Source organism: Prosopis cineraria, unplaced genomic scaffold, assembly GCF_029017545.1.
Source record: "Prosopis cineraria cultivar Desert tree isolate PC_DT_omini unplaced genomic scaffold, ASM2901754v1 PC1, whole genome shotgun sequence".
NCBI lineage: Eukaryota > Viridiplantae > Streptophyta > Magnoliopsida > Fabales > Fabaceae > Prosopis > Prosopis cineraria.
The window spans coordinates 54542362-54612385 of NW_026555332.1; the positions used below are offsets into that span (position 1 = coordinate 54542362).

Consider the following 70024-nt stretch of genomic DNA (forward strand, 5'->3'; position numbering starts at 1 on the left):
GAGGTGGGATATGGAAGAAGATTGGTGGAGTATGACAAAAATGCTTGACCTATTAACAAGAGTTTCAAGGTTTTTCTCTCCGTCAATCAATTTGTGTTTTTCCACCATCTTAAAGACTTGCTTTTTCATTTTATTGGGCAACTTTTGGTCATTTTTAGGCGAGACATGAGGAAAAATAAGGAAATTGCATGATCTGAAAAGAACTAACTAACCCAGCTACATGTCTTCAGAGAGGAACTCTAAAACAGAAATGCTGAGAAAATAAGCATGTGCTTGCTTGAACTGGAAATATTGAAAACTTCTCATTAAGCAAAAACAGAACTAGACCACATACTCTTTCATCAAACGAGAAAGGAAACGGGGGAAAAAATGGAAATCAAAGACTAGCCTATACTGCTTCCCTACATATCAATTTTTTTTCTTTTGTACACAAGTTCTTGTTGCCAGGTAGCACTCGAAGCAGAGAGGAATTTGCATTCAGAGCCATAAAATGAAAAAAAAATAATAATACATAAAACATAACAAAACCCTCTTTTTCAGGACCATTTTCCTCTCAGACAAGCTTGAATCTAGCGTCGTTTTGTTAGTTGAATGAGCTGAAATCAGATGGCTTTCTCAACATGGCGTTTGAACACAGTTTCCAAGTCAGGAGGAGTGAAAAACTCTCGAACGCCGTTAAAGTTGTGTCGCCGTGATGGTCGGGGCTTCCTCGGCGCCGGCGGGCACGGCAACTTTTCTTGTATTCTTGCCTCTTTCGCCGTCGGAGTCGTCGAACAGGCTTCCTCATCGTCTTCCTCGTTCTCTTTCCCCCTCGGCTTCGTGTTTATGGGCTTCAGAGACCGTACCGAAATACCTGCAATTACCCACTTCTTCGCTTCTGATTCTAGCCCTGATTCTATTTGCGACTTTTTTGAAAACCCCATATCAAAATCTTCAAATATACCACAGAAAAAGAGACACGGCTCGTCGTTGATCGAACTAGCCGAAACAGAGGAAAGTGAAGAGAATGAAGGAAAGCGAGTATGGAATTGGAAAGAATGATTCTTGCCTGAGAATCAGAAAGAGAATGAAGCGATGAAGAATAACAGACAGAATAAGAGAAAAGGGTCTTTGCCTGATTGTGGAGAGAAAGGAGAGGGAAGATTTGATACGAAGGAACAAGAGAAAGAAAAAGAGAATTTTTTTTTTTACCGGTTTATTTTGGGGATTTTTTTCTTTTCGTGATTGCAGAGAAAACAGGAAGAAATTTTTGGGAAGAAGAAAGAGAGAAATAATATATAGAAGGTGGAGAGGAGGGAACCCGTGAGGCAGCGAATGCGAAACACCGTCAATTTGGTAAAAGCGAAGGCAGAAAGAGAGGGAGAAAGGGAGCTGCCCGGGATTACGCGGGCAGCCCAAACCGAGTGAACTGGGTTTTGGCGCCAAAATTTCAGTGGCCTGGGCAACAACGGCTCTTTTTCCCGCCTTATTAATTTTTTGAATTTCCAATTGTGCCCCCTTTTATCCTGATTATAATTATTATCTATTATTATTGTCACTTGCTTTGGTTTGGGTTCTAGGGAGTGATGCAGCTACTGGGCGCGATAACCAGCGAACATCACATGCGACGTCGTTGGGTAACTGGTACACGTCTCTCCAAATCATTCACCCGTGGGCTTGGTCTCAGCAGTCAGCCCAGACCACTGAAAGGTGGCAAAAATAAAAAATATATGTCCATCAACGAACCCGACAATTAACATAATTAATATAATTGTTAATATTATTGTAAACTATAACATCTAAACAGAGCACGTTCTTGATGTGTCGGATTCTAAACAATTTTACTTTTTACAGTTCATTTAGTTTTGGTACTTTTATTTTTTTGATGTTTCAAGTCTTTCTAAAATTCTTATACTTTGTTTGTGAAGAAACTTAAAATATTAAAATATAAAAAATATAGAAATATAGAATACCGGAAAAAATACAGAGATGTATAGGACTTAAAATTATGTTTTTTTCAAAATTCAGTCTTGCATTTTAAAACGTGAACAAAAACTAGGAAAATAATTGGTGCTATTAACTGATGAGTTTCGTAACGAGTGTCTCTGAAAAATGATCGATGTTTTTGGATTTCTTGCTTGGTGCCATGTAGGGGCGGCTTGTGCTGCTCATAGCTTCTTCTTGCATTCCAGCGAGCATGAAAACTCGTGCAATAATTTTGCTATTTATTATGTAAGATCCATCAATGAAATGAGCGACTGCGTTACTTAACCTGAATGAATCCTCTCTAATAAACTACCCATTGCTCAAATTCACAGTGTTTTTTTTTTTTTTTTCAGATAACCAAACAAGCAAGCAAACATGTCAATTGCTGTGTCCGATAAACAGTATTCCTTGAATGGCAAATCAATTAATCAAGCCTAGTAAAGTTGGCTGGATTCAGAGTTCAGCATCCAATATCATATCATCATAGACTGGTTTAATTACTAAAAGGAAGTCATATTTTGTGGTGCTGAAGAGTTTAAGTGAGCTGTGTATTAAAAACTTATCAAGATCAAGACATGTCTCAAAGTTTAAATAACATCTATAGAAATATTTATAGATCAACCAATAAAGTTTTTATATAGACAGTGAGAACTAGTATTTTTAATTTTATTTTTCACATGCTTATTTATTGTTATAAGTGTGTATTGATTTTTTTTTTTTTGTTATTTGAACATTTTAATTTCCGTGGACCAAACTTTCCCTGCTTGTGTTCAATGATTATCTCTCTTGTTTAAAATTTCGAGTAAATATACTTAGAAGTTCCAACATTTCTTGACATCTATTCACAATTTCTGTTTGTTTCTTGTTAAGGATTTATGGTGTAGCACAGTAGCAGCTAGTATTGTCCGTAACTTTCTATTGCAATTTAAATGAGCTAATATTGTATTAGATTTATTAAAATATTGCAATGGATGCATCGTGGCTGGAAGAATATAACATTCCCAGAGTATAAAATTAATAGATGAGACGGTGAATGATGTATTTTTTGTAGTTAAACCTGCCCCTTTAGTTTTAGTCATGTACAAGCATTGGTGCCAAACAATTATTCAAGTTTTGACAAGTAATTACATGCACCAAACAAGCACCTATTGATTCATGAATAATTTTTAAAAATTGTTAAGTAGGTAATAATAATAATAATAATAATAATATAAGCGTTAGTCTCCACTAAACAATCAATCATTCGAGTATTAACGACGAAGTACATTAATAACGAGTAGATATTTGTGCTTCTCGTTTACTTAACTAGGATAATTAGGTATTTTTCCACAAATCTAATTTCCAAGTAGGTCTCAAGGGATGCAATGATGTTTTAGATTTGTAGGATCCTTTTGTTGATGTTAAAAAACTATAGGGGCCCTTGCGTGATATTTCCATATAATTTTATGATGTAATGAGTTGATGATATTGCAGTTAAAGAGACCTCTAACTTTTGTTTTAAAAAAAGTTAGGAAATCAAATTGAATGCATCAATTTGAATGTATTTTATTATGAATGATGCTATAATTAGGACAATGTAAGTGCCAAATAAATGTTAGTTTTAAACAAGGCATCAAATACCAAATTAATCAATGAATCAATAAATGCACCAATTTAATAATTAATAGTCAAAATGTGATACATTGGTCACAAACAAGACATTTGATCTAATCAATGAAAATGATAATTTAATGATTCACCAATTCAATTAATTGGTTTGATCTGAATTTAAATCCCAAAGTTCTAGTTAAATTGCCAACTCAAGGTTTAATGAGAAATCAATAAATTTGGTTAATGGCGGGTAAAACTGATCATACCAAACCAATATGATAGAAATTAAATAAAATCAATCATTAGTAAGACTTAGTTTGGCTTTATAATTTTTTAAATGAATAGTTCTGTCTAGTTTTCAACTTTTTTCCTTTAAACTTTAACCAAACCTAAACTATACTTTTTAGATGTTTAAATGTATTTTATAGCAAATATTAGACTATTGGTGCTTTTTTTTTTTTAATGTTATTTTCAACCAAAGTCCAACCCGAGCCCTAATATGCTTCTATAGAATTATCAACCACTCCTTTATCATTTCTGGTATTAAAGGTCAAATGTATACACATGTATTATACTAAGAACGATCTTTTATACAATTTTAGATATAAATTTTACTTTTTTATTTTAAACAATATACTTTTCATTATAGGTATCAAGACAGTTTGTAATGACATTCATATGATGTTGTGTACAAATGCATATACTTTAGTGTTTATTAATAACTAAATTTAAATTTTTTCATTCTAAACATGATATTCATTTTCATTCATAAATAATAAAGTTGAGAATGTAAGAATAAAGGAGAGAGAGTAAAAAATTATGTTTAGCCACAATATATGATCTTATATACTTAAAAAGATATTAAAATTTGGATCAAGTTACCTAAAAACTGTATCATATTGACCTCAATAAAAAACAAATGAAGTGTATTTTTTGGTACAAATCGATTAGTTTGATTTGATCTATGTCTTAACCTAAAACCAAAGCAAAACATACATTTAAACACCTTTAAATTTAATGTCTATTCTCTAAACTAGACAAGAAATAAAATGGGAGAAGTTCGTTTAAGACCCCACGTAATGAAAAGAAGTTCCTTTAAAGTCTAAAAATTTATTTTAGATTCTGAGTATTGAAGTGAAATTAAATTATCAACTAAACTTTTTTTATTGCCTCCCACCTCCTTTGATTCCCCGTTGAAATTATTCATTTATCCATATAAAATTATCCATTGACTTTAATATCTTTAATCTTAAATGAATGTTTAGAATTTAAAAATTTTTTTTTTTGTTGCTCAAGGTATCCATTGTTGATAAAAATATCTAATTTCTTCATAACAGGATTTCTTATAAAAGAGCAGATGATTAATTTTAGAGTATTCTTTGTTTTTATGAGTGAAGAATTGAATCCTAGAAAAGAAGTTGTTAATTTATTAAGTACGGTCAAGGGGTTTGATTTTTTTTTTTCAAATAAAATTGTGGACTTTAGGGAATTAAAACAAAGAATTGAAATCTCTCACGAAAGCGGCGACGGGGCCCACATTTCAATTTCATGACCGACCTTCTCGTTCATTTGGGCCCTTTCCGCCTTTAGGGCGGTGCTATCTCCACGTGGATCCCCGTCCTCCTTTCTCTGTCTTTTTCCCCGTCAAAACCCCTTTTTCTCTAATTTCAATTCAGGAAAATGTGGTCTGCATGATTTATTAAATTAATTAAAGAATTATTAGAAATGTATTACTCTGAATAAGAAAACTATCATGACTACTTGTCACGGATTGAAGGTAAAAACGTTGTCATTGGTCAAAATTTAAGTCTGAATTAATAGTCGAAGACGTTAGAAATGTAATGTAAATTATATTTCCTCTTTTAAAGAGAGAGAGTAACGATTCAATCTCATAACTTTAAATTAATAACAGCTAAGATATTGATGAGAGAATTAAAAATTCAAGAATTTTAATTATAAATTAGTGTTTAAATATCAATATATATCTCTTAGATTGTAAGAGAAATCTCTATCTGTAATTGGTTAAAATTTATTTTTTAAAAAAATTTTATTGTAAACCTATCTGTCATTAATTTAATATTTTAAAGATTAACTGTCATTGTTCCTTTTAAATATTCACCTTCACATAGGTGAGATTTCGTTGCTAAGTATATTTCGTGTAGCGTCTAATAAATCATGACATATATATCACTACTGTTGTTTATACATGACGGAATTTTAATACGATCATTAATTATCATTGACACGTGGTGCGATTATATCCCGTTTATGAAATAATAAGAATAAGAATATTTACATATACAGGTTTTCAATAAGCATTATTCTTTAAAATTTTAAAATTAGTGATCGAACCACCCTAAACGTCAGGCGTCACGGGCATGCAACGATAACAATGATCTAAATAATAATAACAAAATATATAATAGAAAATAGAAATAGGAGTGTAATAGGCCATGCGTGGCAGATAGAGTGCGAGCTAATGGCGAATGGATTAGTTCGCAACAGAACAACGTTCGCACAAGACGACAGTGAAATCACAACTTACACATATTAGAGAAAAGGCCACTTGATTAAAAATTCTCTACGGAATAAGCATTATTGGAAGCTTTCTATATTCAAATAAACGGAGAGACAATATTCTGTTCAAACGTTAAACATTCAAAACTTGTGTGTATATTGTGATAAATTTATTAGGTGGTTTTCATTTTGCCGTGTCTCGCAGGGTGTATCAGGGGGCAGGTCTCGCAGTAATTAACGGTCGTACTTGGTCAACAGATTTATTCCATGCTTCTCCTCCCATTGGCCCGTCTTACTCAGTTTGCGAATTTCAATTTCACAACGCACTTCGGAATTATTTTATCAATTTTATATTCCAAAACTTGTCTGGCATGTCGTAAAACAACAGGATCATTTAATTCTAGATGATGGTTCGAATATTGAATCAGAAATTTTTTAAAAAGATATGTTTTTTTTTTTTTGTGTATTCATTTGCTAACATGAGTTCTTCTTCTTCTTCTTCTTCTTCTTCTTCTTCTTCTTCTTCTTCTTCTTCTTAAATATATAAACAGGCTTTTCAAATTTACCTCTTTTAAACTCGAACCTGCAATGGTCTATGACCCGTTTCCTCACCTCTATTAATTCCATATAAAGCACGACAAGTGAATCTTTTTGTGAAGAAAGCTTTTATAGGAATCTTGGTCGCTCTTGTTTTTTTTTTCCTCTAAGAGAAAATGGATCCATTTTCATCCAAACAGAGCTATTAAAGCAAAGAAGGGTAATTATGGGTTGCATCGAAACAGAAGGAGAGGGAAAAGGAGTGAGCAAGTTGGGTATAATATTCCAATAAACTGACGTTTGGGCGGCGGAGGAGATTGCAAATAATTCCACGGCTGGTCTGGTGGGTCTAATAATGCAGCTCTTCTTTATAACGTTACGCTGCTTTCAGCATAATGCACATCCACATTATTACTAACTGACAATATACCACACCCCTCCATTACCTCACTTCTTCACGTCTATCTATATATCAATTTATTTATTTATTTCGGCTCTTCCTGAACCGGTATACCACCTCTCTTTTTTCGGGTTTCTGTTTAAAATAATGATTAAAAAGTCAGACTGAATCGAATGATTGGATTGTCAATCGGTTAGACTAATGGCTTGATCAAGTTGAAAAAATTATTTGGAGAGTAGGCTAAATTGGGCCACTTTTGATCAACAGTTGGACTGAGAATCAGAATCAAGTAAAAAATCAGACTGTTAAAAAAAGCCTTTTTAATATTTTTTTTAGAAAAATGATCAATTTTTTAATCATTGATATTATGTTATACTATGTGATTTGTTAAGTTATGATAAACTTAAAATAGTTAATTTTATTTTTAATTTAAGTGACAATTTCATATTTATTTCTTATATCTGTGTGTGTGTGTATATATATATAATTTTTTTAATTTAATTATTATATCATTGGTTTAATCATCCGATTGAATCATGCAAATCGCTAACATTTTTGATTCAATATCCGGTCTAGTTTTGAAAATATTGGTTTAAAGAGGATAAACAAAAAATTTTTAAATAAAGGGAATAAACACGTTAAAATTATTTTCTTGGCTATATTATTCACAACTAACTTGATACTTTTTATTATTAGTTTTCAAATAAATTCTCTACAATCATGCAATAGCGTTATTAAAGTAAACAAGGCTAGCAAGCACTAATTTTGGATTATAAGTAGGCAATTGTTTTTGCTTAAAAAATATAAACACCATCTCTTGTTAAAATTTGTATAAAAAATTGAAAGAATTGTATTGTCAATAGTCTTAGTTTATTTATCAATGTATTTTATAATAATTAATTTTTTTTGTGTGAGATTTTAACGTAATTCTCTCTAAATAATTTCATTCATTAACACATCTATCATTTCATTAACAAAACATAATGTATTGAAAAATCATATAAAAATAAAATTTCAGATATTCAATGTCTTCAACATAAAAATAACGTGTCTACTGATGGTAAGAGTTATCAACTCAATGAAAAAATTATTTTAAAATTGTAAAGGTTAAAAAATTATCTACTAATCCCCATATAAATCAAATTAAAGAAAATTTTCGTACAATCTATCCTTAAAATGAAAATAAAAGGCAGAAAGAAAATATTTGACAGCCTGCTACATAAGTTGTTTCGGAGAATGCCTTTCGATTGATATTGTCAGTGAACTACCACTCATGCCTGAGATTTCAAATCCAGTTAGATGCTTCCAGGGGACTCCTGAACTGAACGGTGGGACTCTTTCTAGTGGTGGCCCACGAGTACATTGTATCCATGTGGCATGTAATATCACAATATTCTGCTCATACATTATAACTAATTAAAAAAATTACCACCATTTATTACATGTTATAATCCTTGGACTTGTTCACAAAGCCAGCCAATCACACACAAGATGCTTCTCAATTTGCCTTCTCCAACATCATCACTCTGGAGTTCACTATTTCCTTTCACTAACAGTCACAACAGAAAAAATGTCATTTCTAAGTTTTACTGTTACATACTGCTTCACAGACATGCTATGATGATCATAGATCATTGAGAAAGTTAGGCAAAGACAGCCAATAACATTCAGAAGTTGATCCATTACCCCACAAAAAGCCAGCATGAACAGATAAAAAGTTACGCTGCTTTTTCCTTGTCACTCGATTTCTTCCCTCCACAGTGTCCTCGGCTAAATCAACAATAAGATTGAAGTAAAACTCTGTTTGTCAAATTTTCAAGTGTCGAATTGAAACCGAAAGTCTTGAGAGAATCCAATTAATGCAGAGATAATCTTTGAGCGAACAAAAAATTGAAAATTTTGTCATTCACACGGAGTTGTTCATTATGGCATGCGACTGATACATCAGAAGGACCATGTCATTTGTGGCCAACTCACTGATATACATTAGCATATTACAGGTGGTGCTTTGTCATTTCTAAGTCACTTCAGAAGTCTAAAGTCAGATGTATCATTTCCAAGTTTCACAATATACATGTATTTAACGTCGTGCGGAGCTTCAGTTTGAAGCAACCAGAATCTCCAGCACAATCGAAACTGCAGTAAATAGTACAAGAGTGAGAGCCTTTGATCCACTAGTATAAAGATTTCTTCATGCGGTCTCAACTCCTACTGAACTGACACTGAACTGACCTAGCATGTAAAATGGAGACTGAAGCCAAAATCCCAGAAGATGAATCTGCACCGGTATGCTTTCTTTCTCATCACACGCCCCTCCCCCCCTCCCCCCCCCCCCAAAAAAAAAAGAATAAGCATATATCATTTTCATGTACTTAGCCGAAGTAAATATTTTGATTAGATATCTGGATGTGTGTCATAAAGTCTATTTCTGGATCTCTGAAACGTGAAACCATCAGAAAATAGACATATCAGGTTAAAGTATTTGCAAGATCAAAGTCATCCCAAGTAATTATGCTTGTCTGCATGGTGCTACTGCTAAAGTTGGTTCTCCATCTTTTATAAGCATCTATTAATCTTCTTCAATGTATGATCAGCTCAATATCATTTATCAGAGGACTTGCTTCCATGTGTGCCGTAGGGTGTTTTATATTCTATGCATATATTTGAGATTCCTTATCAACAAGACTTTCTGAAGTGTAAGCATCTTAGAGGAACCCATAAAATTTTTCCCACAACTGAAAACATCTCATCAGGCTCAGATTTCTTAACTAAATGCATTAAGTGAAATATGATAGTGATTTCTTGCTGTTAATGGCATGAAGTTTTCTAGCATCAGTTTGACCACACGTGGTCCTGCTAATTTGTTTATCAAAGCAACCTAGTTCATGTCGTGACAACTGATGTAATGTTATTCCTTTCATCATGAAAGTGAAACTAGAAGGACTTGACAGCTCTCAGATTACTCTATTTAACACTATGGACAGACTTATTTTATTAAAGCATACATTTGAAGATTAAAAGCATGCTTGACCTTGTATATATGACTCATATTTAGGGTGTATCATTTCACTTCTCAAGTTTTAATGATGTCTTTACTAATATGCAAAGAACAGTTTGGAAGCTCATTCCCTTTAACCTCAAATAGAAAGATCATTGCAAGTAAATTGAAATATGGAATTATACATTTAAGGTCGTTTTCAACCTTCAAAAGCTTATGAGAATTATTATAGTGGAGGAACACTCAGTTTAGACATTCATAAATTGAAGAATATAAATTGAGAGCTAAAGAATTTATGTTTCTCCGTCAAGTGTTTAGTAGTGACTTTAAAAGTGTCATGCATCACTAAATGCTACTTTTGGAAGATAGAAACTAATGCTCATTTATGCAATTTAATTTAATAGCAGAAGACTATACTGGAAGAAAGATATTTGATGAAAGAGAATAGAAGTCCAGCGGAATTATCCACCAGCGACAAGTCACCAACAGAATATATCTGTAAATCAGAGCATTGTCAGGTGGATAAGATAGAGAATCAAATTCTCGCAAAGTTACCTGAAGATCAAAAGCAAAATCAAATAGGGGCATTAAATAAGGATTTTAAGACTGGAGGTGCTGAAGTTGACATGGAAGAATCTACCCATCACACAGAAAAAGAAGGGGCAAAAGTTTCCTGGCAGGCAAGTGCTGAAGAACCTATGACAGATCAATATAAATTTTCGGAAGTAATCGCAGAGAATACTCCAAAAGGGTTGATAATTTACCAGGAAAATGAAAACACAAGATCAGAGGGGGGAGAAGATGCTGGTTTGGAATGCACTGAACAACCTACAAGCATATCTGAGACAAACATGTGTCTGACCAGAGGAGCTCCACTTCCCAGCCTTAATTTGACTGCCAAGAGTCAAGTTGAGGAAGATGAAAGAGTTGAAAAATCTTGTGCCAAAGATGAAACCAAAGATCCTACCACATATGTTGAGGACGAGGTTAAAGAACTAAGCTTAGATGGTGCACAGAAGAAAGAAGATATGCCATCTTTATTGGAGGCTGAATGCAAGGATCCTGAATCAGTTGGGTCAAGCGACATGTTAGAACATGATAATAACGCAGAAGATGCCTGCAAAATAAATGTTGACGAATCTACATTTGATGCAACCTTAAAAACAGGAGAAAATGTCAACGATATTAAAAACCCATGCACCAACCTGGTTACAGATGGAGCAAGCACACAAGTTGCAACTGAAGCAAAGGAAACTCTGCAAGAGGTTTCCTCAACAGTCTGCAATGATACAATCAAAGACATGTCTGATGATAGCAGAATCAACTTGGAAAAGCACCAAGAGGAAAAGAGAGATTCACAACCAAAAAATGAACAAGAGGGCCAACTAGGAGAACAAGTAATTATGATGCCAGAGGAGACTGAAACAGCGGCTTCAAGAGAACATGCTGAAAAGAGAGCTGAACAGAACATCCTCCCCGTGGAAGAATTTGAAGAAGTAGGAGAGAAAGACGAACCAGCTTCTAAACCAGGTAGTGGGGAAACATCCATTTCAACAGACAAGGTAGGGATTTTGCTCTGTAATTAAACGACTTGGACATTTTCAAACTTTTTTTGATTTGAAGAAATAATTTATATGAATGCCAACCTTATTATTGACAAGGTTACTTCATTGAAATGTGAACCCTAAACTGACTAATATTTTTGCAGGTGCCCCCATTAGCCGAGCCAATCACAGAGATCAGAGGTGAAGAGAACATGTTCCCTCAAGAAATTATAAGCTCTGAGGGACGAAAAGATGACGATTTGGAATGCACTGAAAAGCCGACAAGCACGTCTGAGACAAACATGTGTCTGATCAGTGAAGTTCCACTTCCCAACCTTAATTTGACTTCCATGGGTCAAGGTGAGGAAGATGAAAGAATTGAAAAGTCTGGTGCCAAAGATGAGACCAAATATCCTACCATAAATGTTGAGGGCGAGGTTAAAGAACTAAGCGTGGATGCTGCACTGAAGAAAGAAGATATGCCATTTTTAATGGAGGCTGAATGCAAGGATCCTGAATCAGTTGGGTCAAGCGATATGTTAGAACATGATAGTAACACAGAAGATGCCTCCAAAATAAATGTTGAAGAATCTAAATTTGATGCAACCTTAAAAACAGGAGAAAATGTTAATGATATTAAAAACTCGTGTACTGACCTGGTTACAGATGGGGCAAGCACACAAGTTGCAACTGAAGCAAGGGAAACTCTGCAAGAGGTTTCCTCAACAGTCTGCAATAATACAAACAAAGACATCTCTGATGATAGCAGAATCAATTTGGAAAAGCACCAAGAGGAAAAGAGAGATTCACAACCAAAAGATGAACAAGAGGACCAACTAGGAGAACAAGTAATTCTGATCCCAGAGAATGCTGAAATAGGGGCTTCAAGAGAAGATGCTGGAAAGAGTTCAAACATCCTCCCTGTGGAAGAATTTGAAGAAATAGAAGAGAAAGACAAACCAGCTTCTAAACCAGGCAGTGGGGAAACATCCATTTCCACGGAAAAGGTAGGAGTTTCGCCCTTTGATTAAACAATTTGGACATTTTCAACCTTTTTCTTCAAAGAACTTTGATTTGAAGAATTCTTTTATATGAATGTCAATCTTATATTTGATAAGGTTACTTCATTAAAATGTGAACCCTAAACTGACTTCCTTCATTTTGCAGGTTCCCCCACTATCCGAGTCAATTGCAAAGACCAAAGGTGAAGAAAACATGTTCCCTCAAGAAATTGCAATCGATTTAGATTCTATGGATCCATTGGTTGGGGAAACAGGGGAACCAGACATAACTGGCGAAGTCCTTAAAACTGAAGCACGAGAAAAACATCAAGAATCAAGCAAGTGTTGCTCTGAAAATAATGAGCAAGATGAGTATCTTTCTGCAACACAGAGTACAGAGAACTTGGTTGTAAAGCATACAGATTCAGAAGCTATGGTGACAACAGAAACAATAACAAAATTAACAAAGGATGCTGAAGAACTTCAAAAGTTTCCAGATTCACACACTGAAGATAGAATAGGCAGCAAGGGTGATGAGGAAATCATATCAGAGGAGACAACAGAAGGGGAAGAAGCCATCAACAAGCAGTTATCTTCAACTGAAAGTGAGTATGCTAAAAAAAAATTTAGCTTGCCCTTTTTCAATCTTTAGTAAATATCATCCACATCCTTAAAGAAATTACAACTTTAAGTTCAAATTTAAATATTGGAGAAAAAAAAATTCAAATACACATGCACACATATTTGAAATCCTCAAAACAATGATTCTTTACTCCCATCAACAGGTTTCTTTGGCGTTGAATTATAAAACTTGTGAACAAGACAGAAGAACTAATCAAAGCTACTACTTTAGCTGCTCTGAATCTATTACAACATTCAAGCATCTAATATGAATAATGACAGGTGTAAGTGGGGATGAAGAACCATCAAGACTACCCACAGTAGCATCTATTAGAGATGAGATGATTGAGCAGAGCTGTTATGAAGAAAGTCTTAACGATGGAGAATCAACATTGATAGAGAAGAATGACAGTCACAGACCAAAAAATGAAGCTGCAGCTGAGGTTAGTGCAATGAAAATGAAATAACAACAAAATGAATCGCTACTTGCATGCATTTTCACAATCTCGTTCCTGGCTATATTATACTATGGTGGACATGCACCAATGCATTTAATTTCTCAATGAACATATTGTTTGATTCTGAAGCTGCATTTGTGGAAACAGGTGCTTGATTTGCCCAACACCAGAGGCAGACAAGACATTTATAAGCAACATATTATAGAAGGATCAGTTGAAGAAACATTGAACAACTTCCAAGAAAATGAAAAGCAAATTCAAAATTTAATGGATGACCCTCACGAAGAGTCAGAGATTAAAAGGAAAAATCATGTCTCCGACCTCCCTTCTGAGATCATTCAGGTGAGACAATAACAAAGAGATTATCTCAAACTTCGAAGGGTAGAGGAATACTTGATTTAGAAATTTACCAATTTCAGAATAGTATTTGAATGCCAAAGAACATAATATAGCTTCAATTACTTCAAAATCCTTAAGCTTGAAATATATAAACTGCTTCTGAAAGAAAGAAACTTACACTCATTTATGTAACTTTTTTATAGAAAAACACTGGACTGGAAGAAGGTTACTCAACAGCAGCCCACTTGTACAGCAATCCAAATGAATGTTCCTCAGCAGTATCCAAACGTGATGTGGATTCATCCTTCCTTGACAAGCCATCAACAGAAAATATCTGTGACTTGGAGCACCAAATACTCACAAAGTCCCAGAATGAAGGACTACATCAAAATGGGGTAGAAGCCACAGAAGACAACACTACTAAGGAGCATCACCTTGACATAGAAGACGATGGTGCAAAAATTTCAAATCTGAAAAGCATTGAGGAGTCAAATCCCAAGGTTCATGAAGAGACCTCTATGAACAACAAGCACCTTGAACAGTATCTTGAATTAATCACATATCAAGATGCAACCTTTGAAGTAATACCGGCGAGTATGGAAAAAGAAATGATAACTTCCCAAACTAATGAAAACATGACATCAAAGAGAGATGAAGATGCTGATTTGGAATGCAATCAACAAGCTACAAGCTTATTTGACAAGTCTTCTATAAAGCATGAAGACATGGACACTACCATGCATTTTGAGGATAAGTTTAGAGAGATAATCTCAACTGGATTACAGAATGAGAAAGATGGTCAAGTACGGGAGGTTGATTGGAAGGATCCTGAATCAATCCGGTCAAGCAATAAGTCAGGACACGAAAATAACAAGGAGTTTAAAATCATGACTGACGGTACTGAGGATGCTTCCACAGTAACTGTTGCACCAAGTTCATATATTCATAGTGTTGAAGAATCTAATTTTGAAACTCCCTCAAACAATGAAGATAATTACAGGGAAAAGCTTGAAAATCCATCTTCCAGCCTGGTAGCAGATGGAGAGAATACACAAGTTGCAATAGAAGCAGGGGAAGCCATGCAAGATACTTCCAATGCATCCTGCCAAGATAACAGCCAGGACATCTGTGAGTCAGCAAGGCAAGAGATAGATGTACCTCCAGTTGATGAGATGGACAAAGCAGAAGACTTAGCATGCCTAAATAGAGATATAAGAGGGGAACATGAAGAGAATATTCAAACAGAACTCCCAGAGAACAATGCGGAAAGTAAAATCAATGCAGAGACACATGATGGGGAAAAGAGAGACTTGAGCCACAAAAATGAGCAACAGCACAAAGTCGGAGAACAGGCACACCTGATCCTAGAAAATACTGAAATAGAAGCTTCAAGGGAAAATGAGGAAAAGGGAATGGAACAGAACACACACCCTGCGCAATATTTTGACGTAAAGGAAGAATCAACATCTGCACCTAATACAATGGAAAAATCAATTTCAACAGAAAAGGTAGGAATGTCACTATGTATTGGATTAAACACTTTAAGCATTTTCAACTTTGGTACTTGAGAAATTGTTTTTTTTTTAATTCTTTTATATCCATGTCAATCTTGTAATAGAAGGTGATTTAACTAAAGTACAATCCATGAACTGACTAACTTTTCATTTTAGCAGAGTTTCTCATTAGTGGAATCAATGTCAGAGATCAACAATGAAGAAATGATATCCCCCCAACAAATTGAAAATAATTTGAATACTGATCATGCATTCGTTGAGGAAATAGGGCAACCAGACAGTGGTGATCTTGTCTCTAAAATTGAAGTTCCAGAACAACATCAAGAATCAAGAGAGTTTTATGTTGAATATAACAAGCATAATGAACATCATCCTGAAACACAAAGCACAGAAAACTTGATTATAAAGCAAGTGGACTCCGTGATGACAACAGAAACAATCTCAGAACGAACAAAGGATATTGAAGAAATTGAAAAGTTCCCATTGCCATGCCCTGAGGAGAACATAGATATTGAGGAAGATGAGAAAATCATACCAGAGGAATCAAAAGAGATGGAGGAAGTCACTGATAAACAGTCACGAGAAACGGCAAAAGAAAGTGAGCACGCTAAAAAAGCTTAACCTCTAGATTTGTGCTTGTGTGTGTCTGGTTTCAATTGAATTTCATCCACTTTGAAATACCTTGAAACTTTACTCTAATCAGCAACTTCGTGTGGTATTCAATTTTACAACTTCTGAAGAGGATGTATTAATTAAAACTCTATCTTCCCTTCTATAAGTCATCTTCCAGAAGGCTTCTATGTTTGTATTTGTAAGTTATTTTACAAAATCTATGAAGCAATTAATTTTACCCCCCCTATCGCCCTTGGTATGGATATTGTTAAGTAACTATGGTGAAGACAAGGATTGAGAAAGGTGAATAAGATTAGGTTAGAATTTATTGCATTTGATCAAGGGTATTTTTGAAAAGCAACTAACTATCTTGGTACATGTGAATTAGTTTAAGGTGACTTATAAATAAAAACAAGAAAAGTAAGAATTAGTACTTTAACCCTTTCTCTGTACGGATAATAACATTCTAACATCCATCATGTATAGGTATATCTGAGGACCAAGCCCCATCAAGATTGCTGACAACATTGATTACAGATGAGATAACTGAGCAAAGCACCAAGGAAGAAAGTCTTAAGGACAGTGAATCAACATTGATAGTGAAGGTTGAAAACCACGGAGCAGAAAATGATCCTGAGGAAAAGATAAAGGCAGTACAGGTTAAGTGGACTGAGATATATTTAGATTGAAAATAAATATATAACTAGCATGTAACATCACATTCACACAACTAGTCTGAATTGACGCAAACATGCAAGAACACGTTTATTTACTTCAAGAATTATTTATTTTGATTACTAAGCTGCATCTATTGAAACCAGGCATCTGAACCACCCAAAGCCACAGGCAGAAATGATATTTATGGGCAACATATAGTGGAAGGATCAGTTGAAGGAACAACGGATCAGTTCCAAAACAATGAAAAAGAAATTCAAGACGCTGGCAGAGAGATTAAAGGGGAAAATTATGACTCTGGACTACCTTCTGAGTTCAATCAGGCGAGACAATCACAAAGATATTAGAGATAATATCCCATAGTAGATGAATATTCTGTTTATCCATTTGTAAATAAATGTTCCCTAGCAGATTTTTTGGTTTGAAGAAGCATTTGTTGTTAATGTGTTTCAAAAGAAGAATTTGTTAAAATGAAACAAATGCCGCTTTTGAATGCTTCATTTTAACAATTTTTTTTTTTTTAATTGCAGAACACTGAACAGGAAGAAAGACACTCAATGATAGCCCAGCTAGAAAGCAATCTAAATAAATGTTCCCTAGCAGAATTCGAGGGCTCTGTGGAATCATCCTCCCCTCAAGAGTCCCTAACAGAACAGATATTTGAATCAGAGCATCTTCAGGCTGACAAAACTGAAGCCATCAATAACATAAGCACAGACGAACCTGATCATGACATAGACCATGATAGTACAAAAAGTTCAATGCTTGCTGGTGCTAAGAAACCAAGTCTCAAGGTTTGTGAAGAGCAAACCCCTATTGACAACAGCAACCTTGATCACCATCTTAAGGTACTCACAGAACAACATGCATCATTTGAAGTGATCCGAGATAGTGGAGAAAAAGAAATGATAACTTCCCAAACCAATGAAGACACAAAATCAAAGAGAGAGGAAGATGCTGATTTGGTATGCAATGAACAACTTACAAGCACATATGAGATAATCTTGGGTAAGATCAGTGAAGCTTCACTTCCTAACCTTGACTTGGCAACCAAGAGCAAAGGTGAGGAAGATGAAAGTGTAATAGAGTCTTCTATGAAAGACGAAGGCATTGAAACTACTAAACACATTGATGATGCGTCTAAAGATCTATGCTTGGCTGGAAAACAGAACAGGAAAGCCAAGATGACATTCATACCACAGGGTGAACAGAAGGATCCTGAATATATTGGGTCAAGCAATAAGTTGGAACGTGAGAATAACAGGGAAGAAGATGCCCCTATAACAACTATTGTACAAATTCCATATGTGCATAGCACTGAAGAATCTATTTTGGAAGCTGCCTCAAAAAATGATGATGAAGACTACAAGGGAAACCCATCTTCCGACCCAGCAGACGGGGCAAGCCCACAAGTTGCAATACAAGCAGTGGAAACTCTACAAGAGGTTTCCTATACAGCCTGCAAAGATAAAAACGAAGACACCTGTGAATCAGTGTGGCCAGAGGAACATGTACCTCCAGTTGACAGGATGGCCAGTGCAGAAGATTCAGCATACCTAGACAGAGGAGCAAATGAAGAGAACATCAATCAAGCAGGACTCACTGAGACCATTGAGGATGATAGCATAATCAATCAAGAAACACATGACGTGGAAAAGAGAGACTCATTGAAGAAAAATGATCAAGAATATGAACTTGGAGAACAAGTGGTACTGATCCCAGAAAAGACAGAAGCAGAAGCTCCAAGAGAAAAAGCCAAAAAGAGAATTGAACAAAACCTACACTCTGTAGAAAAATTTGAAGAGAAAGAAGATGAACAAACTTATACACCCGATAGTAAGGAGGCATTAATTTCAACAGAAAAGGTGGAACATTGTCATGCATTGGATTTAACAATTTCAACATTTTCAACATTTTCTTGTTAAAATGCAAAACCCTGATCTGACAAACTTTAATTTTTTGCAGAGTCTCCCGCTGGCCGAGTCTACCAGAGAGATAAAAAGTGAAGAAACAATATTCTCACAAAATATTGCAAGTGATCTGAATACTAAAATTCCAATGATTGAAGATTCAGACAAGCTGGACATTGTTGAGACTCACGAAGAAACCCAAATTGAAGCCCAAGAAAAATTTGAAGATTCAAGAAAGTTCTGTACTGAAAATGACAAGCAAGATGAACGACATTCTGAAGCACAAAGCACAGAGAATTGGGTTCTAAAGCATATGGATTCAGAAGAAATGGTAACAGCACATACAATCACAAAATCAACAAAGGATAATGAAGAACTTGATAGAGTTCCAGAATCACTCTCTCAAGCAAAAAAAGATACCAAAGATGATGAGAAAATCACTCCAGAGGAACAAAAAGAGATGGAAGAAATCACTGGTAAGCAGTTAATGAAATTGCAAAAGAAAATGGGCATACTTAAAACATTGAGCAACTTGTTTTTCATTAGTGAATTTCATGGATATCTTTCAAGAAATTAAAGCCACTTCAAGTTTAGATTATTATGATTTTTGAAATCCCTTGAAACATTCATTTTTTAATCTCTCATTAGCAGCTTGGTGTGGCTTTGAATTTGACAACTTCTGAAGAATATACTATAATACTAAAAGCTACTACTTTAGCAACCTATCTTTATGGATGATAAGATGCAAACATCTAACATGGACAATGGCAGGCGTATCTGAGGAAGAAGCCCTATCAACATCACCAAGAATGGCACCTGTTGGAGAAGAACAGATTGAGCACACCTTTCAGGATGAAAGTCCTAAGGGTGGTGAAGCAATGATAGAGAAGAATGAGAGCTGCATACCAGAAATTGATGCTGAGAAAGAAAAAAATGCTGTTGAGGTTTAACCAGGATGCAATGAATTAAACTATAAAATACACAATACCTGCAAGCATTTTCACAATCACACACTTGTTTTTGTATTAAAACGCACAAAATCATACATTCACTTTCTCCATAAATGTTTTTTTCCTGATTCTGAAATTTCACGTATGGAAGCAGGCAATTGATCTACCTGAAACTAAGGGCAGACAGGATATTAATGAGAAACATGTCATAGAAGAATCTGCTGAAGAAACAATGAAAAGCTTCCAAGGTGATGAAATGAAAATTCAAATTTTAAGAGAAGACAAAAGAAGAAATATTGAAAGGAAAAGTTCTGTCTCTGGCCTCCCTTCTGAGTTCATTCAGGTCAGTATCTTGAACTCTAAACGCTGTTAATTTGTTCATAAATTTTTAAAGTTTGTTCAACATTCAAGCTTGAAATCCACTGCAGCAAGGAAAAAGAGATGAGACCATTCTTTGTGAGTCAAACGAGACTCTGGAAAATCCTGAAATTGTTGATATATCATCAAAGAGAGAAGAGCAAATTTTGTTCAGAGAAAAATGCAACCCAACCCCAAAAGAAGCTTCAATTGAAGATCAAGACGAATATGCATATTCCATGAAAGTTGCTGAAGACAAAGCACATCCTTCTAGACAAAACTTTGAAAGCATTACCTGTACAATAGGGGAGAAAACCTCTGGCCAACTTGAACAATTTTCCCAGAAAGAAAAGATTGAAGAACCTAAAGATATGGATGGTGGAAAGGAAAACAAGGCATCATATCAGGAGGTGACTAGTGTTTCTACATTCAAATCTCTTTCGATAATCAGCTCGGTAACTCAGTGATACAAGATAAACATGCCACAAAACCTCAAAACTAGAAGCTCAGCATCTTTTATGAGAAAATTCTTGAACTCAAATTTTTAATATTTTGCATTTCTATCCAATTTATGCACAAATTGTTATAAAAGGGTACTACAAGAGTTGTTTAAAGCCATAGCATAATTCTAAAAATTACATAAGGATAACATAGAGTGCTGTAGGGTTCATGCGTTTTTTTTTTTAAATACTATCATATGATTCATTTCATCCAGTGCCATGTCATCCGATTAATAACATAAAAGGTAATGAATTTTAAAAATTTGGTCTATTGTGCTACTTCTTGGCTTCTCCACAATAAAGGGAATCCTTGTGATACTTTTATCTTTTATACAGGTGCCTGTAACTACTGCATCAAGTCAAGAAACCATAAAAAATCTTTTAGAAGTACGTAATAGTCTTGGAACTACTTTAAAGATTCAACTAAGATAGCTTTAATTTCAAGCGACAAAAGCATGACATATGAACTTCTTTTTTTTTTGGTAATCTTCTCTGAATGACAATATTTATCTCTCCCTTCTTAAAAAACAAAGGCAAGTGAGCCATCAGAGACAGAAGTTTCTGCTTTAGAACCAGAAGAAGAAGAGATGGAGAGCACTGTTGGGACATTGTCTTCTACAACAGTTGAGATGGACACAAGAAAGGAGTACACGGAAGAAGTCGAATGTGATCAAACAAAAATCAAGGAAGAGGTTTTTTTTTTATACACCTATCTTAGTCCATCCCCATAGGCAAGGGGTTGGATAATATATGATATCTGAATTTCTTTCCCAGCCTTCTAATTTAAGTTCCCCTTGATTGTAACTGTAAACTTCTAAACTTGGGTGCTCAACAGGTGGGAGTCACAGAATCAGAAGGGCAGAGTGAACCATCTTCCAGAGAGAGAAAAATATCCAACCCTTTAGATGATTTCTCAAAGCCTGAAGAGGACCATGATGTTTTGACTATTGAAGAAAACAATACTCTAGTCAAGGGCTCTTCATCTATATTAGGTGTGCCTCAAAAAGACAGCAGCAGCACTAATGATTCTGAAGCTGAGTTTCTAAGACTTGTAAATGAAAACACAGCCCTGAAGGGGGTCAAACCAGTAGATGAAGACCATCTTGAAGGTTCTCATGGTGCCCATGAGATGATGGGTTTAACAAGTGAAACAAAATCAAATTGCTTGGGTAGTGATATTGCTGAAAGACGATGGGCAGAAACAAACTTAGAGAATAGGGACATGGAGGTTAAAGAAGTGGTAGATCAAGAAGAACAAATATCTCATGACATCAAAGAGAGAGATTTAATTGCAGGCAGCAACCATGAAATAGAATTAGCCACTACTGACCAAGCGGTGCATGCCATTACAGGTTCCTCTATGGTGCCATCATATGGAGGGCTTGAGACAGTGGAAATGAGCAAGACAACAGATAATACCCTAGCAAGAGAAGATGTTTTATTTGTTGAAACAGAACAGCCCTTAATTACTCACACTGAAGGTGCTTTGATGTTGGCATCTGCAGATGATGAGAAGGGGAAAGAGAAGGAATATTCAAATGAAGGAATTCGTGAACATAACGATGAAGATCAGCCTATGCCTCCTCACCTGAAAGCTGAAAATATTACCTCAGAATCAGATACAGGAGACATTGTAAGAGAGAAGAGAGAACAGGCCAATGATTTAGCAGATCTAAATGAAGCTTGCAAATTGGAAATTGTAGAAGATGAGAAGTCAACTATGGAGGTGACAAAAACCCTCATGCAAGAAGAGGAACTTACTGACAAGACTGAATACAGTTCAGCAGTCACTGGACTAGAGGGAAAAGCAGCTGGACTTAAAACAGAAATTTCTGGCAGTCAAGAAGAGTATCTTAATACCAAAAATTGTGAACTTCAAATGGAAAAGGTAGATAAAAGAATAACATGCCAGGGAACGAAAACCTTTAACCAATGAGAAAATTTGTGCAATTACTTTAAATGAACAGCAACCATTTCATCTTTTTTTCTGTTTTACAGTCATCGTCTTGTAATCCAATATGATATCTCAGATAACTCAGTTCATAACCAATTAAAATAACGTTTCCTTTTGTTTTCACATTAGATTTATTCAAATCACAATCGCAGTCTTATTTCCTTTTATTATGTAGAAAATTATTTCATTTCTACCATTTTGTTAATTTATCACTACAATACAGGGTGACTTAGTGGCAAAAGATCAAAGTGAAGAGATGCTCCTCCATTCCAGTAACATTCAAACAGTGGGAAAGAATAACAACCTTCAAGATCAGGACTCCGGATCTGTTCAGGAAGTCACAGCATCGAACCTGAAGCCAAGATGTAATGATGAAGACCTTTTGAACTCATCCCTTGATCAAGATGAGAATATGGATGCCATCAATTTAACCCATGAGGTGAGGAAAGCAGAAATATTAATTACCATTATTTCATGAGGCTCTGCTTGTTCTCAAAATACTTTTGAACAGGTTTATCAGAGATCAGGGATGGCTGATAACAATGAAAGTCTCAGAGAATACCCCAAAGAGGGTATAATAACACCACCTGAAGAAGAAACAGAAAATGAGGTCATACCATTAATAGTTTGCAAAACAATACCCAAAGTTTTTCCATATGATGTTAATGATAAGCATTTTTTCCCCATCGTACAGGTTGAAGTTCCAGCTTCCAAACTCACAGAACAAACTGAGTCAACAAAGCCGACAGAAGGAAAAAAACCTCTGACTTTAGAAAATCAAACAGAGCAAATTATGGAAATCACAGACCTCAGAGCTTCAAAATCCACAGATGCATCAGAAACCAATACTGATGACTCTTCTGCCACACCCGAGGTATATGAGAACGAGACTGAAGCAAGTTTCATCAAGAACGACGACCCTCCCACTGATGATCCCAAAATTGTGCCTGTTATAGTTGAGATTGAAGAAACAGGCCTAAAGAATTCTAGAACTGGACACATAGAATATGACACAAGATCAGTTATAGTCTCTGAGAATGAGGGTGGAACCGCCATTATAACAGACAAGACCCCATCAGACAGCATAGATATTGTTGGAAGAGAAGAGGAGAATTTGGCAGAACTAAATGAAGGTCGTTTGATGGATTCTTGTATCGAAGAAACAGATAAAACCACCACAATTCAGCAGGAAAGAGAACAGGCCCTGAGCACAATTTCCATATCACAAGATAGTTCGACACTATTGGTAGAAGAAAAAGATACCACAGGGAATGCAAAAATTCATCCAATGGATGCAAAATCAACAAGAGAGGAAATCATTCAAGAAGCTGCAGAAACTTATCTGGTGCACTCAACAGAAAACACATCATCTGAAAAGGAACATGAAGTTCTCAAACCTGGTGGTACCTCTGACTTGGAATCTGTGAACATCACGAATGAATGTTCAAATGAAGACAGTCCCAACCGAAAAATGAAGGTTAGCACGTTGTTTTTGATCAAAACGCCAACTGTAGTATCCCTTATGCTAGTAATATGGCATATCACGATGACACTTGCAAATTAATGCAGTTAATGAAGAAAATGTTTCGGTAGAAGCCTCTAAGTATACTACAAGCAGCACGCATGAAAATTGTGAGACTGTGCAAGCAGAAGATAACATAGACACAACTTTTGAAGCCAGTTTGACAAATGTTGCTATAGAAAAGGCACAAACTGCATTAGAAAATGAGCTTGCTGACGAGCTTCCCTCAAAAAAGGTCCAATTATTTGTATTAAGAATATCATATTTTGTCCATCTTTTAAACGATTTTTGCAACTTCCTCTGTTAATTTATGGCTTCCACTTGTTTTTGTCATCTTTTGCTTTTTGTTTTCCTCATCTTTTGCTTCCGCTTAATATTATTGTGGAATAGACTGTTGAAGCAGCAGATCCAAATGAGGAAGTTGAACTGGCTTCTGAATCCATGGCTAAAGATCGAAGTGACGAAAAGATTTATCAAGCTAAGGAAAAAAGCAACTCTGACGACAATGTTTCTGAATCTAGAGAAAACGTTCCAGATAAAAAATTTCAAAGTGGAATACAGGGAGAAGTTGGCATGCAATTTGAAGTTGAGCGCCATACGAGTGTCATAAGAGATGCAGATGCTGTGGTGATTGGGGGCAGTACTGACAATGTAAGAAACTCAGGTGTATTTGTTCTTTTAGTTTCCTGTGAATTTTTCTAACAACTGTATGCGTAAAATAGGTCCCTGCTGCAACTGAAAAGGCCAATGAAAGTGAAAAAATCCTAGAACACAGCCCAGAGCCTACGAGCAATCTGAAGGAATCTGACAGCTTATCTGCATGTTATGGAACCGTTAATGAGGTAAATTTCTCGTGTGAAAAAAAAAAGTCTGTCTGTATACTCCACTCATTCAACTTGCTTCTTTTTTTTCCCCCTTCCTATGTTTGGTTTCAGGCTACAGCAACAAACTCAGGGTTTATAGAACAGGGTGAAAAAATGGATTTAGTGAGGGAAAGAGAGTTTAGACTCTCGGAGAATCTTACCAAGGAAAATGAAGACTTTTCTTTGACTACCATAGAAGCATCAGAGGAAGGAGAAGCTAAAAAAATTTTGGATACCATTGATTCAGAAGATAGTAGGGACAAGCATATCCAAGGAATTGCAGAACGTGGATGGGAGATGGGTCAAGAGGCCAGTGACAAAGCTCCTACAACAGGAGACGAACAAAGTGCAATGGAACATTCCATCAAGAATAGTAGCACAGCGTGTCAAACTGACAGTAACGACAATCAGCATGAAGAGGTAGAGGGATTTTTTCACCTCCAAGTTATATTTATTCTGTTTCCTCATGTATCTCCTTATCTAATCCCCCCCCCCCTTTGAAAATACAATACAGAAGTCAGAAGCAACTGAGAACGGGAAATATGATAACACTAAAGCCAACCACCCTCCAGATGATAAAGATGGAAAGAATGTCATGAAGGCAGAAACAAAGCTAACCCAAGAAAATGCAGGGGCTGAGCCACAAATCACAGGCAGAAGAACAGAGGTCTTGGTCCAAGGTGAAAAGGTCAGATCAAATCCTCCACCCTCTTTATTATTCAACAAAAAAAAAAGGGAAGAATCTGCTTTTTTCTACTTAGCTTTTAGTTATGGCCGAAAAACCAAAAAGTGGCATTCAATTGTCACGACAAAACGCTAGTGCTTGGGAGGGTCAAAGAATTCAACCATGATGCAAAAATATGATTAACTGATTGACGATAAAGAATGAAATTACCGTCAACGGAATTTTAGGTGTTTTCTCTTTTTAATCCATTTTCGATGGTTTGTAACGTCTGACTTGATCCACGAACATCCCAAGCTTCAAGAAACCGGCAGTTTTTTATTTCAATGTCTAACAGTACCTCGAAGTTGGAGAATTTCGAAGTGTACCCGAAGATAACCCAACCCTTTCCCTTGTCGATTGCATATCCAGGACCAGGAAGTGGAAGCCGACAGGCCACAGAAAGAACAAATTAACACAACAGAAGTAAGTGAATCCACGGGAGAAATCCAAGAGCTAGAGGAAGCCGCCTTGGGAGAAGTGGACATAAATGCCACCGAAAAAGAAGATGCTGAGACCAGAGAGACAAAAGAAGATACAGAGAGAGGCCTTCAAAAGCCAGCTGGAGAAACCGTGCCGGAAGTTCAACTCGAAATAGCAGAGTCCACAAATATAACAATGGAAAGCACACGAACTGAAGAAGGAAACGCTGCGTCGTCTACAGAAGAACATCTGCGAGCAGCTAAACACGTGGATCACGTAACAGACTCGGCAGAGAAAGCTCAAAAGGCAGAAACCTCACAATGTGGGGAGACCAAAGAAGAGTGTGAAAAAGACAATGGCGTAGATGGAAACCAAACAATGGAGCCATTACGGTCTCATGATTCCGCCATGGTCGAAACTCTTAAAGACCACGAGGAAGCCAGAGTTAAGCACAAGAAATCTCATAACATCTTATCAGGCGTTGGGTCAAAGGTCAAGCATTCGATTTCCAAGGTGAAGAAAGCTATTACAGGCAAGTCTTCACATCCCAAGACAACGTCACCAAAATAACGAAAGCAATCGGCCTCTACAGCTCTGCTCCTGTAAAACAGAAATACATAGCATTGCGTGAGCTTGTTCACCGTTTGAATTGCTTTTTTTTTTTTTAATACCGAAGATTTGATTGTTCGAAATACTACAAATAAATGGTTTGGGTTTGGTGCGCATGCCGGTATGCTGAGACTTGCGTTTGAGGGATTTCGTTCTTCATTTGGTGGCTTGCATTTTTTTGAAGCACTGTAAAAATTATGAGGGAATAATTGTTGTATAGAATAATCAAGAAAGGTTTTGCCTCTTCATTTCATACCCACTTCTTGGGTGCAAACCCACAGATTGAAATTCGGTGACATCTACTCGGTCTCACGCCAGAGGCATAAGCTGATTTGAGGGAAACAAATTAGCAGCAATGCATCAGTGGAGGTAGGAACACATTTTTTAAACGGGCATTAGTGACACGTGTCACTATTTCATTCCGTACAAGCTCAAAATTGCATAGCTCGACAGGAGCCTACAACTGAAAACAATTAAGATCAACTAGCCTTTTAGAGCCAATACCACATCACAGTCAATAAATATTTTTCGAGAATGGAGAATCGTCAATGTCGGGCACTATTTTGCCTCGACTCTCGGTTTTTATACCCGCCTTTTAAATTTTTTGGAAAAAGGGGAATCATTTTAACTCCCTTATCTCTGAGCTTCCTCTAGCTTTTTCTTCCGCTGCTTGATAAGATCATTTGCAGCCCGCTTTCGTTCATTGGATATCTGAATCAAAAGAGGAGAAAGAAACAGAAAAATCAAAACCAGTGTGCAATGAAATATAATTACAAAAGAAACTTAGATTGCATAATATTTTCTTTGTAAATTAGAATTAATTATAAATTGTTCTCTGGCATGATAGAAAGAGACAGTGTTTACAATTTACAATACAGTAAATACGTGTCCCTCTCCATACCAACTTTCTTTATCATCAATTAAATAGATTTTTTTTAAGCACAAGGTAATAGACTTTGCTAATAGCAGAGATTATCTACCCTGCAACGAGGGCAAAGGATAAACCCCTCCCAACTAAATTTCTTTATGGCATGTGATAATTTTGCATGAGACGTGAAAATGGCATGCTCACAACAGAACCGGGAGTAACAACATTGCTATAAATTAATCAACTCAGGCTCCAGCCTAACAAATCCAACAAGAATTTACCTGCATGGCTTCCAAGAGCTTCCTCTTTTTACGAGACATCATAACGAGAGGCATGTTTGCACTATCTTCAACACTTTGTTTGATATTAGAAGTGGATTCTTCCCCAGTCTTGATTTCTCCAGCAGATGTCCGTTCATCAACATTGGAACCCACTGGCATGTATGGAACACCCTGAAGTTCCTTTTTCAGTTCATCATGGTACTGCTGCTCAAGAATCTTCATCTGTAGCCATTCAACTTGAGTTAAGTACATCAGATATGATAGAACATCATTATCAAAAGATAGCAAAAGCATCAGAATCCTCTGCTCATTCAACCACAGTGATGAAACATTCTTATAAAACAGGATACCTTTTGCTTTCTCTGAGCAGCTTCATTAGCCTCTGCTCGATCAATAATACCTTCAACCAGTAGATTTTGAGGATCGTCCAGATCTTCCTTTCCAACACCTGGAAGTGGAAGGACTTCCTTTCGAGCAGCAGCTTGCAATCGCTTGATGGTCTTTGCATAGTCAGGAACATAAGCTCCTTCCTCATTGTCAACAAAAGGTGACAAGTGTGGTGGAGGAGTCCTGTACAAAAGGATATCACTTTGATCAGAAAAAGAGAAGAACAATAAAGTCAGATAATAATCTCAGCGCATTGGGATTAGGATCCATTGGTAATGGCACCAATCCAAATTTATCAAACTTCTGAGTAAACTTTTATATCATAAATTTCTCACAAATCTTATGAAAGATGTGAGATGGGGAACTAGAACAGTCAAAACCCAGCACGTTAATAGTAAAACAGACAAGTCAATTAGAAAGAAAGTAAATAATTTACAAGCTACCTTCCGACCATATAATCTTCAGTTGGTAAAATGATACGCGCATTTACACAATCATATATCCATTGGGGTTGAACATATTCTCTAGAGAAGAACATATGCCCTTGTACTTCCCTGTCAACAACCTACAGACATGGAAGCCATAGCTAAGTGCATCTAAAATGAAGTTATAAATCATTGTCACCTAGACGGTGTGATATATTCTCACAAAACCTGATGAGTGATGCTCTGGTCAGATTCTCCAAAAGGTGCCCCCTCTCCCTCCCATGAAACAGTACCACCAAAGGCAGGAATAACAAAAAGCAATGACTCTCTTGGTACCTGTATGTTTATAGCAAGGCAGATGTAAATACAATGCATACGTGCGCACAAATTTATGCATTCCAAAGTCATTCTCAGAGAAAAACTGTAGAGTCGATGAGGATTAAGAAAATGCTGCTAAGATATATGTCATCCATCATCCATAATCTATTCAATTCAAATTTTCATTTATTAGCTACTTTTCTCTATTGTAACGCATTAAAAGGATAATGTTGCAACGTATAAAAGTCACTGTATAATCTCCTAAGCCTTCAATCATACAAATTCAATAGTAGCACGCATGAATGGGGGAAATTGTACCAGAGTATTAAGTGAAGACCTCCAAAGTTTCTCGCACAGATATTGATCAATTTCTTGTGGAGAAGTCTCTAATTTCCATATGTAATGATACACAAAGAAAGTAGCAAGAAATTCTAACAGCGATTTGAACAAAATAAAGATTACTATTCATCAAGAGGTGACATTTTCATACTTTATTAGCTTTGAGCCTAACTACTGTAGACCTTTTGATACCATCTTTTTTCTTGGTTAGATCCTTTTGGTACCACTCGTGACAATCAATGACAAGTATTTAACTTTTACTTTTCATTAAAAAAAATCAACATGAATTAAACTTAATTAAGAAACTGGAATGTACCCAATTTCCCAACTAATGTGACAAACAATAATTTAACAAATGGAGTACAGACTGAAGGAAGAAATTGATTTTTTACCTCCCTGCTCAAGAAGAATTTCATATTTTTGAAGAGATTTTTGCACTCCTTTGTATCTTGATTCTCATCATCTTCGCCAGAGATATCTTCAACAAGGTGCATTAGTGCACCGGGTTCATTTAAAGGAAGTTGATGCTGAAGTTGAGCAAGTCTTAGTTTGGATTTTTCATCTTCAGTCTGGGATTCCATTTTCTTGGCCGCAACTTCATCAGATTCATCCAAATGATCAGCTTCAGAATTTGTTATAGATGGTCTAGCACTGGAATTAACATATCTAGACAATGCATACAGATCTGCATTATTTAAAAAAAGCCAAAGAAAACAGACAGAGAGAAATAATCAGGAGACATAAAATATCTGCAAAGACTCGAAAGTTTCTAAAATTCACTACAAATCGGCGAAAGAGGCACCTGCAGCCAAAGCTTCCAACCGAGGATCAAGTATTGGGGGATATTTCAAATTTATAGAATGATAGAGGCGAAAATTCACAAAACCAAGAAGAGTCTGCATCAATGCATTACGTAAGTTAAATAAGATTGAGCAAAATTTAACCAAATAGACATAAATGTGCTGTGTGCAGACAAATATGAAGGGGGCAGCCAGGCAGGGGCATATGCATATGCAAAAAGGAAAAGCGATACAAAATTAGACATTGATCATTTGCAAAGCCTACTTGATTATGACAAACCTACATAAGCTTTGCTAACTGGTATAAATCAGATGTTAATGAGGCAAAAGAACAAAGACAATATGCAAATGAAAATGAAACAAACCTCATAAAATTGCAGAAAGTTTAGCATGGTGGTGATGTCAACAGTATCAGGAACAACTTGCTGTAATGGATGTGGTGTAATCCATGTTATTGTCTGACCCTCGACTTCAGCCTGCACAGACAAGACAATCAAACTACAAGATAGATACATAGGTTAAACGACCATCACAAATGCCCCAATCAATACCTGGTAGTATATTCCTTTCACAGATACAAAAGTTTTTCTTAACTTGTGAGTGCGAGATATGAAAGCTTGCCATTCATGTGCCAATCTAGCAGAAACGTTGAAGCAAGATTAAATAGGACAGAAAGGAAATAATGACAAAATACTTAAACCTAAGCTCTTCTCCTCAAGTCCACATCCTCAATTTAAAGATGGGGCCAAACCCTTCTTCAACATAATAATAGAAAGTTTTCAAAATGCAAGTATATACCTCCGACATTTATGGACACGTTCCACATCAATCTTTTTGCTCTCTAATGCAGGCAGTGCTGCAAAAAGATGCAGAGTTGTGAGACAGTCGTCCAATTCTCCAAGTGCATCCACAAACCTCGGATACCTATAAGTTAAGATTAATCAATTTAGAAATTCATTAATGGCTATGACCCAAAAATAAATCTGTAAAAAGTACAAACATGCCTCTCTTTTATAATCCTATCTAGCCTGATTTTGGGCGCTTGTTCCCGCAACTTGTTTGCACGTTCCAAGTTTTTCTTTGCCTCTGCTTTCTTTATCTTTTTCTCTTGCGTTCTTATTGTTCTATGTATTTCAACCAAAGGTTCATGGTGAAGAAAAGCAATATCCTTCACATGGTAATAAGTATGATGGGTTCCTTTGAACTTTTTCTTAGGCTCCCGTGGGGTAATACCTTTGAAAATGCATAATCTCCTGAAATATGTAAAGCCAATGTCAGGATAGTTGCAAGCCTTCACGAAAATTTTCTTTTCCAGGCCTCCATCAAAAGCTGGCATACAAGAAAATATGTATATCTAAACAAATAAAATCACACTCAGGATTTACTATTTCAAGGAAATCTTTAATCCTATCACATCCCCTTTGGCCTTTCCTTTCTAATATTGGGGATGGAGTAGAGCCACGGCCGAGGACCAACAAAGACCACCTTAAATTGGATTTTATAGATAAAGGGGAGTTTCCTTGGTAAAAGGACCTGAACAGGGGTAGACTGATCTGGAGAAGCTTGAGTGCCTGTGACCTGGTGACATATTTAGCAGCGTTTCCCTCCTTTTTCTTCCCCTGCCATGCAGAACAAAAAATGAAGGCAACGGATGAGCAACAGAAATACTATAATACTGACTTGCATCGAGCATGATATTTTTCAAGGAGAGAGATAGGCCTTCCAGTCGCGGAGATTTCACTTTACTTCCACTTGTTATTGAAAAGAATAGACAAACACGTGTTGCAAATTTTTGCACGTCTAACACCAACCACGATCATGTAAAATTAGCAATGCACCAAGGCCTTGCTCAGCAATTAGATCATCAAAGACGGGGAAAAAACTTTAAAGAGAGTAGCATGCACGCTTGACAAAGTACATATAGCAAGTTACAGGCGCCGGGTACATTTCGAAGATAAATTGCCGGCAAATTGACAATAAAAGACGCAGTGATAGCATGCTGAGGACTTGCGCGATACTTACGGGAGGTCTGTAGTGCTTCACCATTGTTAAGCAGGGGCGTGGAAACGCAGGTAGGCCTAAGCAACTATGGAGTATGGACTGCAACGTTGGGCGGTGCTAGGGTTTAAGAGGGCAAGGCGGCGTTTTTCGTTTGTTCGTTGTTTTTCTTTCCCTCGCTGAGACGCAAACGCAGTTCCATTTAATAGTACAAATTAATTAATTAATTAATTAATTAATTAATTAATTATTATTATTATTATTATATTATCATCATCATCATCATCATCATCATTATCATCATCATCATCATCATCATCATCATCATCATCATCAAGTAAGATTAAGAATAACATTGTATAGTTGTATAAGCGTGCCAAAAAAAGAATAATATTTTATAAGTATAAATTATATAAAAATATAACAATTTGTTATTATTAAAGAAAGAGATTTGTTAAAATAAAAAATTTAGCATGCATACTTTCATTTTATTTTCAAAGTTTCAATGTTCCATCCATCTATTAATTAATAATTAATATTAGCAATTAGGTATTAAATCATTAAATTTAACATTTTTCATGATCAAGATATTTTTCATTGAGATGATATTGTTTAATATTTAATATATTTTTCATCCACAAATATTTAATATATTTAATCATTAAATTTGAGAAGGTTAAAAGTTAGTATATCGTAGTAATAAAAATTTATTATGAAAGATTGAAATGAAATTAAAAAAATAATAAAAATAATTTTATTATTCTTGGTGAGTGAAATAAATAATTAATATATATAAAATAAATAAGTGACATATGGAACATAAACAACTAATACAAATGAAATTTGTAATTCTTATTAACAATATAACATTATTGTGAATATAGATAAATAAAGTTAAGCATATAAATAATTCATGTAAAAAAAATAGACAATTTACATAAGTGAAATGAGGGTCATAAATTTACAATAGTATTATGTTATTAATAGAAGTTATAAATTTTATTTATATTAATTATTTATTTTCTTTATATAAATTATTCACGCACATAGCTTTAATAGAGATAATAAAATCATTTCAATTATTCCTTTCAACTTCATTTTAGTTTCCTACATGTACAAAAAATTTTAAGATTTTAAGGAGTTTGATTGAAATTAAGTTGGGTTAAATGCTCTTAATTGATATTAATTGATATTTCCCTTTTCGTTTCAATGTGGCTGTTATATTTTAAGAAAATAAAGAAGGGGAAAAACCATAGATAGAAAATAAACAAAAATCAATGCTACATTTTTTTCGCTTAAAAAAAATAAAACTCAACAAATCTCATCTGAACCAAAATGCTTAAGAAAAGAAAAGGAAAGAAACGGACAGTAAAAGTAGAGTCGGGAATAAGGGTCGGGCTTGACGGGCTACCCATTTAAGCCCGTTTTAATAAGGGTTTGGGCTTGAAAATTTGGTATTTTTTGAGGTAACTGGGCTTCGAAGCCCGGCCCTTTTAAGCCATAAAAAATGGGCTCGGGCCCGAGCAGCCCGTAAAGCTCGTTTTATTTTTTTTTAGCTTCCATATTATAATTGGATTGGGTTTGAGAATTGGGTTTGAAAGTCCAAAAGAACTCTTACAACGCAGGCAGGGTTTGAGCAGTCAACAATACTCCACGCCTCCACCACACAGGCACACCGTACGCAGCAGACCAGCTCCAGCAGTCTCTCACTCTCAGAATTGTCTCAGCCTCTCCGCCCTCTCGACTCTCGTCTCATCTCAGACTCTCGGGCTCTCACTCTCAGCTCCTCCTATCGTCTCTCAACCTCTCAATCTTAGTTCTCAAGCTCCTCTGTACCGTAGTTCGCAGTCAGTGTCGTTTCCCGACTCTGGTCTCAGTCTCAAGCTCGTCTCTAACTCTCCGCCGTAGTCACAGTCTCGGTGCTTGCCTCTCAGTATTAGTCTCAGTCTCGAGCTCGTCTCTGCCGCAATCAGTCACAGTCTCAAAATCGTCTCTACCGCAATCTGCCGTAGTCCTCAATCACAATCTCGCCTCTCAGTCTTAGTCTCAGAGTCTCGAGCTCATTGGTGCCTCACAATCTCAGTCTCAAGCTCGTTCTGCCGTGGTCTCCTCTCCCTTTTGCCTCTCAATTTTAGTCAACTAGGCCTCACAGTTATAGTCTCGCCGTGGTCTCCTCCTCCTCTCGCCTTTCAGGTTTGCCTCCTTTATCTTGATCTGCTTCTGGTTATTTAGTGTTGGTTACTGCTCTGATTGTCTTTCGATTTGGTGATTGCTGATTCCTAGCTTTTGATTATTTCTGGTCTCGATTTCGATTGTTGATTCCTGATTTTTGATCCTCGGCCTCCTCTATCTTGATATGCTTCGAATGCTGTTAGTTTATTTTTAATTTTAATTATATGATTTTATTCCCGATCCTGATAAATTAGGCCTTAATACTGTTCTATTATTTTATTATTAGTTTTAATTGTATGTTTTATGCTTGTTTGCAGTATGTCATCATCTAGTGCCAAAAGTAATGAAACTAGTAAGAAGTTAGTTGAGGAGGAAAGTAATAGAGAATCAACTCCCACCCAATTTACCACATTCAATAAAAAACCACCTAAGAAATCTAAAAGTTATACTTCATATGTTTGGAAGTCCTTTTCTAAAGTGGTTAATGAAGAGGGAGCAACAAAAGTAAAGTGTAATGGTTGTGGCACTTTGTTAGCAAGTGGTGGAAATATGGCACTTCACATCTAAGTCGACATGTTAAACAGTGTGTGGCTCTTCCAAAGTTTCATAATATAGGTTTAATGATATTAGATAATGAAGGCAATGTTAGGCCTAGACAAATCAATAATACACATATTCGGGAGTTGTTGGGGATGTTGATTGTTGAACATGATTTGCCATATTCCTTTGTTGAATTTCTTCTTTTAAGACAACTGCTTAAGGAATGTAATCTTGATGTTAAGATTATGAGTAGGAAAACTGCTGTGTCAGATGTTAGGAGATTTTATAAGCTCCAGAAAGAGAAGTTGAAAGTGATTTTATCAAAGAGTCATAGCAAAATTTGTTTGACCTCTGATTGTTGGACTGCTGTAACATCTAAAGGTTATATTTGCTTGACAGCTCATTTTGTGGATGAAAATTAGAAACTTAATAGTAGAATACTTTCTTTTTGTAAGATGGAACCTCCACATTCTGGACATGAATTAGCTAGCAGAGTTTTTGAGAGCTTGTGTGAGTGGGGGATTGAAAAGAAAGTTTTTACAATTACTTTAGACAATGCATCTGCAAATGATTGTATGGCTGAAATCTTGAAAGAGAGGTTGGTTTTACAAAATAACTTGATTTGTGATGGGGAATTTTTTCATGTGAGGTGTTGTGCACATATTTTGAACTTGATAGTTCAAGAAGGTTTGAAGGTAACAAATGTTGCGATAAATAAAATTCGAGAAAGCATTAAGTATGTTAAGATGTCAGAGTCCAGGATGAAGACTTTCAGGCAATGCATTCAGCAAGTTGGTGGCATTGACACCTCAATAGGATTGCGATTCGATGTGCCTACTAGATGGAATTCCACCTATGATATGCTTGATAGTGGAATTAGATATAAAAGAGCTTTTGTTTGCATGTCTTGTCGTGACACTACTTTTAAACACTGCTTGTCGAATGAAGAATGGAGGAGAGCAGAGGAAATGTGCACTTTCTTACGGCCATTTGCAATCATTACAACTTTAATTTCTAGCACATTCTATCCTACCTCAAATATGTATTTTGGGCAAATATCAAAAATTAAGATTTTGTTGAATGAAGCCACTGGCAATCATGATCCTGTGATTTCTAGTATGGCGATTAAAATGAAGGAGAAATTTGATAAGTATTGGAGTGACTATAGTGTAATCCTTTCTATTGGAAGTGTTTTTGATCCACGAGCAAAGCTTGAAGTGATTAAGTATTTTTACTCACTGATTGATCCTATAAATTACTTCATGAAAGTTAATAATATCAAGCAAAAGTTGTATTGTATGTTTGATCAATATAAAGAAATGGGTGGATTTTCCATTAATTTTACACTAAGTTCAACTCCAACACAAAGTCAACCAAGCTCAAGCACTAGTGGAAGGATGTTAGAAAAGAAGAGGGAACTAACCATGTTTTGGACTCAAGCTTATGGTGTAAGTTTTTATCTCATTGTTGTTAGTTTATAAATTGTAATTTCTTATTTGATACACTTGGATTTTTTTTATATGCAGGACTTCCTTAATTTCAAGAGTAGGGATACTTCTTCCATTGGAAAATCTGAATTAGATTATTATTTGGAAGAAGCTTCCCTTGATGGTCACCAGTTTCTAAAGTTAGATGTGTTGCATTGGTGGAGGACTAATCAACAACGATTTCCCAATCTTTCAAGGATGGCATGAGATGTCTAAGTATTCCGATTACTACAGTAGCTAGTGAATCGGCATTTAGTATTAGCTCCCGTGTTCTCACAAAGTATCGTTGCCGCCTCCTTCCGGATAATGTGCAAGCATTGATTTGTGCCATTTTATGGTAATTTTTATATTTTATCTTGTGATATATGTATAGATATATATTTGATAATGACACAATTTAATTGCTAATTATTGTAGGTGATGATAAAGAAGAAACTGCAGAGATAATTGATATTGAGCCTCCACCTCCACCTTCCATGAGTGGACCTACATCTGAGGATTCCAATATTTTATTTTTGGATGATGATGGGGGAGATCTTGATTAGAATTGATGATAATGTTTGTCTTCATCTTATTTAGACTTTTAAATTTTTTGTTTATTTTTTAGATTATGTGAGACTTTGGTTGAATGTATGTTGAATTTTAAAATATTTTAAGTAAATTTTAATGTTAAATTTTATTTTATTTTATTTTATTTCTATCAGGGCTTATGGGCCCGGCCTTGAGCCCTTTAAATAAGGGCCGGACTTTAATTTGAGAGTAAAATTAGGATAACCAGGTTTTAGAGCCTAGGCTCATAAGGGCTGGGCCTATATGGGCTAGGCCTGCCCGTTTACCAACTCTAAGTAAAAGTGAGACCCATCCCGTGGGCCCACATCTTGTGGGTAGCTGCAGATCCGACCCAGTCTCACTGTAAGCCCAGTCTATTCATTTTTGGACGTGGCCTCATTCATTTTACCCGGGAAAAAAAAAAAAGAAACGTCCAAACTGAAAAATCAGGGAACGTCAAATTGAAGTTCCCGCCAGCTAGGGTCAACGTCGTGGCGCCCAAACGCACTCCATAAATTCCTTCTCATTTTCAAATCTCCTTTTCATAATTCTGCTAGTATTCTTCCCTCTCCCTCTCCTACTCATTTTCAGTTCACTCTACTGATATGGACGTTTCTACACATCAATCCATCTTTCGCCGCATCACGTCGAGAGAGCTGAATGGCTTTAGAGGTTAGATCCTTCTCTCCATCATCTATTATCGTTTTATTCATCTCAAAGACTGTATTTTGATCGATAAACTCCGTTGTATATCGGTTTAATCTTCAGTTCGAAAAAGGGCATACATGGATGGGATTACGTCTAACTTCAGCGAAATTGGAACAATGGCTGTTGAGCACAATGGCGGCGAGACTCCTCCTTTGGCTATCTCATTCTGCAAGGTATTTGAATATTGTTGAAGGTTGATTTCGTAGGTCGATCTTTGTTTTCAATGTTGTAAGATTGTGCGAGGGACTCGGAATTTTCGCAGACTGCCAAACACTCCCATATACTTGCTTTGGCGGATGAGGATGGATATGTAAACCTGTTTAATACTCGCCACAAGTTCTCTTCGTCCTCATCGAACCAAGAAAATGCAGGTTTCTTTTTCGTTTCGATGTAAATTATTTTTTTTAAAAAATAAGGAATGTCGTGGGTAATTACTTATATGAACCTTACTCCGCCTTGCATCGCAGAGAAAGCAAAGATTTGTGATTGGGTTGCCCATCATAATGCTGTTTTTGACGTCTGTTGGATTAAGGTAATTCATAAAAATAATTCTCTGTTGTTGACCTTCCGTTCATTAGGGGGTGTCATGGCATTAATTTAAAATGTATGTAATTAGAGAAAAAAACTTAAAATGTATGTAATTAGAGAAAAAAACTATGTTCTGTCACTCAGTTAATAGCTTTATCAATGACCGAGATAAGGTTTCTGTAATCACGCAGGAGCAGTTTAGTCGCCGGTTTTTTTTTTTTTTAAAAAAGAGCACGAATTGAAATATGGTATTTTTCTGAGGCTTTTAACGGACATTCTTAACAAATTTTTGCAGGAGGATGCCCAGATTCTCACAGCTTCCGGTGATCAAACTGTAAGTTGTTATGCCATTCAGTTTGATGAAAGTACCTGGACAGGTGTCCTGTTGTGGTCAATTCTCATTTTATTATAGTCTTCATTCTTGGTTGATGGTCCTTGAGTAAAAAACACATCATTTTTCATACACATGGATAATAGTTGGCTATTTCATAGACCATAATGAGTACCAAGCAAGCATTCAGTGATTTCTAACGATTGTATCTTCTCTCATTTCCACTACTTTAAACAGAATCTGCGCAAGTGATAGAAAATTATGGCTTGAAACTTGAAAATCTTGACTCTATCAAGCTGCATATAGTGCTGATCTTGTTTCTACTCTTTACACTGTTGACTTACTAATGCACCGGATATAATTAAAATCAAATCAATTTATGTTTCCTACCAGTTTCGCATGCCATCAATTAGAGTTGAATATAGACTTTCAGAAGACCTATTTATTCTCATTCTGCTATAATAGTATCTAACCAGTAACCTTCCAAAAGTCAATGCGGTCTTGTGTGTTCTCATCGTCTGTACTTGCAGATGAAGTTATGGGACGTGCAAGAAAAGAAATGCATAGGAGTCTTGACGGGACACAGGGGAAGTGTAAAATCTATGTGTTCACATCCAACTAATGCTGGTAATATACAATATCATTATGTCATCCATTTCACTGTTTTTCTACTACTTCAAATCTTCAGCTGCTACGAGAAAATGTATATCACAAATAGCGTTTCTTTTTTCTTGTGTAAATTTATAGATATTGTTGTCTCTGGTTCACGAGATGGATCCTTTCATCTTTGGGATTTGAGATGTCGCTCCACACCCAAAAGCAGGCGCGGGGAACCCTGCATACGGTAGGTTTTTATTTCATATTTTAAATCTCCTGGAGTCGTCTTTGATTTGATATCTTCTGAAAATTTATCTTGCTTGTAATTTCTGTTTCTTTGTCTTCAAAATTCTTTCTACTTGTGGATGCGGCACTAGTTCAACCGCTGAAGTCAAAGGAGCACATCTTTCATCCCAAGCAAAACGAGTCAGAAGGGGCAAGGTTGCAGCTGATAGTGTAAAATTCTATACATTTTTCAATATGAACTTTTTTAACAAGTCCTGTTATCCAGGCTGCTTCCATGAGCATTACATCAGTTCTTTATCTCAAGGATCAAGTTTCCATAGCTACGGCTGGAGCAGTGGATAGGTTAGTTGAGAGCGCCATTGAAGTTTATGCTGCATTTTCTTGTTATATACTGATGCTAATAAATTAATGCTTGGCTTTCGCATGTGATTTGTTTATTTCAGCGTTGTGAAGTTTTGGGATACCAGAAACTTGAAGAGTTCTGTCACGCAGACATCCCCTAGTCTACAGACATCAGAAAAGGTTGGTTTGAACTATTCTAGGAATTGGCCCATTTTGGGTTTGTACATTGAAAAATTTGCTGATCATAAGTCATGGGTGAACTGATCCTTTCATGTGTAACAAGAAATTATGTGGTTGATCTTTATGGTAAATTCATCGTGGTATACTTGATTTCGCTCAAACGTAGTTATATGGTGGAACAATTTATTGGACGTGCATGTTGATTACTGTCACCAGGGTATTTGAAAACAGCTGATTTGCTGGCAAATTTTTATCATTTTTTTTTTTTGTAAAGCTATTGCAAGGGAATTGACAGTCTTCTTACGACATTGTTTCAGGAAAGGTTACATGGCATATCTAGCCTGTCCCAAGATCTAAGTGGAGTATTTCTTTCCGCTTCCTGCATGGATAACAGGTATTTCTTTGATATCATTTCGTCCCTTCTTGATGATTTAAAACATAATCAAGTGAACAAGCAAAAATATGAAGTTTTTCGGGTGCTCTGCCAGAATATACTTGTTTAACGTGCTTCAGCTTGAAAAGGGGCCTTTGAGATCTTTTTCTGGGTGTCGAATAGAGTCATTTTTTGTGAAGGTGAGAATTGTAGTTTTAAACCTAAGCTTAATCCGTTTCTGCCCAGAGATTGACTTCTATTTGGTTGTGCAATTGCAGTCCGCAATTAGTCCTGATGCATCTCACATTGTTAGTGGTTCAAGTGATGGAAATGCCTATGTTTGGCAGGTTACATTTCTTACACTTGGTAGCCTATTATTTGTTTCACATTGGTCGGAATCAGTTTATGATTTAACCGAAATTTTACAATTCAGGTCAACAAGCCTGAAGAGGAACCTATTACTCTGAAAACTCATGATGGGGAAGTCACTGCTGTCGATTGGTAAATACCGGAACTTAGAATTCCTTTTGCCTTCTGAGAATCCCGAGTTATTTATTATCTTTTTTCTTTCAGGTGCTACTCTGAGGATGGTAAATTGGCAACTTCCTCTGATGATTTCACAGTAAGCACTACAGTACATGGAGTTAAAAAAAAAAATTTAAGCTATCCTTGAGAAAAAGTAGAGATTCTAGCACAATGTGATACCTTTCAATTCAGGACTGTATAAAAATGCATCTGTCTAATGTGATTTCGAAATTATTTCAGTATTTTAAATGTTTTCCCTATGCCATATATATATTAGGTTCGGATTTGGGATCATAATAGTTGTTTCACAAGCGCAAAACCTCCAGCTTCCATTCGGAGGAGAATAATGGCTATGCCTAGTGGAGAATGCAGAAAACTTTTAATGGAGGATGAAGAGTGGAGTTCCAAATCTGGTCCTGGCAAGGCTTTTCATTTGGACAAACCATCAGATGAGATCAGCCGAGACATGCCTATCACACCACCTAAAATGCATAAAACCGATGGCCAAAAGAATCAATTTTTATCCATGTCTGATCTCACTGTATCATCCGGAAAAACCCCTGAATCTGCGTCGAAGAGCCCCTCCTCTGTTTTGAATCCGCCATCCTCTATAAAGAGAACTATCAAAGATTACTTTCTAGCAGCTTCATGAAAATTGCAATCTTACTCTAACTCATCCAGCAAGGATTTTATTTCAATTTTGCCAGCTGACACGAAGTCTGAATGCGCATGGCCTATTTGGGTAAGGTTCTTACTCCTTGTATTGGCTAACACTGTTTTTGGTGAATTTTGCACATTAAGGAATTACATTTATTGTTCCAATGAGCAATTGTTTTTCAATTCGTTGTTAATGCCTTTCAGATATGTTGGTAATGCTGTCAAAAAATGGTTATTAAATTTTTTTCCTGGCCAAACAAGAAAAACAACAGTGCACTTTATTATTTGACGTGCACTGTAGTTTGTGACTTAAAACTGGGGTGAGATACTGACACAAACGCATTTGTTATGATTTTTGCAGGTTATTCCATTTGAAATGTAAAGCATATAAAAGAATTCGATAAGGCAGATCACGCTGAGATACTTTTCCTGTACGGCTGTACTGTTGTTTGGAGGACAAAATGTGTATATATGAAAGGTGATTTAATAGTGTTAATTGATCAAGGCTTTATTGATTGTTTTGCGAGGTGAAGTTGGGGTTCATCAGGAAAAAAATTGTGAAGCAAGAAAATCAAAATGCACAAGTTGCATACTGAAGGGGAAACAACCGTCATTACCCTGCGAAGGACTTCCTTTAGTAATAAGTGGCAATAACTAGGAATCATTTCCGAAAAAAAGTACAGTTAATAATAAGTCGCTTTCTTTTTTGGAAAAAATTGAGTTGGGTTTTATTAATTCACTAAAGCCAAGAGATTTAATGTGTATTTAGTTTCCAGGTTATATTTGGCAAAAATTTATTTGAGAAATTTAATGATTTGTTGAATTTGGTAAAAGTATATTTTAAATGTGTTTTGAATGTATTTTTAAGGGTTACTGATTTCTGATTTCACAACTTAAATTTTTTATGGAAATACTTATAAACTATATTTCTTAGGCAAGTGTTCAGCAGGGATATTTCTTATGAAATATATTCCTTTTGTTAAGTTGAGTTGAGTTGGTGTCAAACTAATTTCTTTTTTTTTAATAAAAATGTATAATTACTTTGAAAAAAGTGAATATACATGTGTGATTATATTTCATCCCTAAAAATTTGTCTTGGTTAGTAGTATCGTATAACTTGAACAGAACTTATTAGCACGAATAGGTTGATAGTTGGTCTGATTTGATCATCACTAACTTTTTTCATTAAAAAAATCAATCAAATACATAGTTAGCCACAGAAAATGCACATGTGAGGTGACAATTAGTTCAATAAGCATTCGAATAAGCGTGATATATCAATAGTTCTCAAATCAACCAATAATTGTGCCTCTAATCATTAAGGCCATATTCAATGACTTAGTTTGTTCCTCATTCGCAGAAAAGAGCAAAACCACTCTTAGCTTTTTCCTCCAACTTTTCTCGAATGATCCTTCTAATCCAACTCACTAAACATTTGTTTGCATAGTCCTGACAAGCATGCAAGAAGAAGCTAGCCATCCCACATTATTATTCATCATACCTTTCGAGAAATACTAATAAACTAAAGTGCATGTATATAGCATTTGGTTATTTCAGAGTCATCTTTTTTATGTCTCTTGGTGTATAGGCCTGATCCTACGTCTCCACTCCTTCAAAAGCTTAAGTCACCATTTTTGTAAACACCGTACCAAAAAAAAAAAACAAAGAAAAGTAACATGAGGACATTATATCTTAGCTTGAATCTTTGATGTTCAAATTTGTATTGGTCATTTTCTTTTATTATATATTAATTATTAAATTCAATTTTATTAGATGTGAAATTTTTTACATGATTCAAATTCAATTATATTTAAACAACCTAATAATATATTTAAATGAACGCTCAATAGATCCGTTGAATGTGCTTTGTAGTTTAAATTTGTTTTTCCTTTCAAACTATGAAGCCATTTAATCTGGGAGAGATGGCATATGCAAAAATGATAGATTCAAAAAAGTAGATTCATGTATCTATATATATTTGAAGATCGCTAAAGAAAAGTTATAATGAGTCCATCAATTATTTAATAGAGGTATTAATTCCATAATTATTTTTATATAAGAACCGACATGTATGTGCTTTATAACTAACTGCGTACATCAATAATAGTAGTGATAAATTAATTACAAAAAGAATTCAATCAGAATATATGTCGCCATGCGAACGAAATAATATAGAATACAATTAACTAGTAGTGATTGGCATATAATAAATTATAGCTGAAGTGAGACAGCTCTCAAATCCATCATGTATCAAATCTTTTAAATCAATTTCTTCTCTATATATGCAAAGGGATAAACTTAATTAATGTCCTTTTGGCCTTTCGGCAGAGTTAAGTCATGTTATGGGTCCTTTTCAAACCCCTTCCACAAGAAAAAGAATAGAAAAGTGGGAAAAGAAAGAATTTCAATAAAGCATGCTTCTGCTTTAAATCTGTTCAATGAAATCCCAAATAAGCTAACTGATAGCGACGAGCGCAAGAAGCAACACTGGGTACCCATCTTTTGTTGTAGTTAATTAGTTTTGCTTCTTCGTTTTTTTTTTTTGAACCACTCATCAAAAGAAGAAGAAAAGGTCAGGGAACCCAAATATGGGTATGTTAGCTTCAGACTCGAATTATTCAGCAGAGATTTTGCGAATCTGTTTGATTGCATGATTATGAAGATCAGCCAATGATGCGTTGAAGCTAAATAGTAAATGGATATGCCTGTTTGATTTGGATTAAAAAAAAGGCTGAGAGTAAAATGGGCCCTGAAGTATTACGCGAAAAGCACTCTGAATTCTAAACTCTTAAAATGTATAAAATGAACTCTAAACTTTTAAATTTGTAGCAACTTAAACCCTACCATTATTTTTTTAACGCAGTTACTGTTTACCGTGGGCTCTAATCAAATACTGACATGGCATTTTCTGCTAATGTATCATTTGTTAATTAGCATCACAGACCATAAACTATTACACGAGTAGCGTCTTGGACATTAAATTTTGAAACTTCAAGCAAATAATCCCACCATTTATGTATAGAATATTGACTATTATGTAAATTAAATTAACCTCAGCGTAGTTTGCCACGGTAAATGCTTCGTTAATTGTGACGAACAACTCATAATTTTGTAAAATATCATTTTTGTCCTTTTTTGCAATGTTTTACAAACACTTGATTTCTCATGCTTACGTATACTATATAACTCTGATTTAATCTTATTTTAAATAATATTTATTTAATGGTAAAAATTTGGGATCCCATTTGAAAAAAATTTAAGTATCATAAGATTTTACAGACGATAGATGTGAAAGCCAACAATTTTATCAATGAATTGAAACCCAAATTAACCAGGTAATAAAAATTCTCTTATATTTAAACTTTTTTAGTTAAGATTTCATTAATGGGATTCCAAGTTTTTACTATTAAATAAATAGACATTATTCAAAATTAAGATTGATAAATGATAATTTTATATATTTTTTATCCTTTTAATTTAGACTTTTAAATATTTATTTGAGGCTAATTGAGTTTAATTAATATTATTTAATTTTATTAGCCAATATTCAGTTTTGAAATTTCAACTAACTAAATCTTTGATTTTAAAATATAAATGATATCTTTAATATTTTTGCACAGGTGCTATTTAATTTTATTTTATTTGTGCAGATTTTCTAGATTCAATTTGAAAGATATTAATAGAGAATATTTTGGATAAGAAGAATATGGGCATGCTTGGAGATCAAATCAAGAATTAAATCTTTAAAATTTTGTTTAAATTTACTTTGGGTATTTTAGTGTAGTTTTTAATTAGGATTATTTAGGATAATTTTATCATTTTAATAAATTATTAGATTTTATTTTCTTTTGGAAGAGACGCAGCACAGGAGGCGCATGACATCATATATATTATATATATAAATGAAAGAGAAGACTTAGACGACTTGGATGGAGGCATCATGAAGAGAAGGGGAAAATAGGATAGCAGCGATCGTAGTTCATTTTTTTCTTCAATTTCTCTGACGATGGCTTGTCAATTTCTCCTCTTATGTTTCTTGATTTTTAATTCTATGGATAGCTAATTTTCTTAGTGTGATCAATTACAAACTATGATCCTAAATTTTAATCAAAGTCTTTGATATTCAGAGAAGATTTTATTCTAGCTTTATTTCAATTTGCTCTTCTTCTCTTTACCTCTTTAAATGCTATTGCTGATTAGAGTAGTTTTATTGCATAATTTTTAAGTTATAAATTTTATCTGAGGTTTTACTTACTATAATCGTTTGATATAGTAACTTAAGAGTAATTTGGTCTGGCTTGGGTGATCATCCATGCTTTGTTTCTGGTATGGCTAACATAGAACAGTTGTTAGGTTGTGGGTTAAGGGAGATTTCAATTAATCTATAACTTAATTTCTCGTTTAATTCTTGAATGATAATTTGAGAAATATATAATAAAACCAGAATAATAAAGTTGAATAAAATTAATTTATTTTGTGGACGAGGAAGATTAAATTTAGGTGATTGGATTGTAATTGAGTGCACTGCTTGTTCTTGATAATTTTCTCAATTGAATTTTCTTTATTTATCTAATTTTAATTTAGATTTTTTTAATTTCATTATAAAACCCCCCATTTTTTTAGCTTTTCATAATCATAATTCAAATAGTTACTCTATTGACTCTTAGAGAGACGACCTAGGTTGCGTTTTACTGCAAAATTTAGTTTTTATTAATTTTGGTGCTATTCGATAGTAGTGTCAAAGATTAAATTAGAGTTATAGAATATACGAAAGTAAGATATACCAATTATTTAAAAAACATTGAAAAACATCAGTTTACATAATTATGAGTCATCCACCACGACTAACAATATAGTTACCACAGTAAACTACACTAAGGCTAATTTGGTTTACATAATAGTCAACGTATTATATATAAATAGCGAGAGTAATTTATTCAAAATTTTAAAGTTCAAAGTCCAGAATGTTACTCATGTAATATTTAGAGTTTGTGGTGCTAATTAACAAGCGACATATCAACAGAGGACTACCACGTCAGCATTTGACTCAGCCCAAGATGAATAGTAACGATATTAATGAAAAGATAATAGTAGAGTTTAATTTATTATAAATTTAAAAGTTTAAGATTTATTTTGCACATTTTAAAAGTTCATGATTTAGGATTTTTTGCAATACTTCAAGGTCAAGTTTACTCATTAATAAAAAAATAAAGTGAACATTAAATTTACTAGGTATTAAGGGTAAAAGGTAAATAACTCCCATCAATTAAATTGCTATACATACATAAGAGCTAGGATCAAACTTTTAATTTACTTACATGATGAAATCTTTACTAAGTGTTTATACCAACTCAAATACTATCAAGGTCGTGAGAGCCCATAAGCAAGTAAGACAATTTTCTAGGATTCCAAATAAAAACCTTGGATACCCCTAATGTGTATAATAGATGTATTGTATCTATTGTTATGTAATAAATACAAAATGAAAAAAATAAAGTTCAATTCTTTCCCTATTGAATTATTGGGTTGGTTTTGGCCTGGCCATTAATTATTATTTATTTTCTTTCTACAATTCTCATTCTTCATCATCTCTAATTCTCACTTTTCATCTTCACTCTTCCATTTTCCTCCTTTTTCTTATTTCTATTCTAAAATTTAAAGAAAATATCAGTCATTAGATACCTTTTTTGCTACATTTTTTTTTTTACATTTTTGGATCCAACCAAAACATTGGAGCATGCACAATTGAGTAGAAGCTTTATGTTTTCATCTTTGTACTACTCACTATCAGGTGTATTTGTTCCTTTTTAATTCAAACTTTATTTTTGAAAATACAAAATGCTGAGTGTTTAATTTTTATTATTTTTTGTGGTAAAAAATGTCAAAATGTTATATGTTAGCCTATACTTATTTTGTCTTAGGCCTTGAAATCTCTTGACACGGTGTTTAATGCTATTATCTAATGGAATTATCTTTGGTATTAAGAAAGAAAGGAATAAAAATATATTTAATATGATTTTATTGATACCATATATTCATGATACTTTTGTCATCATCACCGAACAATTCAAAAATACTGATATATATATATTTTTTTAACATCTTTTATAAGAACAGGAGATTAATTTTTTATTCACATGTATTGATTATGAATATAAGTAGGAGTATCAATTAAATTTCATATTTTTCAAACCTTTTCCTTGTTTAATAGTTTCTTTTGGGTGGTGGGGTGGAAGAAAAAGGGAGGGAAAAAATTTCCGATTAGCCTTAAAAAATTCTCAAAGTCCTTTCTCTTATGCAAGTTTACTCTAGCTAGTTTGAATAATCAAATACATATCAATAGTTTAATATAAAATCTATAACAATTTGTGAAACTGGTTGCTGCAATGTATAATTCATATTCATTTTCTGATTTTTTTAATTATAAAATAATTGTGAAAAGATAATTTAAAGACATTTAAAAAGAAAGGAAATATTAAATTTAGGCATGTATGTCTAATTTAAGCCAAAAAATAGAAAGATATGTATGTCTAAACTAAATTACCAGATAGTTTCTCATACTTCCATTGATTTAAGTCCAGACATATTAGGTCTCATGCATTTACACACTCTTCACTTTTTTGTGTCATTATTATTGTTTATATCTCTCCTTATAATAATAGAATGGTGCATATATATACATATTTATTAGATGCTCAAATTAAAGCATTTTGAAGTTCTGGGGAATATATTTGAACCCAATAATTGAGGCCGAAACAGTGTGCAGTGCAGCTTCATTGAGAGCACAGAGATTTGCATTGATATCATCACACATCTTTAATGGAAACGAATCCTGATGTGTGTGCCCTACAAAAAGGAGGGACCGCTCGAAGGGGAAGAACCTAATTGAGCATACACATACACGCTGTTCTGTCTCATACATAAAACGCTTTTTAATTTCTTGGAATCTCATGTTTGTTGGGGTTCCTATCAGTCCTTCTTGTCTTTGTTTTATCTCTGTCTCAAGAACTATGGCTTCACGTTTTGCACAGTACGACCGAAAACGATGCGTGTATAGTGGAATGTCTTAAAGAAGCTTTTTAATATGTTCATTGTGAATACTTGTGTGTTGTAAACGTTACCCCATTAAGCTTAAATAGCTGCAACATTACACACACTCACACACACACACAACAATTCTATATATATATATATATATATAGACACACATAGCAGTCACACTCATATATACTTATCGATCCACAGCAGCCCCTCTACAGCAAAAGTACCAAGCTCCCTTTCCCAATTATTTGCTTTTTCCGATTCATTTATAGAGTAATCATTTATATATATGTAATTCCATAATATATCTCATTTATTTAACTTGGTGACTAGCTCACACATAAAGCAATTACAACCATGAAAAAAACTAGGTGCTGATGAGAAGTAAATATATACAGTTGGAGATCACCACCGGGTAATGTGGAGAAAGCAACATACGCACAGAGACAAATCTGTTTTGGGTGGGAAATTAAATTAAAATGTTTGTTTTGCACTCGAATTCAATATAAAAAGTAATATATAAACATTTATACATTTAAGTCATTGTGAGAGAGAGGGAGAGAGAGAGAGAGCGGAGGGAATATAATGCAAGTTAATTAAGCTGCTCGGGCAGTGTTGGTGAACACTGAACAGTGTTTGATATTATTATAAAAGGTTGAGTCGTAGTCATCTTTTTTACACAGCCCATTTATGGCACTTGTCTTTAGCTTTCTTTTCCTTCTTCTCTCAATGAAAATGCTCTTTGCCTCCCAACCAACACTTTGATGCCTCTCATCTAACGTCACTGTATTTGCGGGTTTCTCTCATCTTGTCTTCCAACTAACTAGGGTTTTCCTCCTTCTCAACCTCTCACATCAAATTACCAATTCCTCAACAATTCTCTCTCGCTATTCGTTTCAGACACTTGATTAAAGATTAGATCCATCTTGCTAGCTAGCTAGCTAGAGCCTGCGTCCAAGGGGCAAGAAGGACATCAATTTACAGTATCCTGCTAGCTAGCTGCCTTGTTCAAGTAAACCTAGCAAAGGTATAACTTAGATTCGACTGTGATTTTTATATATATGTTTCTGTTATAATATTGCTGTTTAGTTTTGCAAATCAACTGATGTTTGAAGGTTTGATATATACTGGGCTTTTGGTCTTCACTCTAATTTCAAGTGTACGGAATTCTGGGTTAATGGGTATGATATTCCCATCGAAGAAGTTGAAAATTTAAAAAACTTGTATTCCACATAAATGTATCAGTCGTTTGATTAATTAAAGAGAAGCTCCAGCGAGAGGGGTGTGTGTGTGTGTGTGTGTGTGTGTGTGATTGTGCTGGCCAACTAAGGCTAAGTATGACCTAGCTAGGAGGTAATAAGTAAGAGAGAAGACATGAATCGCAAAGTGAAGGAATCATACTTAGCAAAAGAGCCTGTCTGATCAGCTGGTAGCCAGAATATTTTTTCCCTTTTGTTTTTAGTTCCTCTCTCTCTCTCTCTATCGTTCTCTCTCCAAAACAAGAAAGAAAGAAAGGAGGAAAGAGAAATGATTCTGGGGAATACTCTGAGAATCAATGAATAGTATACAGCACACACGGAGTCAAGAAAGGCAGTGCATAGGTATGCACAAAAAGTGAAAAAAAGTTTTGAAAAGAAGCATATATCAAGTGTCTGATATATGCGAGTAAAGTTTTTCTGTCTCCCCAACCCTAGTTCCATATGTGCATGAAATCTAATACTTGGTATGGATCATCGACCGACCGTATATACATGGGATAAGTGCATGAATGTGTCTTTGTGATCCAGCCAGCATTACTTAATGAACTTTTTCTAGTTAAGATATATATTTTCTCCTTGCATCATTTAAAATCTGTGTCTTCTTTATACTATGATATACGAAGATGTTAATGTGTTTAATAAATTGGCTATTATTGGTTGCAGCGAGGGGAGATATATAGATAATCAAAATGGCCTCTTCTTCAAGCTACTCAAATTCTCCATGTGCCGCGTGCAAGTTTCTGAGAAGGAAATGCATGCCAGACTGCATATTCGCGCCATATTTCCCACCAGAAGAGCCTCAAAAGTTTGCAAATGTTCACAAAATATTTGGAGCCAGCAACGTGAGCAAGCTGCTGAACGAAGTGCAGCCACATCAGAGAGAGGATGCTGTGAACTCTCTAGCTTATGAAGCCGAAGCAAGGATTAAAGATCCTGTGTATGGCTGTGTAGGAGCCATTTCTGTGCTCCAGAGGCAAGTCATTAGGCTTCAGAAGGAACTTGATGCCACTAATGCTGATTTGATTCGCTATACCTGCAATAATAATGAAATGCCTTCTGGTCAAGCTTCTGCAAGAAGGATGGGTGATGATCAAGGAGGAGCTGGTTCTACGTCTCTTGGTCAATCTCCTTCTGACTTTTATTATCCTTCTCCTTGGAATCATTACTAGTAGAGTCAAATAATATCATTGCAGAAACCCTTACCTACTTCAACTTTTAAGTCACTTGCAAAGAAATTTCTTGAATTTTTGAAATCATAAAAATAAGTTTCTCAATTTTAGTTAAATCTTCAGTTTTTCAAAGACGTAGTCTTGGAATTGATGTGGCAAAGCCTTCGGTTAACCTTGTTCCCTATGCCATGTGCTTCTAAACAGAAGAGTCTATGTGAATAAGCAACAAATTATTAAAAGTGAAATAGCTAGATAGCATGAAGACTCATCAGCATGATCAGTAGGTCCCATAAAGTGTAAAAATTGATGAATTTATTTCCTGATTCTGAAAGTTTAAAATGTTATTTGCAAGTGACGACTGAAGTATTGAAAGTATATAGGGTTTTTTGCATTATTCCTTAATTATTACCATATATATTCATCATCATTGAGTGGTGGGGGCAATTAATTAATCAACACGTAATTCTTAAATCTTGTATCTCTGTGCATTTTACATATATAGTCTCATATATTCCTATTAAATCAAGGGTTGTAACCATCTATATATAGGTTTCTTCTTTATATATGTTCAAATGAATTGGGGTGTGTGTATATGGGATATGAAGGTAGGAGGAGAGGCAGGTACGGCATGTTATTGTCGTGTATATATATTGTAATTATTAATATTGTGTGAAGGCCCTCTATTATTTATGTATATATGGCACATTGTGGAGTACATGTCTTATCAATGCAGCTGAACTTCTCTTTTGCAAAGCTTAAAATTGAAATAACCCAATCAAGGCACTATGTTGGTTAATTATAATAACTTATATTTACATATGCCATACTGTGGCCCAAAACATACCGACTGTGCCTTATTAAATATTGCATCAAGGCAACTATATCTAATCATCAGAATCTTATAAACGGTATATTATGGATTGTCTGGTTATTATAATATATATCGTGATGTATGTATATACCCAAGGGCATTGCTTTCCACAGAACTCACGCAACATACTTGTAAGTAATTTCCTATAATGGCAATAACTAGCTAGATACAGCAATATGAACCAACAAAATCTAATTAAAAGCAAAAATTTTGTAGCCAGTGAATATATAATGCAGTACAGGCAAGTTCAGGTTCAAATATAACGCGTGAACAATTGAAAGGTGAGAGTGTCCTGGGGTGTTGTACACCACACATATTTGTGCTGGTCAAAGAAAGAGCAGTGCTGTGAATTGTTGACTTATAATCACTACTATACATAATATATAAAATATAAGGGTTTGGTATTTGTGTTTGAAGAAGATTGCTTGGGAGATTATGTTTGAACAAGAAACCTTTGCGTACGTGTCATGTCTCTTGGTGACAGCATCTAGTGGTTCAGATCCGACGAAATTAATACTTTGAGATTATTATTATTATTCATGAAAGGGATATTGCTCTGTTCACCCATGTGATCTAAGGGTAAATCTAAAGCCTCCATATATATTAAGACAAGTTCTCAGCATGATGCGGATATAACGCCGCACTTTCTTGTCCTTCCCCATTCTGCTTTCCTTCTTCCTGTTATATATATTTCTACTATATGTGTGTGTGTGTGTGTTTTCATAACTTTTATAATTATAAATTAAACTTACACGCGACATTTGACATTTTCCGTCAACTACGATCCATCACAATATCCTTTATTATTACCCCATACTTAATGGTTTACAAGGCATATATATATGTTATATATAAGTGCTTAATGATAATCTAATTATAAAGATCTGGTCAACAGTAGTACAATATTTCACTGCCAAAAGAGTATCCGTTTGATCCATCGTATGCGTATATTTCTGTGTGTCAGAGATGTTTGAAGGAAGAAGACTTGACCGATCTTCCTCATAATTCATGAAGAACGACAGGTGTGTGGGAAAGTAGCTCCAACGAATTCGCTTTGCCATATGTAATAGAAGTATATTTTATGACCCACGAACTGAGTCTTTTCTTGGGCAATCGCTTCCAGTGATCAGTTATGTGTATTTTATATGCAAGTTGAGCTGAAGTCGATACGTTCCAGAATCAATAGCAAGCCGGGACCTGCACTTAGCGTGTTTTCTGACAAAAGACGAAAGCTTCAGATGATTGTAGCTAGAGTCTCAAAAAGAATCTGATACATGTTTTTCAAACGGCAAATATAAAATTTGAAGATGGTCATCAAATGATGAAATGAGTGTATAAAAAAGTGGATAGGAAGCGTTTTTGCCATAGATGGTCATGCAAGAGAGAGCACGCGCGGGGGATCTTTACTGTAAGTGTGAGGTTGAATTTGAGAGCGTTTGACGGTGAAGGACATGTAGAGACAGGAGAGTTAGAAAATGATGAAACGAGAAGGAGAGGGGGGGGGGGGAGTGAATGGGCCACCACGAACCGCCCAAGATCGTAATGAATGAGTAACGAGTACGTGTGAGTGATTGACGAGACAGGGACAGGAGAAAATCAGAAATAGAGAAGATGCCCAGAATTAAAGCCCAGAAGTGAGGTTGGGGGCACATGCCAGGTTTTCAAAAGTCTTTCTTCGTGGGACATTCCATTGCCCTTCAAATCATCACTAGTTTCTCCTTCTCTCTCTATCTTTCAGTCATGTTCATGATATAGGTATTTGTAGATAGATAGGGTTAGCCTGATCCTTTTTCTTATCATCGCAACACCAAAAACTAGACTGGCCCTGCTAATTCACTCATTCTTTTGGTGTTTCTGTGGATCATGCCGAGACTTTAGCATTCCACTGTTAGTCCTATGATCATTTTGGTTTTCAAGGGTCCCATGATCTGATCCCGACAAGATGGTACATCATTCACCATTACCTGTTTTACGTTTAGCACTTATCACCGCGCGCCTCAATTTATTCTCACGTCACAGGTATTAAACTGCTTTTAATTACCGGAGTTACTTTGTTACCCTTGTCACTCAAAATAAAAAATACAAAGCTAAAATTTCTATTAAAAAAATATAACCCAAAATTATTTCTATTCATATTTTTAATTGAATATAAACTAGTTGTCATTGATTTCTTCTCTTTTCCCTCACCACAAAGAATAATTTTTTTCTTTAATTCAATTTTTAAAAAATTAAAAGCACTCATTCGACACATTATTCTTAGATTACATTCATATGTAGGGGCTAATAATAAAGAAAATTAAAACCGTTTCCAAATGAAATTCCCTAATTATATTGCGTGAGCCGTGAGCCGTGAGCGTGACAATTAATATACATTTGCTATATCAACAAAAAAAATTATATTCTTGCAATACGTAGCACGGTAGCAGTACGTACATGCGACTCTTGTCCTATAAATTTTATGCATGTTACTTTTCGATCTCAAATTCTCAATGGCCAAAATAATTTGGGTCTTAGTTGGGTTGGATTCATGAAAGCGTACAAATGAAAAGCCCATTGGATCCCACAATTTTTGTCAGGCAGGTTGACCAAAATGCAATAAAAAGATTGAGTTTTGTCAAAACCTTTTGTCAAAAAATGAAATAATTCCACAATTTTTGTCCAGGCCTGTATGTGCCAAGATAAAATGATCTCTCTCTCTCTCTCTCTCTCAAAATATGAAAAGGATAAATTACAAATTTGACCCTCAACTATTTTTTTTAGGAGCACTGGATAACTTATATTATAAGATGCTGCTAAATAAATTCTTAACTTTAAAAAATGGAGTATCAAGTGTCCTCCATTGATTTTTATTTGATGGTTGTTAATTTCTCATATGAGGCCTGCAAATTTTTCATTAACGTCATTTATTTTCAGACTTTTAAAACTTATAGCATATCAATCTCTTCAATTTTTTTCCTTTATTCTCAGCCAAAGAAGAGGCATTTCAAGCAAAGTAGCAGTTTGAATCCTTATCTAAAGATATTCACGAGAATGACATCAAGAAGTAAAAAAGAATAGGAAGAAAACAAGATTTCGTTTAAATCTTCATGGCAATTCAAGCAAAGTAGCAGTTTGAATTGTGATGCTGCTATGTACGAGATAAGCTTGATTCAATCACTTCATTTTTATAAAAATAATTTGTGACTAAATTTGCGACGCTATTACAAGTTTAAAAATAATTTCATAACTAAATTAAATTTGAATTAAACCTCTCTCATGCATGGTAGCAATGCAATTTAAACTACTACTTTACTTGAATTGCCACAAAGTTTTAACTTTGTCTTCTTCCTCTTCTTCTTCTACTTAGTTGGTGTCGTTTTCGTAAATGTTTTAAACAAGAACTATTCGAACATTTTATTCTCAAGCTAAAATTAAGAACAAAGGTAAAAAGATTGGAGATATTGACACATTATGAGAATGTGTTGATTATTTATTTTTTATAATAAAGGCTACACGGTACTTTTTAAAAAATAGTTTCATAATTAAATTTGGGCTTTATTTACTGAAATAGAGTACCATGTGTTATTTTCAATAAAATTTTGTGATTTTCCACGCAAAAAGTTAACGTTCATCAAATAAAAATTAACAAAGGCTACTGAATACTTTACTTTTTAAAATTAAAAATTTATTTACATTGCCTTATAATATAAGTTTTTTAGTGCTCTTGGAAAATAATTGAAGGCCAAATCGGCACCTTTACCAGTATGAAAATTCCGATTAAGAATGTCTGCTGAACAGATAGTATATTTTTATTTTTTTGGGGACCTAGCAATGATTTTATGAAACGAAACAACTTTATGAATGGCCCTGTAATATAACAAGAAAAGAGAAACAGAAGGCTGTTTTGAGACCAAAATATAGAGGCACGCATATAAACAATCGCAGCTGTATGCATGTAATGCGCACAACACAGCAATATTGCAGAAGCGAAGTAGAAATGTGGCAAAAGCTTCCTCTATGGGCTCTCGCTCTCGCAAAAAGCCATTCCAGAGTTTCGATTTTTTCTCCATTTCATAAATCTCTGCCCATTTTTCGAATCTTAACCACACCCACACTGAAACTTGTACCTCATGCAAACCCTCTTACTCATCATCTCTCGCATACGTGTCACCCTTCTGCTTCCCCACCTTCCATTATAAGAAATCTCACCTTCCTCCTCGTTCACCTCACACTTCACCTTTCTCTTCACTTCTCAACTATATCGACGACCATGTCGGATCGTTCACAGACTCACCAAATCCATGTTCATCCAACAACCCGTTATGAAGGCAGCGTCACCACTCGTTACGAAGGCGGGCTTAACCCTCAATACCGTTATGAGGGCGGTGTCAAGAGCAGCCTCTTCCCGGCGCAAGGTCCGTCCACCTCTCAGATGATTGCCATCCTCGCCGGCGTTCCCATAGGCGGCACGCTGCTCATGCTGCCGGCATATCGCTGATGGGTACACTCCTGGGACTGGCGGCGATCGTCCCGCTCTTCATCCTCTTTAGTCCGGTTCTGGTGCCGGCCACCATGGTCATTGGGCTTGCGGTGGCGGGTTTCTTGACGTCGGGGGCTTGTGCTTTGACTGCGCTGTCATCGTTCTCGTGGGTCATGAATTACATTAGGCAGACGCAGGGGACGATACCGGAGCAGCTGGACTCGGCGAAGCGGCGCATGGCGGACATGGCGGGTCAGGTGGGGCAGAAGACGAAGGAAGTCGGGCAAGAGATACAGTCCAAGGCCCAGGAGGTGAAGAGGTCGTGAATACAATGTGGTGTGCGTTCCGGTTGAAGGGATTACACGGGAAATAATTACAGTAATAATAATAATGCGTACGTCTTTGCGCGCTTCAGTCCTTTGTGCTCTTTTACGTCTCTTGTAATCGCGATGCGCTTGTGTGTTTTTCTTCTGTCTCCAGGTTAAAGTGCAAGGCAGAGAAAGGTTCATATCATGAGAGGGGGTGCTACTCTGTAGATGCATGTGTCCTGTATTTGTATTTACTCTAGTACATTAATGTTACATTATTCAACATAAACCGGTCTCGCATAGGTCCCTAGTCTTTTTTAATGGATGCATTTTTCCTCACCAAACTGAACTCGCATATCACCCGCGTGGCTCAATAGTTTTGCCCTGCATCTTGCGTGATTCAATAAACCGGTTTGGAATTGATTAATTGGTCTGGTTAATCTCCTTTTTCGTTTAACTGGTCCGATTGCATCTCGTTTCTTACAACAGTGTCTTTGCTTCAAGCGGAATGCTACAGAAACATTCAATATGAATACTCGGCCTTTCAAAGTGCATTTATGACAGCGAACTCTTTGAAATATTTGTTCAATGACCAAGGAATTGAAATTATATTGAAGCAAAACAAGCCTGCTCAGCTAAGTTGACGAAGCAAGCACAAGTTTTACAGAAACTTTCAGACACGGAAAAGGAGGGGGCGAGTGTTTCCTGAGCAAAACTTGTGTATATTTAAGAACACCAAAAAAAAAAAATGCTGTGATTAAGTTAGTGACCATGTGGCTGGGTTTGAGCTCCAGCTTCGGAGTCCTGACCACCGTGCTCAGCTTTCAGCTTAGAGTCGTCGGGAATCCAGAACGTGAGAACGGAAGAGGCTGCAGCGAACATGGCACGGCGAGGGGCCCACTTCAAGCATGAAGCCACGCCAATATGGCTGCTCCAACATGCCACCTGCTCGGAACAACCCCCGTCTCAAATTTTCCGCAGAAAGAAACAGAAAATACGATGCAAATTGCCGTGTGGCCAATTTGTGGCGTATAATATAATCTCCTGGCCAAAGAGGGACAGTTCACCGGAGAATATACCAGTACTAAGCAATTAAAAGGAACGAAAGAAATCCAAGTTCCACTTATCAGTGGTCCTGGCATCAAAGGCCTCTGGTTTTGACCTTTTTTTTTTTTTTGGGCAGCGAATCTGTTTCAAACAAAAGAAAAGAACTATAAACACTTGCCTCATTTTTCATGTCAATACTCCACGCATGAATAGTTCCGCCTCCTGAGCCTGAGACACGCAAAAACTAAGTTTAGTTCCAAAATTCAAAGTTTATACGATTGAGACAGAAAGATGAGAACAGGAACCAAAAAGAAAAAAAGAAAAAGAAAACAAAAATAAGATGTGCATCAGAGGACAACTCTTCACGAGTCCATTTTGAAGGAGACCAAATTCATCTTGACCCAATATCACAAATTGAAGTGGGGGAAGAGATCTCCTTAACCACAATAGATACATGAATTAAAAAGATATCAATGATGGAACCCAAAATTCCAATGGTGTGCATATCAGCTCCCAAGTATAAGATGAGATGTGCCGCGAAAGGAAGGGTGTTTAAGAAGGAAAAAATAGAATAAACGGAATACCTGCCAACATATACTTTCCATCTGGTGTAAATGTAGCCTCTATTTTTGTACCTGGAGATGGATCTAGGCTAAACCCGCACCGCTGCACAGGAAAATCTAAAACAGTTAGCTCATTCGTGTTTTGACCAAACACGAGGTGTAAGGAAAAGATCATGTCGAAAGTTGAATCTGAGTTGACACGAGATGAGAGACAAGTCAATTTGAAATTAATGATACCATCAAGAACCTGTAGGTGCTAAACAAAGTTATCTCCAGAATCTAACCTTCTCTCCTGCATATGCATCAAGAACGTAAATATTGTTGTTTGTTGTAGTCAGAAGCATTGATTTGCCATCATTGCTAAATTTGATATCACAAACCTCTGCTGTATCACCACCGACTAGAAAGGTGTCAAAAGGACCCTACATCAGCAAGCTAACATGTTATGGAATTAATTTGGTAACAAAGAAAGCAACGACTAAAAGTTCAGATAAAAACCTTGTCATAGGAACGTGAATCAAACAATTTGATAGCCCCTCCTTCCATTGCCACAGCAAAAACCAGGCCTTGCTGGTCGTATGCAACAGCAGGTCTACCACGTAAACGTAATATTCCCTGAAAACTATGGGTGAGCATCATCATAATTCTGCTTTTCTCTTTTCAATTTATCTCCAGATGCAATATCTACATTTTTTTTTTCAAACTCCATTGTTGCAGAATGTCATCCAAGATTAGGTCAGGCTTTTTAGCCTAGCTAAAAAGAGAAGCATATCAGGCTCGCGACTCACGATTAAGCAATTTTGATAATTCATGGGTAACTTGTCTACTTCACACCAAAAATAAGAAAAACCAACCTGGCAGGCATTTACTCGGAGATCCCATATTCTGACACTGTGGTCTAGAGAACCAGACATGAAGCTATCATTGATTGGAGACATGCAAAGTGAAACAACTCTGCAAAACAAATTAAAGAACTAACCATCATTACAAACGTGTGTATAGAAAAAGCGATATGAACTGCAGCATTAGCATATAATACCCCTACATTAGAAAAAGATAAAAATAAAATTGTTATGAAGTGGCATAGTAAAACAAATGTAGAAACTAAACATTATATGGGATAACTTTTAACCCAAAAAAAAAACATTATATAGGATAACTCAAATGAAATGCTTAACTTTGACATTAAGAGTCTCATTTTTTAATTCTAGAATCTTTATCTTATCCACAACCAAATTAATGTGCCTTATGTTTTGTGTCTGACTGAATAATACATCTGTGTAAGGACAAGCGATATAACATGAAACGCATCAATCTTTGGTAAGTTAAACAAAATTTTCTATCGCATAGCTTTGATAGGATTTTCAATATCTTTTTATTTGAAAATTTCCTTGTACAGTAATCGGTTTCCTCAGGTTTTTATTTAAATAAAATAAATATAGAAACCTGCCTTTATGCAACCTTTGCAAAAACCTTTATATGATAATAGCAAGAGACCAAGAGCACTAGCCATGTAATTGGAAAAACATATAAAGTATTAAGATCAATAAGTCCGAACCTGTCTTTATGGCCTTTGAAGTACCGCAGGCATCGGTTATCATACATTGATAAATACCTCAACGATTCTGGCATAGTTGGGGGAAAGAGTCAGTAGATGCATTCATATTTCAAACAAGGCTATGAAAATAATCTCAAAACATATTCCCATACAGAAAAGCTCACCCCCAGTAGACTCCAAATTGTACTTTGAAGAACATATAACAGAGCTTGGGTGATGAGTAAAGCAAATTCGATCAGTACCGTGTTTCTTATGATAAGTGGTCTTCAGCAGCCTGAAATTTATGACAAAATGTTCTATACTTGCACAAATACATAGATATAAGTACAAAAGTATTCATTGGTGGATCAGCCAGGTAATCATATAAATGAATCACGTATTGTAGACTCAATGTCAATCAAAATTAAAGAAATCGTGTTCAATGATGTAATTATACAAATTACACTTCTTCCATGACAAAACAAGGCCGTGTACTTTCAATTAAAAAAACATGTACGTGCTAAATAGCTAGTCAAAGTTCATGCTTTGAGTTGGTAGAAGTTTTTATCTGAATGGGCTTTTCATTTGAATTAAGATATGAGGTTCAGGTGCTTCAAGCTACATGAGACCGCCTTACATGAGTATGAATTTAGCAATGTCAAAAGATTAGAAGTTTCTTATTACCTAGGAAATTCAAAATTTATAATTGTCCAAGTTGTATGATATTTATGGCATTTCCTACTTTTATCTTTAGAAGTTCCACCTAGATTAAACTCCCAATCCTTTAGGAGTTCCACTTAGACCGGTTTCTCAACAGTTGACATCAGTACAGTGCCAATAACATCACATCAGCAACTAGTATACCCATTCTATGAAGTTTGATGTAGATGTTCAACCACAAATTAGTATGTGTGAATCAGATAAAAATTACTTCAGTCTGAGAAACCAAACAATTATCATAGTTTTAATCTCATGCGGCAAGCCCCTTAATCAATGAGAGAAGCGAAGTTGAAAAGTATGCAGTAAGTGAACACAGCCAAACCAGTGATGCTACAAGCTCTCATACAGTTAGAGCATTGTACAAAACAAGACTCTGGGGCAAACGTCCAATTTCTACAGCCATTGTGGACTATTTGACTACAAATTAATATTTCACACTGTATTCACATCTCTCCAATAACAAGTCAAGGATTAACTCACTTAGCATTTGCAATGTCATAGAGCCGCACTGAGTCATCTTCACTAGCTGTAACTAGTAAATCATCCTTACGATGAAAATCAATGGAATTTATCTTCCCGACCTGAAAAGATAATAATAGATCCATGTCAAAGATAGATTTTTGGGTCATTGCCACTATGCCCTTTTAGTAGGGCAAGAACAAGGTTAGGGTACAATTTCCAAGTGGCTATGATAATAGTAGATATTGCTTTAAATGAGCTGAAAGCATCGTGATCACAAAGAGATTAGAGGCGCATAAGCTACCCAGAACAAGACCTCTGTTGACAAGAAATTGTAGGATCCTATGCCAGAACAAGAAAGGGGGGGTTACTAATTACCAACTAATTCAAAGAAAGCGAGGCCCACCAGAACGTAACTAAGCTATTCCAGTACTGCCTTGGTCGTATAAGCAATTAAAGATGCATGGTAATCTAAAATCAATAGCATAAACCTAAAACTGCATTAATTGCCAGTTTGCGTGAGGCTAATGAAATCAAGTTAGAATATGGAAATATTCGTATTTTCATTTGAAGAGAAGAAAGGACTAACGAAGTCGGAGAAGACTGCGCCTATTGACATGCTGCGCACCATATCATCGTCAAGCTCCGTTAGCGATGTCATAATCGCCGACAACGTTCCCGCCAGACGAGGGAAGAGAACAGAGAACAAAGAGCGGAGTAAAGTGGATGCGGCTACTTCAAGGTGTGTTTTTTTTTTTTTTTTTGGGAGGGGGGGAAGCTTCTTCAAGGTTCAGTGAAAAAAATCTATTTCCGGCCAAAAGAATATCGCTGTTTATAATAATTATAATTACAATTTTTTTATTTTTTTAAAGAATTATGTTCAAGTCTTACATAAAAAAAGTAATTAGTGTAAAATTTATTGACAATTAAGTAAAGACCATTGACAATTGTAGCCTTAACTCAGTTATCAACAAACCTTAAGAGCCCGTTTGGTATGATAAAAATAAAAGGTATGAAAATGAAAATGGAATTGAAATTAGGAAAAATGTTTGTTTAATATGATGGAATTGAAAATTTTTAATTCAATTTCCACTAAAACATGTGGAATTGATTTCCATAATAAAACCCAAGGATTTCAAATTCCATGTTCTCCATCTCATTTTTACCCCCATCATTCAATAGTGTTGTTCATTGTCCTCCTCAAAATCCGACCTTCTCCCTGCCTTCTCCCCTTTCCCCATCGGCGACCTCTTCCCCCTCCTGTCGATGACCTTCTCTACACTCTAGTCGACGACCTTTTAACCTTCTCCCTTTTTACTATCGACGACTTTCTCCCCACTTCTTACAGGTGACCTTCGCCCCCTTCCCGCTGGCGACCTTCTCCACACTCCTCACCGACGACCTTTTGACCTGCTTCCCTCCTCACTATCGATTTCATTTTCCAAGCCATTATCGTTGAGCAAAATCCAGATCTGCCTCCAAAGAAGCAGCATCAAAGTGATGAACAGCACAGTAAAAAAAGGCCAGAACAGGTGGCGGTTCTATTTTTATTTTTATTTTTTGTTACAAATTCTGGATTGCAATTGTAATTTTGCATAAGATAATTAGTGGATTTGATTTGAGGAAAACAAATTTCATTGCTTTCATTTGGTAGACTGAAACTAGATGGTGGTTTGTTTTTTCAAGTAAGACTAAATGTAGTTTAAGGAGGGTATTTTGATCTTTTGAATGATAATTATATCATTATTTCATAGATATACCAAATGTATTTTTAAATCTCACTTTCATATCCATTTTTATATTTATTTTCATATCCATTTTCATTTTCATTTCTATTAAAATCAATTCCAACATATCAAACAAGGCATAAGTTATCAACAAACTTTATAATAATTAATTTTTTTTATATATGACTTCATTATAATTTTTCCTTTTTTTCTTTTAAAATAAATTAATTATATGCCACGATTATCTTTAGAGTTGATAATTCGAGTAAAATAGCTCAAACAAGTTAGAACATATGAAAAATTTATATAATTAAACTTGATTTTAACTCTTTAGATTTCAGGATTTTTTTTAAATTGACTTGAAAAGTTGTAAAGGCAATATTTTTTCATGTTGTAAGCCCATTTTAATTTTCATATTGAAATTAATTATTTTTATCATTAAAAAAATGTACACTACATTTTCCGGTGCACATAAAACAAATTGAAGCAAATTTAAAAGGATTAATGAGTAAATAAGACCGTGAATTATTACTTAAAAATTGTCCTGGATCCTAAACTTTTAAAATATATAAAATAAATTATAAACTTTTAAATTCACAGCAAAATAAACCCTAACTTTTAACTTTTTAACACTATTTACGATTTACTTAGGTATTGTTCAGAGTTTATTTTTCTACGAATTTAACCATAACTGTTATAATACCCGTGTAAAAAATGAAAATGTTAAAAAAGTCACAGTTAAAGTTTATTTTCTTATAAATTTAAAAGTTTAGAGTTTATTTTACATATTTTAAGAGTTTAGAATTCAGGACGATTTTTAAGCAAGAGTTCGAAATCCTATTTGCTCATTAATCTAGTTTAAAACTCAAAATTAAAATATATTTTCAATATTATTTTAAAGTATTTATAAATTAAAAATATAAAAAATAAGAATATGGTAATATGGATCTTTGTATTTTTTTTCAAAAAAAAAATATGACAGTGTCCTTAAATATACACATACTTTTCTGTTAACACCAAAAAGGGATAAATTAGTTAACTGGTCAAAAAAATCTTATACCTAAAAATATGGATGAAATTTTTAAAAATTTAAGAATATGATCAATTCACATTGTTATACAACATAATTTATCATTGAAGATTTACAAATTTATAAATGATTTGTTATTGATATACAATGATATATCATTAATAAATATAATAAACTAATCATATTACAAAATATAACAAATTTTTTGTGTTTGGGTTAGCCCAAACACTATCAAGCTTGGATCAAACATTAAAAAAATATTTTTTTTTAAGTCTAATCTTGATATTTTTGTCTTTGTCTTAGTTAGCCGATCAGACTTAACTTAAATTCATGACTCTATTGATGTACTATTTGAAGTTAGAACTACATGTTCTCCTCTTAAAGAGTATGGGGTATACCCTAAGGCTAAGAAGCTTCAGCTGTTCGTGGTCATTTTTAATTAACAATGAATATTTTTTGTTTGTAATATTTATTTTATTTTTTTTTTTTGAAATCGCATTGAGAAACAACTTTTTTTTTTTGGTCAAACTAACTCTGCACTTGACCGAAGAGATCCCCCAATGCGACTTGATTTTTGCCGGGAATTCCCTAACACGTGAGGGTTAATTTGTTTTTATATCTATTTCAAGACTTAGCATTAGAAAACAAAGCAAAATATAATTATTTTCAATAAAAATATATTTATAAATAAGTTTGAAAAACAATTCAAAATGTAGACTATTTCAAATGTGTCAATGACAAGGTTTTGGAATGTAATGTTGTCACCAAGACAACTAGATATTGACAAATATACCAAATTACTCTATAGGGAGCATGATAAAATTAACTAATTCATGTTTTTAACAAAATTGTTAAAATATTAATTTTTAAAATTTTTTTACATCTTCTCAATCATGCCATTGAATAAATTAAATATAATATTTAACTTAAAACATTGTCATCAACTACTTGAGTGGAATGTAAAAAGTTGAGGAAACAATTAGAAAATATATATATATATATATATGTATGTATGTATGTATGTATATGTATATGTATATAATCCAAAAGGGATGAGGCAAGATTTTTAACAAACTCTCTATATTGAGTTCAAGAACAAAAAAACTACATTAATTTAATTTGAAATTTAACTTAAAATCAACTAGGATTAATTATTAACAACCAACTAATTTATTATGTAAATCTCCTGGATTCAACTTGATTGGTCAAAAAAAGATTATCTAATTGGTTAGTATATTTTAAATTTATATCAATATTACTCTCTCATTAGTTTGTTTATTAAATATTTTTCCTAATTAGTTGACAAGATTCAATTTATTTTAATCCACTTTTAGCTTTCAATAAGAGCATTAAATTATCACTATAATGGATGCATTCATGTCTATTGTTTCTCATATTCTCAAGTTTAAAATAAAAATAAAGAGAGTTTTTGTTCTCTGTACATGTTTATCCTTCTGTCTCTCAATACTCTCCATCTTCAAAATTCAAATTTCTATATGCAAAATAGTCTACCCTTTCATATGCGCTAAGGAGTTTCAGAAGCTAAAATGAGCACTTGATCATTGGTTATGGATTAGCTGTCCCTAGCAAATGGACCTATTATTGACTATGGAGAGTTGGGCAGAGTTTCGCTGCATTGTTGCGTTGTATATCACTTACTTAAAAAATTTTGTTTGAACACCCAGAAGTTGATTGTTATAATATTATCAAATTAAATGCGATTGTTTTAATTCATCTACTAATAAACCAACATGGGACTATTGATTGTAATTGTATACTAAAAAAATCAAACTTTTTATCATAATTGTAATCAATAACCTATGGATACATTAAGACACGATCCAAGGGAATCTATCAAGTTATCACATTGGACATATATTCATAACATGCAATAAAAGCAACACACGTCTAACCAAGGTAAATATGAATTTAGGTTAAAAAATTTACAATTACAATTAAAATCAATTGATACCAATAGACAGAGTTTGGAAAAAAAAGTCTGTGAATTATGTTTTAGATACCTTTTTTTCATAAATTAGCTGTGCAAGTTAAAACTTATTTGAGTAATTTGATTTAAAAAGCAGGTGAGATGTATAATGATAAAAATAGTCATGAGTTTTCTTGCATATTTTTTTGTAATTAATTTAATATTTTAAAAATATTAAACTTAAGATTACATTTTTTAAAAAAATTGCAAATATAAAATACATTGATAAATCAAAAATATAAATTTTTAAAAAGGTAGAATTAAATGATAAAAATTTTCAAACTTTACCTTCTTAAAAGAAGGCATCCCATGGTAAGAAGTCAGTATTTTTGTGACTCATTTTGATATTTTCAGAAAAAATAAATTTAAAATTACATTTTTTAAAAAAGATAGAATTAAAAAATTTAAAATAAATTAATAAATTAATAAAATATAAGATCTTGACCGATGGCCTCTTGTCTCTCTTCCAATATCATCACTTTCATTTTTCTCCCTCTTCTAGTCTTACCCTTCCATGCCATTGTGCGGAACAACACAACCCATGTTACCTCTTCCCATGTCTTTTTTTTTTTTTTGGACTCGTTTATTTAAAATTAAAAATAAGTGCTTTTTACATGCTTAGGAGATTTTTATAAAAATAGATTTATTTTATAGAGATTTTATAAAAAATAAGCATTATTTTATGTTTGGTTATAATAATAAAAAATAATTATTAGTTAGTTATTTTTTAATTTTATGATATTTTCCTTGATTTTTTTATAAAAATAATTTATTATTATATTATTTTAACATTTTATGATATATGCACGTATCCCACCTCTTTAAAATACTCTTTCTTACCTACCGCATTAGATTATTTTCAAAAGCTACTCAAAGTAGCTTCTTTAAATAATCAGAAATGTGTTTTTTTTTTTTTAGATTCTGATTGTTTTTAAAATTTAAGACAAACATCATAAAAACTCATAAAATATTTTTTTAAACAAAAAGTGATTTTTTTCATTAAATAAGCTAAAACAAATGAGCCCTTGATTCCTCCCTCAAAGCACCCTCTTACCATGATCTCTTATTAGCAATACAACTCCCACTGCTTTCAATTTTAAAAGATCTAGAGTTCATGAATTGCACAAATGATATGGCATAGTCTTTGCGCCCAAGTCATTTACATCTTATCTCAATTTGGTTCAATTAGCTACAAAGAACAAAACCAAAACTAACTGAAAGCAAAACCGACAAGCTGTAACGATGAAACGCGTAAGACCACAGAACCACATGGTTCTCTCTTTCGTCCTCCTTTTCTCTGTTGCCTTTATTGTCATGATCTTCATAACCAAAGTCAGCATTAGAACTACAATCTCCAACATCCTCCTTCTCCTCGTGGAATCAAGACTATCATAAAGATCATGATGATGATCACGCTGAATGTCATCATCTTGTTGATGCTTGCTTGAATTGGTGGCAGAGAGAGTGAGTCATCTCGAGCTTGGTGCCACAAGCTTTCTAAAGAGTGAAAGATTAGCAGAGACAATGGAGAATGACCCTGGTGTGCTTCACTACCAATAGGTTAGCATTGTAAACCTTGTTGTAGTCCCAGCATAGCTTGAGAAAACAAAAGGTTGAGCAAAGAGAGGGGCAACAATTTAAAAGTGAAGATATGAGGGGAAAGAATAATATGAGAATATCCCAATAGTCTACCTCTACTGTTTGTTAAAAAGCTACCCCTCCCAGCTTCCACCAAAACACTCATTCTAGTCTCACCACCTATTTAACTTCTTCCATATTTTCTAAATGAGATTTTAATGTTGTTAATAAGCTTTTTATCCTCTAGTTGAAATGGTTTAATAATTTTTAAAATTAATTAGATTGCCTCAACTTCATATGGCAAGCTAGAAAATAAAGTTAAGCAATTTGACCCTTCCTCAAAATAAAATTGGTAGAAAAAAATGTAAAAGAATTTTTTATACCTACCAGATATGATAATAATTACAAATTAAAACAAGACTATGCATGTATCACATGCAGATGGAGATTGACAAAGAAGACTGAAGAGATAATTAACATATAAATAAAAAAAAATGAATAACTGAAAGGCATGATAAGGAGATGTTGATAATCAATTAGCAAAGAAAACAATATAATGTACATGGAATAGTAAAAGACTTGTATCATTAATTAACAAAGGAAATCTATAAGTATCGATGCAAGTATAATGTTTAAATTGCTCTTGTATCTATAGTTCAAAGTCCATATTGCACATTAATCCTTAATTTAAACATAAGTAATTCGAAAACATGATATGCCATAAAATTTGAAATTATAAAATAAAGGGGTCATGGTATTAGGGAAAAGAGATAATGGGATACAGAAGTCATTCATGATTCAAAAATTTCACATTTAAATCTAAATTCTATAAATTTAAAATACCTAAACTAATTGGAAATAAGAGGCAGATATTAGAATGATAAATTCTATTATACTATTTAGATACATCAAGAAAGTTATGACACCTAAGTTTCTTAATATTTTTAAAATTAAAATTTAAAAATTTTGAATTAGCTGAGAGGCTATGGTTGAGATCATGGGAGGGAATATTTGAAATAAGAGAAATTAGTTTTTGTAGGTTTTAGAGTCAATGTAGCTTTTGTAAATTTTTGAGTTAATGTTGATATTATTTTTTCAAAAAATATTTTTAGAAGTAATGGCAATGTGAATAGCCTAGAATTGCAAAAATTTTTAAACAACACAAACATGTCAAGTTTAAAATAATGCTTGTTATTTTTTTCATTATATATACAAGTATGTATCCCGTGTTCTATATGGATGTTAGATGAATGGATAAAATATTTATAAAATAGTAATAGCAAATTACATGTATAAGTAGTTAACATTTTTTGTCAACAAATCATAGTGAATCTTCTAAAATAAATCATCACATTAAACATGCATAAATTATGCAAAAACATATTCATATTAAATCATTTAAAATAAGTCATCACATTAAGTAAAACTATTTTGAATAGTAAATAATTTTTCACCAACTATTCCCCTGTCACTAATATGAATAATCCTTATGGAAAAAAGTGTAAACCCTAAATTTCCATTCTAAAAGAGTTTGAGTACCATATTTCAATGAAGATAAAAATACTATGAACCATACAATTACCCCCATGCCTTTTAGCAATATTGCACTTCATAAAGCAAGAGATTCCAAGATAAAAAACAATTGCAATATACATAGATGCATAAATGATGCAACATTGAACCTTCACTTTGGAGGAAAGGACACAATAAACATTGAAAGGTGGTTAAATTATAAAAGAATATGAAGTTATGATTGCATTACCAACATGTTGAATTGAGGTGGAAACTATGTTTAAACATAAATTTGAACAAAATGAGCAAAAGGTTATTAGAAAGAAATTTGAATGTGAGATTCTTCTTTTAAAGGAGAAAAAGGAAGGACACATGTACATGAGAATCATACCTTTCACAATTTGCAGCAATAGACATTACATCTTGAAGGAACTCAATGAAAACGAGGCTTGATTGGTTTGAAAGAGATGAAGATGATGCACCCACTAATATAACTATAGTAAACTTGAAATTTATTTGAAGCACACTATGGCATAAATATTGATAGATATAATGCATGAAATAAACTGTCTAATCATGCTTGAATAACTATGCCACATTGCTTGCTTGTATGTGCGAAAAATAAAAACCTCCTCAACATTAGTGGCAACTTCTCTGGAGAACATAAAATTAGAAATATAAATTTGGAAAGAAAAGATAATGGAGAGAATTTTGAGGGTAGGGAAGTTAAAATAAGATATGGAGGTTAACATGTGAAGCCAAAAACAATGACCTAAAAATTAGGGGAAAGTTCAAATAAGGATTAGTAATCAAGATAAAAAAATATATTACACTAATTAATTAAATTAAATTAAACATAAATAATTGTGAAATATAATATATTGCAAAATTTAGAATTCTAAAAACAATGATAACATGACATTAGATAATAGAGATCATGGGATATGGAAGTTATTCCTGATTCAAAACTTTTGCAAATGTAAATTTATAAATTTAAAATATTTGAATTAATAAGAATTAAGGGTAGTTATTGGAATGAGAAATCTATCAAACTAGTTAAATAAATTGATTTAAATGTAAATAATTTTAAAACATGATACCTCATAAATTTTGAAATCCGTAGATACATGAGTTATGATATTAGGGAACATGGAGGATAGGGAAGTTATTTGTGATTCAAGAATTTCACATTTAAATCTAAATTCTATGAATTTAAAATATTAACTAATGAGAATTAAGGGCTAGCTATTAGAATTATAAAATCTATTATACTAATAACATAAATTGAGAAATTTATGATATTTGACATTTTTTTAGGATTTTTAAAATTAAATTTTAAAATTATTAATTAGTTAAGAAGTTATGGCTGAGATAATAAGAGAGAATATTTTAGACTTTAGGAAAATAGTCTTTGACATAATGTTGATATTATTTTTAAAAATTAATGATTATGTGGATAGCCTAAAATTGCAGTATTTTAAAAACTACACACCCATCAAGTTTATAGGAATGCTTGTTATATATAA

The 70024-nt window shown here is 34.4% G+C and overlaps 8 protein-coding genes and 2 long non-coding RNA genes across 12 annotated transcripts; 5 read left to right on the forward strand and 5 right to left on the reverse strand.

Moving 5' to 3' along the window:
- Positions 1-277: 277 nt before the first annotated feature.
- LOC129294161 (cyclin-dependent protein kinase inhibitor SMR6-like) lies at positions 278-1311 on the reverse strand. The gene has a single exon (XM_054932338.1). The coding sequence runs from the start codon at positions 921-923 to the stop codon at positions 603-605; it is 321 nt and encodes a 106-aa protein (XP_054788313.1). The 5' UTR covers positions 924-1311; the 3' UTR covers positions 278-602.
- A 7571-nt stretch (positions 1312-8882) lies between these two features.
- Positions 8883-9326, reverse strand: LOC129304522 (uncharacterized). The gene is made up of 2 exons (XR_008591708.1): positions 9242-9326; positions 8883-9145 (listed from the first exon to the last, which is right to left on the reverse strand). It is a non-coding gene; the product is annotated as an uncharacterized LOC129304522 (long non-coding RNA).
- LOC129304483 (uncharacterized) lies at positions 9139-24150 on the forward strand. Of its 2 annotated transcripts, XM_054944164.1 has the most exons (22): positions 9139-9295; positions 10415-11569; positions 11716-12558; positions 12719-13157; positions 13456-13616; positions 13779-13973; positions 14174-15478; positions 15644-16082; positions 16583-16755; positions 16918-17094; positions 17302-18636; positions 18737-19157; positions 19453-19625; positions 19786-19974; positions 20060-20398; positions 20825-20875; positions 21022-21180; positions 21324-22376; positions 22666-22881; positions 22954-23052; positions 23137-23919; positions 24012-24150. In XM_054944164.1, the coding sequence occupies exons 1-22, from the start codon at positions 9254-9256 to the stop codon at positions 24033-24035; spliced, it is 9771 nt and encodes a 3256-aa protein (XP_054800139.1). In that variant the 5' UTR covers positions 9139-9253; the 3' UTR covers positions 24036-24150. The 2 variants fall into 2 exon arrangements, with proteins under 2 accessions (XP_054800139.1, XP_054800146.1); XM_054944171.1 differs by lacking the exon at positions 20825-20875.
- LOC129304516 (uncharacterized) lies at positions 18202-23389 on the reverse strand. The gene is made up of 6 exons (XR_008591706.1): positions 23251-23389; positions 22908-23029; positions 22747-22794; positions 19670-20351; positions 19439-19579; positions 18202-18327 (listed from the first exon to the last, which is right to left on the reverse strand). It is a non-coding gene; the product is annotated as an uncharacterized LOC129304516 (long non-coding RNA).
- LOC129304505 (uncharacterized) lies at positions 24037-26833 on the forward strand. Its single transcript, XM_054944194.1, has 6 exons — positions 24037-24199; positions 24355-24615; positions 24687-24806; positions 24900-25247; positions 25342-25515; positions 25921-26833. The coding sequence occupies exons 2-6, from the start codon at positions 24406-24408 to the stop codon at positions 26539-26541; spliced, it is 1473 nt and encodes a 490-aa protein (XP_054800169.1). The 5' UTR covers positions 24037-24199; positions 24355-24405; the 3' UTR covers positions 26542-26833.
- A 111-nt stretch (positions 26834-26944) lies between these two features.
- LOC129304497 (pescadillo homolog) lies at positions 26945-32159 on the reverse strand. Its single transcript, XM_054944185.1, has 13 exons — positions 32021-32159; positions 31532-31617; positions 31003-31251; positions 30797-30922; positions 30550-30634; positions 30364-30474; positions 30001-30094; positions 29591-29883; positions 28770-28877; positions 28560-28681; positions 28080-28299; positions 27730-27951; positions 26945-27291 (listed from the first exon to the last, which is right to left on the reverse strand). Exons 1-13 carry the CDS (start codon positions 32042-32044, stop codon positions 27214-27216), a joined length of 1818 nt encoding a protein of 605 aa, XP_054800160.1. The 5' UTR covers positions 32045-32159; the 3' UTR covers positions 26945-27213.
- A 5152-nt stretch (positions 32160-37311) lies between these two features.
- LOC129293488 (uncharacterized) lies at positions 37312-41921 on the forward strand. Of its 2 annotated transcripts, XM_054931499.1 has the most exons (18): positions 37312-37416; positions 37513-37625; positions 37715-37823; positions 37920-37984; positions 38276-38314; positions 38842-38938; positions 39059-39155; positions 39286-39349; positions 39420-39496; positions 39598-39676; positions 39994-40070; positions 40165-40249; positions 40328-40396; positions 40483-40550; positions 40623-40671; positions 40852-41316; positions 41593-41662; positions 41765-41921. In XM_054931499.1, exons 1-16 carry the CDS (start codon positions 37350-37352, stop codon positions 41224-41226), a joined length of 1530 nt encoding a protein of 509 aa, XP_054787474.1. In that variant the 5' UTR covers positions 37312-37349; the 3' UTR covers positions 41227-41316; positions 41593-41662; positions 41765-41921. The 2 variants fall into 2 exon arrangements, with proteins under 2 accessions (XP_054787474.1, XP_054787465.1); XM_054931490.1 differs by lacking the exon at positions 41765-41921 and having other exon boundaries at positions 41593-41763.
- Positions 41922-48969: 7048 nt separating this feature from the next.
- On the forward strand, positions 48970-51428 carry LOC129317363 (LOB domain-containing protein 25). The gene is made up of 2 exons (XM_054961702.1): positions 48970-49299; positions 50195-51428. The coding sequence occupies exon 2, from the start codon at positions 50221-50223 to the stop codon at positions 50698-50700; it is 480 nt and encodes a 159-aa protein (XP_054817677.1). The 5' UTR covers positions 48970-49299; positions 50195-50220; the 3' UTR covers positions 50701-51428.
- Positions 51429-55607: 4179 nt separating this feature from the next.
- On the forward strand, positions 55608-56634 carry LOC129317353 (oleosin Ara h 10.0102). The gene is given in 2 exon segments (XM_054961695.1): positions 55608-56028; positions 56031-56634. Coding segments are annotated over 2 exon segments (534 nt in total). The 5' UTR covers positions 55608-55820; the 3' UTR covers positions 56357-56634.
- A 282-nt stretch (positions 56635-56916) lies between these two features.
- On the reverse strand, positions 56917-61412 carry LOC129317342 (protein ANTHESIS POMOTING FACTOR 1). The gene is made up of 10 exons (XM_054961687.1): positions 61254-61412; positions 60686-60786; positions 59671-59780; positions 59507-59573; positions 58803-58902; positions 58447-58563; positions 58233-58370; positions 57970-58051; positions 57564-57613; positions 56917-57283 (listed from the first exon to the last, which is right to left on the reverse strand). The coding sequence occupies exons 1-10, from the start codon at positions 61323-61325 to the stop codon at positions 57101-57103; spliced, it is 1020 nt and encodes a 339-aa protein (XP_054817662.1). The 5' UTR covers positions 61326-61412; the 3' UTR covers positions 56917-57100.
- Positions 61413-70024: the final 8612 nt, after the last annotated feature.

Coding starts and splice junctions, on each gene's coding strand:
- LOC129294161 (XM_054932338.1), bottom strand. CDS start 923: ATGGGGTTTTCAAAAAAGTCGCAAATAGAATCAGGGCTAGAATCAGAA.
- LOC129304483 (XM_054944164.1), top strand. CDS start 9,254: ATGGAGACTGAAGCCAAAATCCCAGAAGATGAATCTGCACCG. Junction 18,637..18,736: donor CATTAATTTCAACAGAAAAG/GTGGAACATTGT, acceptor AATTTTTTGCAG/AGTCTCCCGCTGGCCGAGTC. Junction 21,181..21,323: donor AAACAAAAATCAAGGAAGAG/GTTTTTTTTTTA, acceptor GGTGCTCAACAG/GTGGGAGTCACAGAATCAGA.
- LOC129304505 (XM_054944194.1), top strand. CDS start 24,406: ATGGCTAAAGATCGAAGTGACGAAAAGATTTATCAAGCTAAGGAAAAA. Junction 25,248..25,341: donor ACGACAATCAGCATGAAGAG/GTAGAGGGATTT, acceptor AATACAATACAG/AAGTCAGAAGCAACTGAGAA. Junction 25,516..25,920: donor TCTTGGTCCAAGGTGAAAAG/GTCAGATCAAAT, acceptor TTGCATATCCAG/GACCAGGAAGTGGAAGCCGA.
- LOC129304497 (XM_054944185.1), bottom strand. CDS start 32,044: ATGGTGAAGCACTACAGACCTCCC. Junction 30,475..30,549: donor TGAAAGGAATATACTACCAG/GTATTGATTGGG, acceptor TTGTCTGTGCAG/GCTGAAGTCGAGGGTCAGAC. Junction 30,095..30,363: donor ACTTTCTGCAATTTTATGAG/GTTTGTTTCATT, acceptor GCATTGATGCAG/ACTCTTCTTGGTTTTGTGAA.
- LOC129293488 (XM_054931499.1), top strand. CDS start 37,350: ATGGACGTTTCTACACATCAATCCATCTTTCGCCGCATCACGTCGAGA. Junction 37,626..37,714: donor TGGCTATCTCATTCTGCAAG/GTATTTGAATAT, acceptor GAATTTTCGCAG/ACTGCCAAACACTCCCATAT. Junction 40,071..40,164: donor GCTTCCTGCATGGATAACAG/GTATTTCTTTGA, acceptor GTGCTCTGCCAG/AATATACTTGTTTAACGTGC.
- LOC129317363 (XM_054961702.1), top strand. CDS start 50,221: ATGGCCTCTTCTTCAAGCTACTCAAATTCTCCATGTGCCGCGTGCAAG.
- LOC129317342 (XM_054961687.1), bottom strand. CDS start 61,325: ATGACATCGCTAACGGAGCTTGACGATGATATGGTGCGCAGCATGTCA. Junction 59,781..60,685: donor TATGACATTGCAAATGCTAA/GTGAGTTAATCC, acceptor CATAAATTTCAG/GCTGCTGAAGACCACTTATC. Junction 57,284..57,563: donor GTATTGACATGAAAAATGAG/GCAAGTGTTTAT, acceptor TGTTCCGAGCAG/GTGGCATGTTGGAGCAGCCA.